This window comes from Arachis hypogaea, chromosome 4, assembly GCF_003086295.3.
Source record: "Arachis hypogaea cultivar Tifrunner chromosome 4, arahy.Tifrunner.gnm2.J5K5, whole genome shotgun sequence".
Lineage (NCBI taxonomy): Eukaryota > Viridiplantae > Streptophyta > Magnoliopsida > Fabales > Fabaceae > Arachis > Arachis hypogaea.
In genome coordinates, this window is record NC_092039.1 from 115,189,940 (window position 1) to 115,262,028 (window position 72,089).

The following is a 72,089-nucleotide window of genomic DNA, read 5'->3' on the forward strand; positions in this document are numbered from 1 at the left end:
ACGATCATACAATAGTATGTTTGCATTCACATCATTTGGAGGTAAAGTTGTTAGTTCTATTAACAATGGTCAGGGTCCACCCCAATTTATTGTTAGTGGACAAAACTATCATAGAATTGGTAGTTTATTACCCTCAGATGGTGAAAGACCTAAGTTTGCACAACTCTACATTTACGACACAGTGCATGAAGTTAATAATCGACAAAGTATTTTTAGGTATGTTTTTGTTTAAATATTAGCGCAATGAATATTATAAGATTATTATTATTATTCATTTATTCTATAAATTTCTATAATTTTGTTTATTTTTTCAGCCATGGATCAGATGTGGATACAGAATTGATTGTTAGTCTAATACATATGATTGATGAACATAATGTGGTAGCAAAGTCATTTCGAAGAGTTAGAGGATTCTATGAGGATCACCGATCAGAAATTTTTAGTCTTAGATTGTTCTCTCATAGATCTTTTGATCGAAGAACATATAATTCTCCCTCTTGTGATGAGATTGCTGCTTTGATTGTTGGTGATTTTGATAGTTCAGATCAAGGGCGAGATATTATTCTTCGATCTATAGATGGCCAATTGAAGCGAATTTATGAAACTCATCCTTTATACTGGCCATTACAATATCCTTTGCTTTTTCCCTATGGTGAAGATGGTTTTGAGAATAATATACCTTATAGAGGTGTTCGAACTATAAATGTGCGTGGAAGAAGAACTAAAGTTTCTCTGCGGGAGTTCATATGTTTTCGGTTACAAATTAGAGAGACAGAAGAAAGCATTATTCATAAAGCTAGAAGATTGTTTCAACAGTTTGTTGTTGATAGTTTTCCGATGGTCGAGTCACAACGACTTTATGAGATATGGAAGAAACAAAGTACTATACGTGGAGAATTTTTGAGTGGAATTGAAGAAGCTATGCAGCATGGAGATACAGAAGCTTCCTCAATTGGTACACGTGTTATTTTACCTTCTTCTTTCACTGGTGGTAGAAGATATATGTTTAACAATTGTCAAGATGCTATGGCAATTTGTAAGCATTTTGGTTATCCGGATTTATTTATGACAATGACGTGCAATCCAAATTGGCCTGAATTTCAAAGATATACGAGTGTTGATGGTATTCCAATTGCTGAGCGTCCAGATATTTCATGTCGAGTTTTTCATGCGAAAATGAAGTGTTTATTAGAAGATTTGAAAAGTGGTGTTTTCTTTGGGCCACTTAATGCAGGTATGTGCACCTGTCTCATTTTTTCATTGATTCTTGTTTTTTTTCTAAAACTAATGTTTTTTCTTGTCTAATCTCTTTTTTCAGGAATGTATGCAATTGAATTTCAAAAGAGAGGATTGCCGCATGCACATATTTTGCTTTGGCTTGATGGGAGGAGTAGATTGCAATCAAGTGAAATAATAGATGAATTGATATGTGCGGAGCTGCCTAATCCTGCAAAATATCCTCTGCTTTATGATGTGGTAACAAAATTTATGATTCATGGTCCGTGTGGTCAACTTCGGTTTAATTCTCCTTGCATGCAAGATGGTAGATGTTCTAAGTTTTATCCTAAGCAGTTTGTTAATGAAACTTACTTTGATCAAGAAGGATATCCCATATATAAACGGCGTGATCTTGGTGTGACCTATAAAACATATGGTGTTGAAGTTGATAATAGATTTGTTGTGCCATATAATCCGCTACTTTTGATGAAGTATCGTGCTCATATTAATTTGGAGTTTTGTAACAAATCGAATGTTATTAAATATTTATTCAAATATGTTAATAAAGGTCCTGATCGCGTAACAGCAACATTGGGTAATAGTAATATTGGGAATCAACACTCTCACGCAATTGATGAGATTAGAGAATACTTTGATTGTCGGTACTTATCTCCATGTGAGTCTATTTGGAGGCTTTTTGCTTATGATATTCATCATCGGTGGCCATCTGTTCAAAGGTTAAGTTTTCATTTACCGAAAGAGCAACATGTTATTTTTGATGATCGTGACTCAATAAGCTCAGTTTTAGTCAGGAATAGAGATTTGGTTACTATGTTTATTGCTTGGATGTTAGCTAACAGGACCTATTCGGAGGGAAGACATTTAACATATGTTGAGTTCCCATAACATTTTGTTTACATTGTTGACAATAGAGAATGGAGACCACGACAAAGGGGATTTTCAGTAGGCAGGTTAAGTTTTGTTCCACCATCAACTGGTGAATTGTTTTATATGCGCCTATTACTAAATGTGCAAAGAGGTTGTACAAGCTTTAAGAGCCTTAGAACAGTTTGTGGCGTGACATATAATACATTTCAAGAAGCTTGTTCATCGTTGGGTTTGTTGACTGATGATAATGAATTCATTCAAGCTATTAAAGAAGCTGCTGAGTTAGGTACAGGTGCTCAACTTAGGCGATTATTTGGAACTTTATTATTATCAGGTTCAATGAGTAGGCCTTTCTCTGTTTGGAATCAAACTTGGATGTATTTATCTGAAGATATCCTTTATCATAGAAGACTCCAGTTACAATATCCAGGTATGAAAAGAAAATTTTATTCGTTGGAATAAAATTTTAAATAATTTTTTATATTTATTGTGTGATGTTATATTATAATTTAGATTTTTGTTTATAATAAGTAATAAAATATAAATTCCACTGTATGAATTTTTTTATAGGATTAAGAATGACATCTGAAGAGTTACAGAATTTTTGTTTGGTTGAGATTGAGAACCTTCTTCAAAATAATGGTAAATCTTTGAAGGATTATGCTGGAATGCCAGTTCCTAATGTTAACTCAATATCTCACTTTTCCAATTCTATGGTGGTGCGTGAATTGCAATATGATATCTCAGAAATGCAGAAGCAACATGATGCATATTTTCATCAATTGACAGTAGAACAGATGAGCATATATCATAGGGTTATTAATTGTGTTTCAAATAAAGAGCATGGTTTCTTTTTTGTGCATGGTTTTGGTGGTACGGGAAAAACATTTTTGTATAAAACATTGTCAACTAGATTGCGATCTGAGAGAAAGATTGTTATTAATGTTGCTTCAAGTGGTATTGCTTCTTTATTGTTACCAGGAGGTAAGACGGCGCATTCTATGTTTAGTATTCCTATTGAATTGAATGAGGAATCAGTTTGTAGAATTAGAATCAATTCACAAAAGGCAGATTTAATTCGTCAAGCAGCTTTAATCATTTGGGATGAAGCTCCAATGACAAATAAGTTAGCATTTGAAGCTGTTGATAGAACTTTTCGAGATTTAATGAAGATTGTTTGTGCTTCCAATGAAAATTTAGTTTTTGGAGGGAAAGTCATTGTTCTAGGCGGAGATTTTAGACAAGTTTTACCAGTTATACCTAAAGGTTCACGTGCTGAAATTGTCATGGCTTCAATAAATTCTTCTTATCTATGGAAGCATTGTGAAGTGTTTAATTTGAGTAGGAATATGCGACTCGAGAGTGGTATTGAAAATTCAGATGTCGATGAGTTAAAATTATTCTCAGAGTGGATTCTTCAAGTTGGAGAAGCTCAATGTGGTATAGTAATTAATGATAGACATTTTGTTCGTATTCCTTCAGATCTATCGATTCCTATTACTGATGATCCAATTCATGATATTGTTTCTGCAATATATCCAAATATCTCAGAGAATTCAGCTGATTCTAGATATTTTCAAGATAGAGCTATTCTTGCTGCGACTATTGAGATTGTTGAGGAAGTCAATGATCATATTGTTAATTTACTACCGGGGGAGATGACAGAATATTTGAGCTCAGATAGCATATGTGGCAGTGATGCAAATGTTGACATTGACATTGATTGGATCAATGTTGAATTTTTAAATCAGATCAGATGCTCTGGATTACCAAATCATTCTTTGAAGTTGAAAAAAGGTGTTCCTGTTATTTTATTGAGAAATATTGACCCTGCTGGTGGATTATGCAATGGTACTAGACTTATTGTTCACAGTCTTGGAAGAAATGTGATTACTGCAGATATTGTTTCTGGTAGTAATGTTGGGGATAGAGTGTTCATTTCCCGAGTAAATTTGATTCCAAGTGATTCTGGTTTACCTTTCAAATTTCAACGTAGGCAGTTTCCACTGGCATTGTGCTTCGCAATGACAATTAACAAAAGTCAAGGTCAAACCTTATCAACTGTGGGATTATTTTTACGTCGTCCAGTTTTTTCACATGGGCAACTTTATGTGGCTATATCACGTGTGAGGTACAAAAAGGGATTGAAAATTTTATTGTGCGATGAGAATAGACCAGAGGACGACTTGACAGAAAATATAGTATTCACAGAAGTTTTCAATAAAATTTTCGGTAAGTTCTTTTATTTTCTCATTTGAATTTAATCATTAGTTTTCTATATTTTATATCTTATTTCATTGAATTTGTTGTTAAATCCTACTAAATTGTCAAATGATATAATTGAATTTATATTTTTATATTGTAATTATAATGTTATTATAAAATAAATAATTGTAAAAAAATCTTTAAATAAAGGTTACTATATATTTTATTTTACTTTTATAACATTACGACTGTATTTGGTTTAGTGTTTTGAGTTTTAAATTCAACTTTAATTTTGTTGAAAGCTTCTTTTTTTTATTTTTAAATACAAACATGCCTTTAGTCTAGCTTATGTTTACCTGAAAATAAAAATTCTAAGTTTTGTATTCACTTTTTATTATTAAACTATTAATTAAAGAAATTTATTTTATATTTATCACTTTTCTCATCATGGTTTATACAATGAATTTTGTTGTTTTTTTTCTTTTTATAACTATGTCTCTAATACTCCCTGATGCAGAATTATTATTTTTTGGTTATGTGAGTTTCCTTTCTTTATTGTTCTTTTTATTTATTTTTGTATGGAGGTCTTTTTTTAAACTTTGTAATGTAATTCTATTAATTTCATTAGACAAACCAAATTAAATAAAATAAATTTTTCTAGAAGTAATATTAGAATCATAAGTACTAAAAAATTATAGCCAAAAGAGTACTAAAAAGTACTGAGAATATTAGAAAAAGAATATTAAAATTTATTTAAATATGTAAAATAAAATGAAAATATTGTATAAAATAATTATTTAAATTTATGTCTTTTTCAATAATTTTTTTATCTAAAATAACATTTATTTGACCAAGGACACATTCAGAAATTTTTTGAACAGGGAATCGAAAATTAAATATTTAATAATATTTATATAATTAATATTGTATTATATAATTGATGATATTATTTTTTTATTTTTTAAAAAAATTATTAATAAATGCTATATTGAAATAGAAATTTCTACTAAAAACTAATTTTTATATTTGATATCATTCATAATAACAAAAATTTTAATTTTTATCCTTTATTATTATAAATAATGTAACATGAATGATATAGATCAGTTATTCGAATATTTTTAGTATATGCATTTAAAATAATTAATTAACAAAATATGTAAAATATTCATACTAATATATAATTTAATATGTAATTATTTCAATATTATGAGAAAATAAATAAATATTGAAATATTTTAAATTATATATATATATATACTTTTTTTACTATTTAATTAGAATTTGTTATAAAAATCAAAGTCTTTTTTATATGATAATAGATTTAAAAGTTAAGAAAAAAAATTAATAAGATACAAGGCACAATAAAAAAAGAATTCATCAAAACAAATGGTTAATGAAAAAAATAAAGAATAGGAGGAACAATTAAAAAAGATTTATTAATCAAAATGATTCGTCTAAAAAAATGTAAAAAATATTTTAATTAGTCACTAGACTAACAACTTAATTTAAATTTAAATGTATCATCATATAATATATAAAAGTTTTAAAATTTTTTGACGGCCATGACCCATGACCCCACTAGCCCCTTCTAAATCGGCATCTGTATTTGATTGCTATCTAACTAAAATTGCTAAACATAAACCAAATTATGAAATTAACACTAACTCACTCTTAATAAAAAATAATTTTGTAAAGTCTATTTTATGCAACCTCTTATTTACAAATTTCAATCCAAATACACACTATATTTTTGTCTACAATTATCATAAAAGCTTATTATTTATAAAAGAAAATATTAATTATTTAAAAAAATTAAACATTCTTTTATGTATGAGTTCACGAGAAGATGTATGTAATTAATTTATTTCTTTTTTTTTAATAGATCAATAGAAATGGTACTATCCAACCAATTTGTTCTTTCCCAATATTTGATGGAGTGCCTCTGATGGCAGAGAAGCTGAGAAGGTACGTGTAGTCATATTAACTGTTACAGTGGCTAAACCAATGTGAGTTGGTGTAAACGTGTAGAGAAGGTTTTTCAGAAGAGCTGTTGATATATCAAATCAAAAAAATTGAACTCAAGTGTTTGACTAAATTAAATTTATTTATTTATTTATATGGGACTCAGACTTCGAAGATTGGAGACAAAAACTATCAGAAAAACTTCGTTCTTTGTTTCTCTTGCAAAGTCTTTCATAGTTCATACCTTTACAATCAAAATGCAACTTCAGAACAATATGAAAGACAAGGTTGATTCGATCAAGTGTATTACAGCATGGAAGGAATCGTGGAGGTTAAGAGTGAAAATTGTTAGGCTGTGGTTTTATACAGATCCATTAGCAGAAGATAACGAAAAATTGCTTCATATGATACTAATGGATCAAAATGTGAGTAGTTTTATTTTTATTTATATTCATATTGATATCAAAATCTTTTGTTTTCATGTTTTTTGTAATATGAAATAATAATTTTTTTTCTTTCTTTTTTCTTGAGTTTAGCTGGATAAAATACAGGCTACCGTCAAAGAACCTTACATATCAATGTTTGTTGATGATTTATATGTTGGTGGTGCTTTTTGTATGACAAGTTTTTCTGTTGTGCCCAATATTGGGATCATGAAGATGACTCATCATCGTTTTAAGCTACTTTTTCAAAAAGGAACCACTGTTATACCAGAACCAAGTCTCCAAATTCGTGATTCTGGGTTCAGTTTTTGTTCAATGTTCGAAATACTTGAAAAAAAATCAGATTACCATTATCTAATAGGTATGTTATTATAATACTACTAATTTTATTTGTAAATTTTTTATTTTAATCATGTCGATATAAATGAGAATCGTATATGTTCCATCTTTTATTTATCTAATTTAAAGTTATACTATTATTTTTTTACTATTCAGACTTTATAGGAGTTATCACTTCGGTTCGTCACCAAACGGAAGTTGACTACTATGGAAAGAAGCTTAAGCTAATGATTTTGGAAATCTATGCTGATGGGTATTATATTTTGGAAAAATTATATTCAAATTTAATTATTTTTTCTATTATATACCTTTTAGTTTGATGTTTCTGAATCCAAATTTTATAGGAAAAAGGTCCAATGCAACGTGTTCGGAAAATGCTGTGATTCTTTGGATAATTCCATTCTGATGAAATTCGAAAGACTGCCTGTTATTGTGCTCCAATCTTTTAAAATCAAAGTATATGGAGGTTTGTGTTATAATTAACAAATGATTTCTCGAATAATTTTGTTTTAGGATGTCTAATCTTTGAATTATTCTGTAAAAGAAGTTATTGTACTTATATCTTTGTTTTATCTTTGGGTTTCTTATTCAGATGAAGTATGTCTACAAAATGTATTGAATGTCTCCGATATTCTTATTAATCCAGATTTACAAGAAACTGTTAGATTTCTTGAGAGGTTAGTTATTTGATTTAAATTTTTTCTCTGTTTTAATTCTATCTTTGAAGTTTTTTCTATTAGTATTATAAATTAATGATTTATTGTTGTTATCTGTAGGCTTGATGTTGCTTCTTATCATTTCTTTAGCTTTAAGAAGAATATTCATGGTTCATTAGTTTCCTATATTAATCATGATTCATTCGATTGGAGGTGCATCCGTACAATTCAACTAATTCAACAAAAGATGGAGGTAATTTTTCATTTGTGTGGTTCATACCGTCGTATTTTTAACTTGAATTTATTTTTTAAACCAGTCTTGTTTGCCAAACTTTTATAATTTCATTTTATGTGCTCAATTCTTTCCAGAATGGATTCTTCTTTGTTGCGGGTAAAATTAAACAAGTTGTTGGTGATGGTCATTGGTGGTCTTTCTCGTGTGTTTGTGGACACAGCGTTCAGAAGCATTCACATGACAATTTCTATTGTCAAGTTTGTGACAAAAATATTGATAATGTCATTGCTAGGTATTTATTTTAAATATGTATAATATAACTCTGCATTGGCAAAATCTGTTCTTGCTTTTAGCTTTTTTTTATACGTTTAAAATATAATACATAACTGTTTTTTATGCATTTCCTTAGCTATAGAGTAAAAATAATTGTGGAAGATAGTACTTCAAGTGGAATCTTTGTTCTCCTTAATGCTGCTGCAACTAAATTATTTGGAAAATCTTGCTCTGTCGCTTTGGATCAGTTTCAGAAAGAGTTGAATGTGAGTTACGTTTATTTTTTAAAACAATCATCTATTTGTCAGTTTCAAGTCTTTATATTTAGTTCATTATGTGGTTTATATCTTCTTATTTGTGTATGTCAGGATTTTAATCATCCATTGCATCCTGCTTTTTTTGAGCTTGTTGTTGGAAAAGAATTAATTCTCAAAATTGAGTTCACAGAGTTAATTAAGGAAGAATTTGGTGGAATGTTCAAAGTTATTACAATATTGGATGACAGACAGACAGGTTTAGGGTTGAGTGTTGATTCACATATAAATGTATGTTTACATTCTATTTGTAACTTTTATATAATGCTTCCTTAGCTTCATAGATATAAATTTGTCAATTTTTGTTTGCAATGTATTTTTTATTTATTTTTTATGTAAATGTACTCATTTGGTATTTTTTCTTTATACTGTAGGATACTTTTCAAGCACCTGCGTACACTCCAATATGTGAAGCTGATTTTCATTATTCTGAAATAGAAAAATATACAAGTCGAATTCCATTTGATGCTTCTATTGATGCTAACAATATTGATGAGATGTTGCTGGATTCTATTTCAACTGGTTTCAATTGTGCAACTCCCGATCCAGTATATTCTAATATTTATTACGTGAATTTTTTTATTTATTAAAGAATTAAGAATGTTAATTGTTTTTTATTACTGCCATAAAAAATGAAATATTCTTTGCAAAAATTATCTATTGAGCAATTTTGTCATATTTATTGTTATTAATCATATGTTTATCTTTTCTAAAAATGGCCTCTGCATAGGATGTATATGGTTTGTTGCTTGGATCTATAGTCTCTGTCATAAAGGAACAAAAATGGTGGTACTCATCTTGTCTTTGTGGTGGAGTTACTCGTGCAATTAAAGGATCATTTTTTTGTGACATGTGTGAACTTGAATGTGTTGATGTTATACCCAGGTTTGCACAAAGAGTTGATTTTATCCGTTTTTTTTTTAATTCCAATGATTTTTCAAAATCAAGTAATTCCTTATTTTGTTCACTTACATACTTTTTAGATAAATGTTAAGCCATCAAAATGATCTTTATATATTTCTTTTGTGTTATTATTATACAGTTACCGAATTAAGGTGATTATTTCTCATGCAAACGGTAGCAATGTGTTTCTGCTTCATGATCGTGAGATTACTCAAATAATTAAGAAAAGATGCTCTGCTTTGCTAAATGAAAATCCCCATTTGAAACAGGTTCATTTATGTTTCTTATAGTTTTTTTCTGATTTTTTAAATTTTTAACGTAGGCTGATATTGATTATAGAATATTTTTTCTCATTAGACTCATTGTAATTACATTCCTTCTTATGATTTATTTCATTTCTTATTTAATTTTTTTGAATTTAGACTAATACTAAACGTAAAGTTCCTCCCGAACTGGGTAACTATTTGATTCAAAGGAAGATGGTTTTCATGATTGATCCTCGACCTCTGGGGTATCAGTATAACACAAGTGTGTATATGGTTCACCGGATTTGTGATGATATGTCATTGGTTAATCTTTTTGAAGCTGCTGCTTCCATGCATGATAAAAAGGTGATCGATGTAATATTTTCGAATATAAATCTTTGTATTATATATGCTTTAGTTATGTTGCTATTTTTATTTATATTTAATTTGGTTAAATATTTGGTTTATTTTAAAATTTTAAAATTTTCAAATGTGTCCATTTTCAGAGAGGTTTGATTCAGAATAAGTTCCCTGATAGTATTACTAAAAATGAAAAAGCTGAGAGCTCATCCTCACGTTTGCTGACAATGGATGATTTTCAAAAATTATATCAAGTGGTGGATACCAAAGTATGATAAGTTTAAATTATTGATTCTTTTTAGAAGTTAATTTTTTTTATTACTTTCATCTTTTAATTAGTAATTATAAGTTTCAAAATTCTTTATTTTATGGTTGTAGGAATACTTCATGGATATTGGCTGTCTATCAGAAGCAACTGTTAACATGAAAAAAAAGGTGTCTTAATTGTAATTCTTTTCTTACGATGTACAACTATTTTTCATAATTTTATTTTAAGAATTGGGATTGGATTTTAAAAAATGATTACTATTAGTTTAACTTTATTATATATTTGTACTTATTAGCATTTGATATTTATTTTTGTATAGATGGATGATTCTTTGTTGGATGAGGAAGTAGATTGTGCTAGCAGCATGGCTTTACCAGATTCATCTTCTTATGGTGTAGCTGAACATGAACTTCAAAATGCATTTAAAATATGCATGCAATATCAATCTGATCCGACCTCAATGCATTAAAATAGAAATATGTTTTCAGTTGTATTTTGTTCTTGAAACTATTATATTTATATTAAGATATTGGTGAACTTTGTATGAAATATTTTGTTTTGATTAATATGTATTTTAGTTGATTATATTTTAAATGAGTTATTATATAAATATATTTAGAAATTGATTGTGTTAATACCAAAATTTTAAACTAAATTGTTGAATGTATTTAAAATTTTAATGTTATTATCTCTATAATTTAAATATTTTCATTACACTAAATTAAATGTTTTTATATATTTTATATACATAACCATTTAGAGTTATACATATATAATTAAATTTAATAAAAAAATCATATTTAAGACCGTGCGAATGCACGGGGTATACTACTAGTAATATATAAAAAAAGGAAACAGGGAAACTAAAACGAAGAAACGAAAAAAAATAAATAGCGAAATAAAAAAAATTAATATTAATAAAATAAAAATTATCTAATCTAATAAATCAAACAACGAATAGTTGTCAATTACAATCAATTTCCGACAACGGCGCCAAAAATTTGGTGCGGTATTTTATAACCCACAAACTAACCGACAAGTGCACCGGGTCGTACCAAGTAATACCTTACGCGAGTAAGGGTTGATCCCACGAGTATTGATGGATCAAACAACAATGATTGATTGATTGATTTAGTTAGGCAAGTAGAAAAGGGTTTTCAGATATTCAAAAGGTTTAAGTTCGAACTCAGAATATCAAAAGGATAGACAAATAAATAAGTTGGGAATAAAATATGGAGAAAACAGTTAAGGTTTCAAAATTATCTATTTTTCCGGATTAATTTTTCTTACTAACTATTTTAATCATGCAAGATTTAATTCATGGCAAACTATATGTGATTAGACCATAATTCCTTCGACCTTCCTAGTCTCCTCTAAAATTTATCAACTGCCAATTCTTTGGTCAATTAATTCAAATTAGAGGGTGAAGTTCAAATTCCAGTTTATATGCCACAAAAATCCTAATTATCCAAAAATAAGGAGATTATATGTCACGTATCCCGTTAAATACAAACAATTAGAAATTTAGGATAATATGTTTTCAAGCTCTTGTTCAAGTAAAGAGCTTTTCCAAGTTTTACAAGAACTAAATTAGAACATGGGTCATACTTCCGTTCTACCCAAATTCATAAAATAAAGAACGAAAACAATTATTGAAATATAAATCACAACATGAATTAAATTAGAAAGATCAAACAAATCAATCCATACAAATAGACAGAGATCCTAACCTTAACAATGGAGGATTAGTTGCTCATGGTTCAGAGAGAAAATAAGGATTGTCAAATGTACAGAGTTACCATCTGTAGTATTTAAATTCCTATTTATAACTAATCCTAATAAATTTAAAATCTAATTATTTAAAATTAAAATAATATCTTTTTCCTATTTTAAAATCAAATTTGAATTTAAATCAGAATTAACTAACTACTCCATGTCTTGAGACGTGGGGACCACTTGGCTTCACTGGATCAGCGCCTAACTCGAGTGCTAAAATGGGGCCCAGAAATCACTCCCTAGTGTTTTCTGCGTTTTCTACACGTGGCGCATGTCACGCGTACGCGTCGATGGTCTTTTCCGCAAGTCACGCGGACGCGTCGGTCACGCGCACGCATCGCTGAGCAAATCTTCAATTCATGCGTATGCGTCAGTCAGGCGTACGCATCGCCATGGATACCTCCAAATCACGCGTACGCGTCAGTCACGCGTACACATCACTTCTCGCTGCTATCTCCTTTAAATCTTGAGCTGCAGAAACTCCATCAAATCCAGTCGAATGCTACCTAAAATAAACAATATTACACAAAACTCAAAATAGCATCCATAGTGGCTAAAAGATAATTAATTCTTGATTAAACTCAATAAATTAGATGCAAATTCACTAGGAAAAGATAGGAAAGATGCTCATGCATCACAACACCAAACTTGAACTGTTGCTTGTCCTCAAGCAAGCAAAAATAACATAGGCTTAGGATGTGAATTTGCATGAGAATGAGAGTTCGATTAAGCTCATGTCTCTTTTTATAGTGGGTTTACAACTGTAATCCTGGATAGGTTTGGCATCTCACTCTCCTTTGAATCAGGAGGATGTCATTGTCATTTGGAATTAAAATCCGGATAATATTATGAATTCTCTGATCTTTACATTTTAGTTTAATCCTTGAAGACAGCAAAATTGACTTTAATTTATTTTTTTCATTGATGCTTTGCACCTTGAGCCTAGCCATGACTTTAAATATTTTGTCTCAAGAATTACTTGACACAGAAAACACCACAAGCACTTAACTGGGGGACTCTCTTTGAGTCCTAATTTTTCTTTCAGTTACTCCCAGACAGTGGTGCTCAAAGCCTTTGGCATACTCTTTTAAATGCAATTGGTCTTGACTCTAAGTGTTCTGTCTCAAGGATTACTTGACACAATCACACCATAAGCATATGACTAGGGAAACAACTCTTTGAACTTTTAATCATGTCTGACCTCCCTAGTCATTGATGCTCAGAGCCTTGGGCCTTGCTTTTATTATTATTTATTATTTTATTTTATTTTATTATTTTTTTTTTTGCTATTTCTTTTGCTTCAAGGATTAAATTTTTTGTTTATTTCAGAGAAATCATAATAATTCTCTAAATTCCTGTTCCTTATACATCAACATCCCTTGATTCAAATTCAAATATGCACTGTTCATATCATGCATTCAGAATTACAATTAATACCACCACATCTAAGTAAATAAGACTATTCTTCAATATAAACTCACTTTCTCATGCAATACATCACTTCTGTATTTTTTTTTTTTGAATTCAGGTTCAGTGGGTAATACATGAGACATCTTTTCAGAAATAAAGCAATTAAGAGAAAGCTAAACTAGTCCTAGGATTCTAACTAATAAAGGATTATGCAACAGACAAAGCAAAATAGTAGAAAACCGGAATATAACATAGAAAAAGAGGGGAGAAAAAAATGAAAGGAAATCAACCACCTTAGTTATCTTAGCGGTCACTTTATTCTTCAGGTTGTGCTCCTCTGTGAAGATGATTCGCCTCCCTTTTGTGCCATAAAACCCATAAGCGCAGCATTAACACCAAACTTAAAGGTTGGCTTGTCCTCAAGCAAAGAAGAACTGAAAATAAAAACGAATAGTGAGAAGAAAGAAGAATATAAAGATAAAAGAATAAGAGAGAATAAGGAGTGGGAGAGAAAGAAACAAAAGTGAAAACTGTGCGGTGAAGGTGACGCGTACGCGTGCAGCACGTGTACGCGTGCGTCGCGAATTTTCTTAATGACGCGTTAGCGTCAGGCACGCGTCCGCGTGCCCTGGGTTTTGCGCGATTCGCGCGAAAGTAGCCACGCTCACGCACAACTCTATGTTCGCGTGGCTTGGGAACCCAGATTTTCAATCGACGCGTGCGCGTCATGCACGCGCACACGTCAGGGACGCGTACGAGTGGTCACTTTTGTGCGTTTAGCACACTTCCAACCCCAAGCCAGCCCAACGTCTCTGCCCAAATACTCTTTTACGTTGATTTTTCAGGTTACGCGTACGTGTCGCTAATGCGCACGCGTGGATGGTGGTAAGTGCAAACGACGCGCACGCATAGGGTACGCGTATGCGTGGTCATGTTTGTGCGCCAAGCATGGGCCCAGTGCCACTCCTGCGCAACCCTCTGTCAAATTATGTTTTTCACGCCACAGGATTGATGCGTTCGTATCAGTGACGCTTGCGCGTCGGGTGCCCCTTATTTTTTTTACTTGAGGTGTTCGGTTCCTGGAATAACATAGCTGCATGATCAGAAAATTAGTAATAACATAATAAAAATAAAATAAATAAGAAAACTACTACTACAAAAAATTAAAATAGCTAAGGATACGAAATTATCGGGTTGCCTCCCGACAAGCGCTTCTTTATCGTCACTAGCTGGACAGTCAACTCCTCTAAGGAGGAGGATCATAGGGGCTCAGCTCTTCACCCCTTACTTTGAACTTCTTTCCTGTGTCTCCATAACGTAGCTCAATATGCTCTAGAGAGAGGATTCTAATTACTGTATAAACCCATGCTAGATTGCTAGTCAACACTACCTTCATTCCTGGGGAGAAACCTTCAGTGGGGATCTTTTTGTTTCTCCATCCTCTGGGTACTTTCTTCTTTTTGGGAACCTCCTCCTTGGTAGATGATGGATTCCCAACACCAAACTTAGGTTTGATGTCAGGAGGAATTTTATTGATTGTTGCCAAGGGAGGTTTGAGCTGCAGATTCTGCTATGTATCATCAGGGGGTTTTTGAAGGGTTAGATCAATAAGCTCAGTCTGCATGCACCTATCTTCTTCACCTGTTGAATATATATCTTTGAAGACATGAAAAACCAGTTGCTCATTATGCACTCTAAGCACTAATTCACCCACTTATATATCAATCAGAGCTCTTCCCGTGGCTAGGAATGGTCTCCCTAGAATTATAGAGGCATTCTCATCCTCCCCTGTGTCAAGAATCACAAAGTCTGCTGGGAGGAAGAACTTACCCATTTTGACCAAGATATTCTCCACTAATCCGTATGTAGGCTTCATAGATTTGTCTTCCATCTGTAATACTATCTTTGTGGGTTGTGCCTCTTGAATTTGCAGCTTCTTCATCACAGATAAGGGCATTAGATTTCTAAATCGCATAGGGCTTTCTCAAAGGTTGTGCTTCCAATGGTGCATGGAATTTGAAAGCTCCCTGGATCTGACATTTTCTTTGGCAAGGTATTCTGAATTACAGCACTACATTCCTTAGTCAGGACTACTATCTCATCTCCCTTTAAACACTTTTTCTTTGACAACAGCTCCTTCATGAACTTGACATAGATAGGCATTTGCTCCAAAACCTCAGCAAAAGGAATATTGATTTGTAACTTTCTGAAGATTTCCAAGAACTTTGAGAACTGCTTGTCCTTGGTCTCCTTTTGAAGTCTCTGAGGATATGGCATCTTAGGCTTGTACTCAGGAGCCTTTGGCAATGTAGGATAAGTGTCAAGAGAATTTGGGAATGGGATGTCCGCACGCTTTGGAGGGGCGTGCTTCAGTTCTCCCTTCTTCTCCTCTGGAGCTTCCTTTTCAACTAGCTCTTCATTGGCCTTGGTCTTAAAGCCAGCTACTTTACCACTTTTCAATTGAATAACCTTGCAATCTTCTCTTGGGTTTACCACTGTATCACCTTGAAATGTACTTGCAGACCTCTCAAGTATTTGCTTGCTCAGTTGGCCCACTATCACCTCTAAATTTCTAATGGAGGCTCTGGTTGCCTGCATAACTTGTGCTTCCGTACTTGCCACCTGTCCACTTATCAAGGTGATAGCCTTGCATTCCTTTCTTGGATTTGGAATTGTGTTACTAGGAATGCTATTAGTGGTCCTCTAATCAATTTCAGTGACTTTTGTGGCTAATTGACCCATTTGAATCTCCAAGTTCTTGATGGATGCTCTGGTTTCCTGTCTAAAATCTGTCAATATTGCTTCCAAATTATTGTTCTGTTGGAAACCGTCCTGAGAACTATTGTTGAAGTTCTGAGGTCTTTGAGGTTGATCCCTCCATCCAAAATTTGGGTGATTCCTCCATCCCTGGTTGTATGTCTTAGAATATGGATCATTGTTGGGATTCCTAGCACCACTCCCCATGTAATTCACCTGTTCAAAAGAAGGTTGAGCATAATCATAATTATCATTTTGCATAAAATTACCTGCCATGTCATAAGAGATTTCTTGTGGTGAATTTTGTGTGTTAATAGCTGAGACTTGCATGCCACTCATTTGTTGAGTAAGTAGATTTATTTGCTGAGACATCAGCTTCTACTTCCAACATGCCTCTTTTCTGAGGGGTTTCAGAGTTCATCGGATTCCTGTTAGATGAGTATAAATATTGGTTGCTTGCAACCAATTCAATAAGCTCAATAGTCTCCTCTGATGTCTTCTTTTTGTGCAATGAATCTCCTGCAGAATTGTCTAAGCACATCTTGGATATTTCACCCAAGCCTTCATAAAGATGTCTAGTTGTGTCCATTTGGAGAACATGTCCGGAGGGCATTGTCTAGTCAGTAGCTTGTATCTCTCCCAAGCTTCATACAGAGTTTCACCATCCTTCTGTCTGAAGGTCTGAACCTCCACCCTAAGCTTAGTCAGCTTCTTTGGTGGGGAAAATTTAGTGAAAAACTCAGTAACCACCTTGTTCCAAGTATCCAAACTCTCCTTGGGTTGAGAATCTAGCCATAGCTTTGCTCCATCCCTCAGAGCAAACAGAAAGAGCATGAGTTGGTACACCTCTGGATTTACTTCATTCGTCTTCACAGTATCACAGATTTGCAGAAAATTGGAAATAAATTGATTTGGGTCTTCGTGGAGAAGACCGTGATACTGGCAGTTTTGTTGCACCAAGGTGACTAGTTGTGACTTCAACTCAAAGTTGTTCGCAGCTATAGGAGGCACCACAATGCATTTTCCATACAGATCTGCTGTAGGAGCGGAGAAAGAGCCAAGTACTCTCCTTTGTTATTCATTCCCATTCGGGTTTGCCACATTGGCATTATCAGTATTATTCGGATCCATAGTGAATTCTGCAGTCTTGTAAAGTCTTGCTTGTTGTAAACGCCGCCTGAAAGTCCTTTCAGATTCAGAATCAAAATCTAAGAGATGTTCTTTGTCTCTATTCCTGCGCATAAACAAATCGAAAACAAGAAAGAATGGGAATCTCTACGTCAGAGTGCAGAGAATTACCAGTGAGGTAACCTGTGTAAAGAAATAAAAAATACGAAATAAAATAAATAAATAAATAGAAAAAAATTAAAATAAAATAATTAGATAACACCAAATTTAATTTTAGAAATTAAAAAAATATTAGTACTATTTATTTATTAAATTTTTTTTAGATAAAAATTAAAGACAAAAATAAAACAAAACTAATGGAATATATAAAAAAATAAAAAAAAGTAATGGAAGGAAGCGAAAAAAACGAAAATAAAATGAAAATAAAATAAAAATGGAATAAAATAAAAAAATAAAAACGGACAAAAAAATAAAACGAAACAGGAGGGGGGAAACGAAAAAAAGAAAACAAGGGAAATTTTTTTTAAAGAAAAGAAAAAAATTAAAAAGAAGTAAAATAATAAATAAAAAAAGGAAACAGGAAAACTAAAACGAAGAAACGAAAAAAAATAAATAAATAAATAGCAAAATAAAGAAAATTAATATTAATAAAATAAAAATTATCTAATCTAAGAAATCAAATAACGAATAGTTGTCAATCACAATCAATCCCCGGTAACGGCGTTAAAAACTTGGTGCGGTATTTTATAACCCACAAACTAACCGGCAAGTGTACCGGGTCGTACCAAGTAATACCTTATGTGAGTAAGGGTCGATCCCACGAGTATTGATGGATCAAGCAACAATGATTGATTGATTGACTTAGTTAGGCAAGCAGAAAAGGGTTTTAAGATATTCAAAAGGTTTAAGTTCGAACTCAGAATATCAAAAGGATAGACAAATAAATAAGTTGGGAATAAAATATGGAGAAAACAGTTAAGGTTTCAGAGTTATCTATTTTTCTGTATTAATTTTTTTTACTAACTATTTTAATCATGCAAGATTTAATTCATGGCAAACTATATATGACTGGACCCTAATTCCTTAGACCTTCCTAATCTCCTCTAAAATTTATCAACTGCTAATTCCTTCGTCAATTAATTTCAATTAGAGGGTGAAGTTCAAATTCCAGTTTATATGCCACAAAAATCCTAATTATCCAAAAATAAGGGGATTATATGTCACGTATCCCGTTAAATACAAACAATTAGAAATTTAGGATAATATGTTTTCAAGTTGTTGTTCAAGTAAAGAGATTTTCCAAGTTTTACAAGAACTAAATTAGAACATAGGTCATACTTCCGTTCCACCCAAATTTATAAAATAAAGAACGAAAACATTTATTGAAATATAAATCAAAACATGGATTAAATTAGAAAGATCAAACAAATCAATCCATACAAATAGACAGAGCTCCTAACCTTAACAATGGAGGATTAGTTGCTCATGGTTCAGAGAGAAAATAAAGATTGTCAAAATGTATAGAGTTACCATCTGATGGCATCTAAATTCCTATTTATAACTTATCCTAATAAATTTAAAATCTAATTATTTAAAATTAAAAATAATATCTTTTCCTATTTTAAAATCAAATTTGAATTTAAATCAGAATTAACAAACTACTCCGTGTCTTGTAACGTGGGGACCACTTGGCTTCACTAGATCAACGCCTAACTTGAGTGCTAAAATAGGGCCCAGAAATCACTCCACAGCGTTTTCTGCGTTTTCTACACGTGGCGCATGTCACGTGTACGCGTCAGTCACGCGTACGCGTTGGTAACGCACACACGTCGTTGAGCAAATCTTCAATTCACGCGTATGCGTCAGTCACACATATGCGTCGCCATGGATACCTCCAAATCACGCGTACGCGTCAGTCATGCGTACGCGTCGCTCCTCGCTGCTATCTCCTTTAAATCTTGAGCTGCAGAAACTCCATCAAATCCAGTCGTGTGCTACCAAAAATAAACAATATTGCACAAAACTCAAAATAGCATCCATAGTGGCTAAAAGATAATTAATTCTTGATTAAACTCAATAAATTAGATGCAAATTCACTAGGAAAAGATAGGAAAGATGGTAACGCATCATCTAGTCACACTTAAATCAAGATAGTGAAGTCCACGCATAATAAAAATTATAAATTCAATAGTAATTAATCCATTACTTTCGTAAAACCTGGTTAATTAATGACTAATTAATCCATAAATAAGAATTTATTTTAGATAGCAAAAAATATGATTTTTATGGCTTAATATGATAGAGAAGATTGAGACGAGAATTTTGATGCCAATTTTATAAAAATCGGACCAAAATTAGACCGAACGGGCCAAACCAGGCCAACCGGACCCATAGTGGGCCCTTGCCCCAACCAAGCTAAATCTAAAATCCTAAAAACAGCACTCTCTCTCCTCTAAACCCTAAAAAACACGCTGAAATGAGAATGAAAGGAGGAAGAACACTCTCTCAAGTTCTAACCCTTGGTTGATCTTTAAACTACAATAACTTTTGATCTAGAGCTCCGATTGCCGCAACGTTTATGGCCACACGTTCACTGTGAAGAGCTCTAAAAAACTCACTACTTTATTCCTAAGGTAAGCCACAAATCCATTTCATTTCTTCATCCCTAAATTTTGAATTTCATGGAAAAAGTGTTGAGATTTTGGACTCTTTATTGTTATAGGACCCAACTCTCTTGAAGAAGAAGATTAATCTTGTCTCTTTGAACCTTGGGTGTGGTAAGATTCTCAACCCTAGTGTAATTTGTTATTCTATGATATTTGGGTATTGAGATGTTGTGTTTGGGTAATGAGAATTGTGGCTTAGGAAGTGTGTATGTGAATATTGAAGTTTGATTGAGATTTTGGAAAGCTTGGAAGAGGGCTTTGGTGTGCAAAAATCTGTTCTTGGAGGTATTGAGACCTTGAGAGCTTGTGAAAAAGTGGTTTGGAAGTACTCCGGTTGAGCGTCAGAAATCGGCTAAGGTATGGTCTCGGTTTTCTGTATCTAAAATGTAATGTGGTATGAAAACTTAGGCTAGAGGCCCTAAGATAGGCATTGAATTGTTGATGTTGTTGAATGGTTGAGATATATGATGTAGTCATATATGTGATTATGAATGTTGATCCCTTGATGGTGTGATATATGAGAAAAATGCATGTTCTGATATATGCTTGATGAATGATTGAGGTTGAAGTGTGGATGAAACCATGTTGATGGTGAGTATGATATTGATTATGTATAATGATGGTTGATTGGAAATGGTATTATTGGATGATGCTTAAGTCAGAAGTTGTTGTATGCTGCTTGGATGATGCTTCGAGAAGAGGAGTTACTAAAGGAATTCGAGAGTCTGAAGATTGGTGTTCAAGAAGTGTTTGGAACTCTGTGCTTGAGTCAATTACGTATCTCAAGTGATTTTAAATCTGAACTCCTAAAGGCTCATGAAGATGATGATGCGTAATGAAAAGTGCTACCAGCCATTGAGCAAGGGAAACAGTGGAGACTGTCGGAGGATAAAGATGGGCTATGGAGGTTTAAGGGTAGGATCATTGTGCTGGATGTTGGCACTTTGCGGCAGGATATCTTAAAGGAAGCACACAAAAGCGGGTTCTCCATTCACTCGGGAAGTACTAAGATGTACCATAATTTAAAGGCGATGTTTTGGTGGCTGGATATGAAGAATGATGTGGCAGAGTTTGTCTTGAAGTGCTTAACTTGTCAAAAGGTGAAGATTGAACACCAGAGGCCTTCTGGGACATTGCAACCTTTAGAGGTTGCACAATGGAAGTGGGAAAGCATTGCGATGGACTTTGTGTCGAGATTCCCAAGGACTAGGGTCGGTTTTGATGCTGTCTGGGTGATTGTGGACCGACTGATGAAGTCAGCTCACTTTTTACCCATTCAGATGACTTAAACCCTTGAGGAGTTAGCACGGTTATACAGAAAGGAGATTATGAGACTTCATGGTGTACCTGCTACTATAATCTCTGATTGAGATCATCGTTTCACTTTGAGGTTTTGGGGTGCATTTCAGAAGGCTTTCAGAACCCGATTAAGCTTGAGCATAGCTTACCATCCTCAAATAGATGGTCAATCCGAGAGGACGATCCAAACCTTGGAAGATATATTGAGGGCTTGTGTTCTGGATCAGCCAGCGAGCTGGAATCGATATATGCCGCTAGTGGAGTTTGAGTACAATAATAATTACCATGCGAGTATCGGAATGGCACCGTATGAGGCTCTATATGGGAGAAAATGTCAATCTCTGCTATGCTGGTATGAAACTGGGGAGAAAGGCTTGTTGGGGCCGGAGATGATAGCCGAGACCACTGAATAAGTCAAGAAAATCCGAGATAGGATGCTTACTGCTCAGAGTCATCAGAAGAGTTACGACTACCAGAGGCGGAAGCCCTTAGAATTTGAGGAAAGATATTATGTTTTCCTTAAGGTTACTCCAACCACAGGAGTAGGTAGGGCGATTAAAGCGAAGAAGTTGAATACTCGGTACATTGGTCCATTTCAAATCCTGGAGAGGGTTGGACTGGTGGCGTACTGGATGGCTCTACCACCTCACCTTTTGAACCTGCACGACGTATTTCATGTGTCGTAGCTTCAGAAGTATACTCCTGATGCTAGCCACGTGTTAGAACCTGAATCTATTCAGTTAAAAGAAGATTTGATGCTTCTGGTGGCTCCAGTCAGAATTGATGATATTAGTGTCAAACAGTTGCAAGGAAAAGAGGTTCCGTTAGTCAAAGTGACATGGAGTCGAGCCGGTGTTGAGGAACACACTTGGGAACTCGAGTCGGAGATGCGAGCTGACTACCCGCACTTATTCTCAGGTAATTGAATTTGAATTTTGTGGGCAAAATTCCTAATTAGGTGGGTAAAATGTAAAACCCAATTAATTAATGACTAATTTATTCTAGATAGCCAAAAATGTGATTTTTATGGCTTAATATGATAGAGGAGATTGAGACAAGAATTTCGATACCAATTTTATAAAAATCGTACCAAAATTGGATCAAACGGGCCAAACCAGGCCAACTAGACCCATAGTGGGCCCTTGGCCCAACCAAGTTAAACCTAAAATCCTAGAAACAGCAATCTCTCTCCTCTAAACCCTAAAAAACATGCTGAAATGAGAATGAAAGGGGGAAGAACACTCTCTCAAGTTCTAACCCTAGGTTGATCTTCAAACCACCATAACTTTTGATCTAGAGCTCCGATTGCAGCACCGTTTGTGGCCACGCATTCACTGAGAAAAGCTCTACAAAACCCATTATTTTATTTCTTAGATAAGTCACGAATCCATTTCAGTTCTTCATCCCTAAATTTCGAATTTCATGAAGAAAGTGTTGAGATTTTGAGCTCTTTGATGTTATAGGACTCAACTCTCTTGAAGGAGAAGATTAATCTAGTCTCTTTGAACCTTGGATGTGGTAAGATTCTCAACCCTAGTGTAATTTATTGTTCTATGATGTTTGGAAATTGAGATGTTGTGTTTGTGTATGATAATTGTGGCTTATGCAGTGTGTATGTGAATATTGAAGCTTGATTGAGATTTTGGAAAGCTTGGAAGAGGTCTTTGGTGTGCAAAAATCTGTTCTTAGAGGTGTTGAGACCTTGAGAGCTTGTGAAAAACTGGTTTGGAAGTGCTCCGGTTGAGCGTGGGAAATTGGCTAAGGTGTGATCTCGGTTTTCTGTATCTAAAATGTAATGTGGTGTGAAAACATAGGCTTGAGGCCCTAAGATAGGCATTGAATTGTTAATGTTGTTGAATAGTTGAGATATATGATGTGGTCATATATGTGATTATGAATGTTGATACCTTGATGGTGTGATACATGAGAAAAATGCATGTTGTGATATATGCTTGATGAATGATTGAGGTTGAAGTGTGGATGAAACCATGTTGATGGTGAGTATGATATTGATTATGTATAATGATGGTTGATTGGAAATGGTATTATTGAAAATTGGGATGAAGAAGGATGTATGACATGTTAATGTGTTGAATTTTTAGCCATTTGATTAAGATGGGTTGAAATGCTGGCATGGTGGTTATGAAATTGATAAAAATGTTAATGTATGAGTTGATGAGGCTTGAGGTTGATTTTTGGTATGTTTTGGGTTGATTTCAAAAAGAGATGAAATTGGTATGTTTTGGTTGATTTTGAAAAGGGTTGAAATTGGTTTGTTTTGAAAATGGCACTTTGTGGTTTTGTATGAAAATATGGTTTTTGGGCATACTTTGACGGAGCATAACTTGGGCTCTGGATTCCCGTTTTGTACCAAACTTGTTTAGAAATGAAATTGGATCTGGGATGTTCATGATGTTTGAAGAACGGGCGAAAAATGACATGAAATGAAGACGTTATGCCTGTCGGAAGATTTGGGGTTGAATATGTGAATTCTGCAGCTTTTAACTTAGAAAAATTTTTAGCAGAAAGCACCCCACGCATAGGCGTGACTAACGCGTACGCGTCGTTTTTTGAAAATACACAATCCATGCGTGTGCGTCGATGCGCAGCACCAAATGCCCAGCCAATTTCCCGAGAGTTGTGCGAGAATTGTGCCAGTGTTATGCGTGGGGTACAATCGCACCCACGCGTATGCGTGGCTGACGCGTAGGCGACGCTTGGTTGTTTTTCCATCCATGCGTGCGCGTGGTTGATGCATACGCGTCGATGAACTTTTGGCCATCCACGCGTGCGCGTAGACGACACGTATGCGTGACCATGTTTTCATCCCAAAGTTGATCTTTGAGTTTTAAGAGGCAAATTTCATACTTCTAAGCCTCCGATCTCACCCCTTATGTCTTAAATCATTATGATATGCCTAGCAATGAGAAAGGAGATAGGGGATGTGGTAACTTGTGAATGAAGAAAGGGAAAAATTAATGATCAATGATGATCAAGGATGATTGTATGAGATACGGAAGATGGCGGTGGAAGTGCTTTATGTGCCATGAGCCGAAGGGCTGTAATTGTTGATAGATTGGCTGGTTCTGGATTGAACTAAGAGCCGGATGGCTGAGTTATTGCCGAGTTACGGCGGAGCCATTATTGACTATGGCTGAGTATAATTGCATATATGCTTATTGAATGAAATGTGAATGTTGCACTTCCACTATCTGAGATTCGAGTTTTTCTAGGTGAAAGCAGTGACTAGCCACCACGTGCTCCAGGTGGAGACTCGATACTCTACTGACCCTATGTTGTAAATGTGGCCAGATACTGTGAATGTTCCGGATGAGCTCGCCCCCGTGAATATACACCAGTAAGGGTGTTGGATATGGATTATGATTATGATCATGATTATGTTGAGTATAACTCGAGTTGGGGATGCACGACAGAGGGATAATTCAATGATTAGCTACCAGGACTTGTCGGGTTGGCTATATAACCGACAGATGATATCATCAGCCATTAGGATAGACATTCATCATATGCATACTATGTGAATTGTTTGAGATTGCCTAATTGACTGCATAATACTTGCTAATTGTCTAAATACCGTATCTATTTCCTATTTGTATATCTCATGTCTGATATAACTGTGCTTGCCATATTATACTCCTGTTGGTGGTTGAGAGGTCTGAAGAATTTGGAAAAGGAAGTATTAGTTAGACTGAAGATCTTTAGTCAGTTGCCATTTATGATTTAGCCTGTTTATAAGCTTTGAATTATCTGTTGGAAGTTCCAGGATTGCCTTTGGCTTTCCCAGGACATTACATGTTAGATATGTGGGCACTGTTACCATACTGAGAACCTCCTGTTCTCACCCATGGGGATTTTGTGGTTTTCATATGTAGGACGTGAGGCTTCTCACTGAAGCATGCTGGAGGCTTCTGGATTAGCGAAGATCCTTAGTTTCTCGGGACTCTATTTTGGTTTATATGTTTTGCTGAGATACTTTTGTCTCCATTAAATAATATAAACTGTGATGTCTCCTCTTAGAGGTGGTTTTGGAGAATAGGTTTTTCTGTACTTTTGTCTCTTTGGGTTCTTGCTTTATATATTTACATGTATATATTTCTATGCTCGAACCGGTTCTCTTCGCAACCGGATTTTGAGTTTTGATATTCCTATTTTTGGCACTCTTTTGTATATATATAATCTCGCGTTAGCTTATTCCTTTATTCGTTATGTTTTCGATCGGAGTGTTGCGTTTTCGAATTGCGATTTTGTTTTACCCTTTTCTTTAAAGGCTCCTAGTTATAATAATTATTCACACTACTATACGTACTAAATTTTTATTTTAGAGGTTGTAATACCTTACCGTCTCTGAATTATGACTTAAGCATAAGACTCTGTATGGTAGGGTGTTACAACTTTATTCTTTTACAATTTTATTTACTTTAGAGGATTTTTATCTCACCATAATCAATTCATTAGGATATTTAATAAGACTTTAATTTTGATGTACTGACAGTGTAAATTATTTTATACCGACGTTTAATTATATGTCTGTTCTTTTAAATGATCATTCACGTGTTGATTCACTACAAGAAAAGTGCTGAATACCATCGAATTCAATGTTGGATATTAGTGACGAATTTACCGTCGAAAGCACCAGCGGATTAGGCAATAAATTCATCTGGAAAAAATGTTACTGTCGAATTCGATTTTCCACCGGTAATTGCACCGGTAATATTTGGAGAGAAGAATGAGAAATTCGGCGCATTTTGTATTGGCAGATTTATATGCCGGCAAATCTCACTTAAAGGAATGCTGCTTTTTGTGACGCATGATGGGGTTACCGTCAGATTGATCCGCCGAAAAATTCGACGATAAAATTGGCCCTAAATTTGGAATCGCACATCCTCTCCTCTTTATTTTGGAAGACATATCTCTCTCTCTCTCTCTCTCTCTCTCTCTCTCTCTCTCTCTCTCTCTCTCTCTCTCTCTCTCGCTAAACCACATAACACAGGCCCTCTGTCAGCATCGGCCACCACCACCAACCTCCAAAGACTGCGCATGGACTGATCACTGCCACCACCAACTTGCACCGCGTGGAACGCCGTGGTGCCACTGCCAATTTTGTCGCTGCCGTTACTGCTTGTCAGAGCTGCCACCTTCTTCTGTCTGGTAGGTTGTTTTCCTCCCTTTTCATATTGTATCCTAATTTATATTTGTAATTTTTAAACTGAAACCTTAAATGCATAAATGTAGCCATCCAAGTTGGTCACTACAGCTGCCACTGTGCTATACATGTTGTCACACCATGCCGGAGAAGTTTTTTGCGCTATCATTATCTCTAGGTAACGCACTCACTAAAAATTTAAAGTAGTTAAATCTTAAATTCTAATTTATATAATTTTAATTTGTTATGTGTTAGAAAATATGTAATTAGAATGATGATTACTAAATTATAAGTTGTTAATTTTTTTGTTAATAACATAAATAGAAAAAAGAATAACATTGTTTGTTATATTCTATTATAAAGTAATATAATATTTCTAATTAGTTTTTAGTTTAAAACATAAGATCAATTACAGATTTTTCATGTTTAATTTTGATGAAAGTAAATAAATATTTAGGGTTATTAATTTTTATATTTCACTTCCTTTATTAATTTTTTAGATTAGATTTTTAAGTTTTGATTATTAGTTTTTAGATATTACTAACTTTACTTCTATTTTAGGATTTTTTTTAAACTTGTATAACTTCGATCGTACGTTGTTTGTGCAGTATTCAGGTTGGTTTTATATCTGTTAACATGCTATGCTGTTTATGTTTTATGTTAAACTTACTTTTTCTATGATAGAGTTTTAGGAGAAAAGTAGGAGATGTTTGCATAGTGGCGCCTTCTCGAAATCTTTATTTGCCGAAAAATTATGGAGTAATAAGGGTTGCGTACTAGAACAACTAATATTTTATATTTTATTGAATGCTATTTCTTCTAATATATTATCCCTACAACTATTTTCTATGTAAAAAGTGATAAATTTATTTGGTGGATTTTTCTAAATTAATGAGAAGTTCTACCGAATTTTCGTTTAAATTGTTTAAAACATGTTTAGTTTGTGAAAAAATAAAAGTTGGATTTGATGAAAAATTCTAATTATAGAAGAAATTCTAGCAAATTTTATAAAAATTTTAATAAGTTGTATTGTTGGTTGAATTCAAGTGTGTTTGTTACAAAACAATTCCAAGTCATCATCTATAAATGAATGATAGCGATAACGGTGGATGGGAGAAGGGGTTAAAATCTGAATTTTTTGCGGGGGTTGACGATTGTGTTGCGTATGTCTTCAATATGGAACCGTTTAGGTCTCAAGGTGTATCTATAGGTGTCTGTGCTATAAGTGTCGGCTGATTAAATGGTTAGAACTTTCGGATATAACACTTCAACTCTATCGTGATGGGTTCAAGGATGGGTATTGGATGTGGATGGAACATGGAAAAGTGGATGAGTAGGGAATCAATTAGTCAAAATTATCCAAGGGTAAAGATCAACCAATTTAATTAAAATTAAAAATGTACAATATATAAGATTTACCGTCGAATTTTTTCGACGCTAACGTAGAGCAAATACATAGTGCATGTGGCTCCAAATTTACTGTCGGATAAGTTTAGCAACATCTGATTTTCATGTCTTCAAATCATAATCTGACGTTAATTACCGGTAAAAAAATAAATCCGACGTAATTAGTTACCGGTAAGATTTATATTGTATGGTTTATTCTGCCACTAAATCTGATGGGAAAGTATGTTACTGTCAGATTTATTTTGTAATTTGCTAGTAAATCTAATAGTATTCAATAATTTTCTTATAGTGATTGTTGAAAGTAGTTATTTTGCTGATATAGTGATGATGATATGTAATTAGATATATATGTAAAAAAATTTTATATTATCCGTATATTAAAATTAAATTCTACTTATTAATTTCTTAAATAAATATTTTTTATTAGAAATTGTAATTATGTGGTTTGACTTTGATAATAGAATAATTATAAAATTAATTAGGTACCATAACAAGAATGTACCCTCCTCTTATTCTGTTAAAATGTAATTAATTTTAGTATACTATAGTAAATAAAATATGCCATCAAAGGCATATATATATGGATAGACATGTATAAGTTGTTTCATGTACCTAACAAGGCAAACCTGAAGAGTGAAGGCTACTCAAGTTAATAAGAATTAAGATGAAAGCCTTTACTTGTGTTCTCATTGTTCTCTTTATTTTTTCCGTTGGCATCGGTATGTTTTGATTATCTAATAAATAAGGTTTAATTTTTCTTATCCTGTTACACGAAAATGAGACTATTTACTTTATAATTTTATTGTTAAAAAGAAGAATGACTTTTTATATTGTTAAAAATAATTGGAAACTGATTTATGTTTATTTACTTATAAAATTGGAAATTTATTTCTCTAAAAATCTAATTATCTTTTGCAAATACATGAAAAAGATCTTTTTTAAGCCCAAAAAAAGTGCCAGAAAATGTCATAAGGAACACATTTTAAGGTTGTGCACTTGTGCTTGTTTATGATCATTAAAAAGGTAATTTTACAATTTGATTTATTCACGTTTGAAATAACTTAAAAAATTATTTATTTAGAATATATTCTTTTTATTTTTGTATAAAAAACAGAAAAACTTTCTTTGAAGAATTTTTTATTATTTTATAAAAATTTATGTAAAAAAAAGGTAAAATTTGATTTATTTTTCTATAAAAAACTAATTGTATAAGACATAATACGGGACACGATATGATACAAGCTATTATCTGTTAAATAATGTTGTTTAGTTTCATATTTATGCTATTCTTACGTGACAATAAATAAATCCATCAAACTTTTTCAGGATTTTATGAAAGAAAATAAATCTAATAATTATTGTTTTATTAGCTGATTAGCATTATTCTAATCTCAATATTATTTCTAATATGATAATAAATAAATGACTCAATTGAATAATATAAATTATGTTATAAATTAATTTATTTATTTCAAGTCAAATTAAATAATTAATGTAATTAATAATTATAATTAATGTAGTAAAAAATATTAAATAATTTAATATTTCTTTTTATTAAATTAATTAATTAATATATTAAAATGAATAAATAAAATAAATAAAAAATATCTTCAAAATATGACACATCAACGAAGAAATTTGATTTTAATAATATATATAGTAGAATAATAGATAGATAATATGGCATTAAAGGTATATGATTTACTATATATATATATATATATATATATATATATAATATATATATATATATATATATATATATATATATATATATATATATATATATATATATATATATATATATATATATATATATATATATATATATATATAGATAAACATCTACAAGTTGTTTCATGCTTTCAAGTAGCTAATTAATAAGATGAAGGCCTTTCATTGTGTTCTGATTATTCTCCTTGTTTTCTCTATTGGCATTGGTATGTTTAAGTTATCTAATAATAGACCACGTTTAATTTTTCTTATCTTCTATGTGCGTGTTTCACGAAATAAGATTGTTTGTCTTTTATTTTTTTTAAGAGAATAATTTTACATGTTATATTTTATATTGTTAAAAATTGTTAAAAAATCTCTGTTATTATTTTTTCAAAAAGATGGAAATTCATTCTTTGAAAATATAATATTTTATATATATTTTTTCAAAATATATAGAAAGTTATTTTTTTTAGATGAAAAAGAATTTCCAAAACAAAGTTAAAAGAATTAACGATGTGTTTGTAGTTTGATTATGTTTTGCAAAAAAATATGAGTAATTACTCAAATCAATCCTTAACGTTTTAAAATTAGATATTTTACTCTCTTAAATTTTAAAATACATAAAATAATTTTAAATATTTATTTTTATTAGATAATATAGTTTTTTTTTTTTTTTGTTAGTCACTAACGATAACTGCTAACATGGAATGTTAACTTACACATGTAGTCGTTAGTAACAAACAAAAAAGAACTATATTTCTATTAGATAATACAGTCACTTTTTGTTGTTCACTAATAATAACTACTAACATAAAATGTTAACTTGTACATGTAGTCGTTAATAACTAATAAAAAAGGACCATATTATTTAATAAAAATAAATATTAAGAATTATTTTATGTATTTTAAAATCTGAAAAACTAAAGTCTTTGATTTAAAAACCTTAAGAAATTGATTTGGGTAATTGATCAAAAAGTAATCTTACAATCTGATTCTTTTCATGCAGTTGAAATTATTTAAAATTTGATTTTATATTAATAAGAATTTACTCTTTGATTTATTTTCCCCAAACAAAAACTAACTGATTGTATTTCACTTCTGATTAATTCATAAAAAATAGGGTGAAAAGTGATTTTTCAGCACAAATCTTTTTTTAATTAAAACTGAAAAAAAAAACACATTATAAGTTTCTATTTGTTTATGTTAGTTTAGATTGTACATCCAACTATGCAGTACTAATGATTTTTTGTGTTCCATGTGTATACGTAGGGAATGAAAGGCTAATGAAAGTAACAGAGGCAGCCTCAAACCATTGTTCACAGATACACCCAAATGCGCAATGTGTAGGACGTCAGTGCGAAGATTCATGCAAAAAACAATATGGAAATACAGCAAGTGGATTTTGCGTTGGCGACAAATGTCTGTGTGTACACTCACTTCCATGTTAGGATTTGTAGTCCTATGTTTGCAACATGTTCCCTTACAATACATGTTTGAATAAGAGAAAATGAAAAGCTTAATATATATAAATAAATGATGTTTCTATGAATATCAATTTTATTTACTTTTCTATCTTTTTTATAAGGTTAAAGAATATTATGAGTAAACCTATTTAAGCTTTGTTATGAGTAAAGAATGTTATAAGGTAATTTTCTTTGTTAAGACTTCGATATTGTTTGGTATTACATGGCCGATTGGATAAGAATAAACCTATTTAAGGATAAAGGGCATATTAATTATCTAAAATTTCTTGTGGTGCCTAGTGTCATTCAGAGTCGGTCAGCAATTCAGCATCTTTTAAGGTAGTCCGACACAGACGTTGTCCTACGGTTGGTAGTCATCACAAGATGTTTAGATTCGGCTATTGTTGTAAAATCCGATCAAACTATAATTAATTAAATAATAAATTAAATAAGAGTGAATATAGTTAAAAAATTTAGTAATAGAAATTTGATAATTTAAATATGATATTTAGACTTAGTAAATTAGTAATCGGTTGATAGTCATCAGAAAATATAATTTTTTGTGTAAAAATACGTATTAAAAATTTGATTAGTAGTACCAGTTGAGATTTGTCCGGTATTGTAAATGAGGAAATTAATTATAAGTGAATAAGGTTAAGAAATGAGAATTTATAATTTGGAACGATAGAAATAATTAAAATACGGTTTAAAATTCTAACCTTAGAGGTTTTGACCTAAAATTGGGCCAACGAACTAAACCAAGTGAACCGGGTTCAAGTGGATCGAAGACCCAATATATATAAACATTAGTTGTGAGCATTTCAACTCATAAACCCTAAAAATGAGAGGGAGGAGCAGATAGGGGCATAAACAATGTGGTATATGTTAAATCAAACTCAAATCAAAATAAATAAGTGTGGGTTATCAAACGAAACTCAACCGGGATAAAAGTGAAAAAATTTTTCTTTCCAGAATTTTTGAAGAATACCCAAATACATAATCAAATGAAGATGTCCATTGGAACTATAGTAAAATTATTAGAAAATCAAATCGTATTTTAAGCAAGTGCAGTTCCATAACACAGTAAAAGCACAGGCGAGGTATTAGAAATAAATAGTGGTTGAACCGTATAAGTAATCCTCAAAGTTTCCATATATAGATAAGTATATATCTAATCAACAGCACTTTTTATAAAAATCTCAAATTCGGCTGTGATCACTGTCAAATAAGAAAAAAACTGAATCAACAACTTTTCTAAGAATGAACTCGGAATCCGGAGTTAAAAGGCACAGCGCATAGGACAAGTTCAAAGCCATATCAAAGAATACATGAATCAAGAAGAACTCAAGCAGAGGAAGACAGATGCAACAAGGATTTCAAACAAGCATATGCACTTAAGATCAAACAAGAATGCATATGAATGGAGGAACAGAGTTGAAAAATCAAACTACTTTTCAAAAGGACAAGCAAACAAGAACTTCAAGTTAGGATACGAAAGAAAAAGTCGACTCGAACAAAATTCAAGACACACAACTGAATAGCCTCGAGAAATAGTTTCCAACGTTTCCAAAAACCGCGATTCGCTTTGCTCAAAACTCGTATATCGCCTATGATAACCCATTAGTGCTTTCATATACATAATTTACTAGTATTAAGCCGGCCAAACTTAATACCAAGAATTATGCAACACAAGACTAACAGCGTTAATCAATAGATCGTCATGTGCATAAAGCTCTAATTCTCGTTATTCGACAAGACCTAATACATGACAAACGCTCAGAGTATGCAACTGAAGCATAGTCGGTCTACTCCTCAGGCTCTACAGGAAAGACCGCTCTGATACCATAATGTAACACCCTAACTACCAAAGCTCACGCTTTCGGCTGCATGACTCTGATAGCTCAGACATTACGACAACACTTATACTATTTAATACTAAAATATGAGCCTGTTTAAAACTTTAAACCACGAATCCGCTCCTAAAAATACTTTCATCCGATAACATACATCCATAGATACCATACGACTTACAAAATTCATAAAGAGTACATATATATATATATATATATATATATATATATATATATATATATATATATATATATATATTACAAGTATTATCCAGTACAATTCCTATCCCTCTTACAGAATATATCAAGATAAAGGCGAGTGTACAAAAATAATAATCTAAAGCAATACAGAGCATCTCAACAACAAATAAATAAACTCTTCGAGATTTCAGCGCCCAAATCCTGAAAGGGGAAAAATGTGGGGGTGAGAACATCATCCTCGAAAGGGTTTTCAGTAGAGGGTTTTTGGGAATTACTGTAATAGGATACGTGAAGATAAACCGTACCAGTGATTAATAACCATCTTATGCCTCTTTTCAAAAACAACGATTTACAGTAAAATTAAAGTTGGAAGTCTTTTCTAAAAGAGGAACTGTTCAGTTCTTAAAACTCAAAAGCCTTTCAAAAAGGTTTATCTATATTGAACCAAAATAGCCTTTCATATTTCTCCAAACCAGAAACACAACCGAAACCAACCATCGGTCCATCTCATTTCAACCATGGCCCTAGGTCCATACAATCCAACAGCAACCAATCCACCACAATCCAACAGAGTTTCAGTCGCAAACACAAGTAGGAAGGTTCAAACACAAACAAACAGTTACAGCAAGTAGAACAATTAGTAGTTAATCACATAGGCAAACCAAGTACAATATGAACACCCAAACAATGTCACATAGATGCATATGATGCATGCCTGTTCCTAGTGGCTGATGATATCATCTGTTGGTTACCAAGCCAACCCGACGTATCCGGTAGCTAACCCAGGCACAGTCTCTCTGTTGCGCATTAATATCATTAGAGGGAATATGTGCCATGTCACCATTAGAGGGTATCTACGTCCTGTCGCCATTAGAGGGTATCGGTGCCCTGTCACCCTTACAACCAGAGAGAAGCACAAGCATACTCACATACAACATTCATCTCAGCCATCCGGCTCACGGTTCAATCCAGAACCAACCAATTTATCAATAAACACAGCCCTTCGGCTTAAATTCATAATTCATAGTCAGTCATACGGCTCATGACTCATTTGGCAATCAGCCATAAATCAATAGCATACACAGCTATTCTGGCTCGTAACAAAATAGCACTTCCACCATTCAACATCATCAAATTCATAAAACCGGCATTTAAGCCATAAATCACTTTTCTCAAGTCATTTCACTTTGAAATCAAATTTCAACTCTTTTCAGCCTTGGCTTTAAAGATCTCATTTCTCAAATCATCTCAGGCTCATAAGCCACTTTTACTCAAGGCAAATTCCCCTTAAAAAAATAATGCCACTCTCGGCATCCTCTTTCCAAGACTTCTATAATCATGGCAAGTTAAAGATTTATTTCAAAGTATTCAAATTCACCCATCCAACAATGAGATTTTATAACAAAAGTTTTTTGGTAGAGTCCCAAGTCTTTAGGGAAGGTCAATCCATATAAATTCCTTAAAATTCATTGAAACTCTTAAAATCATAGATTCTCGGCTCAAGTAAATAAAACTGAATTTTATTATGAAACCGAACCATATAAAATCACAAGTTCCAATCCGGTCCAAAAAATCAACTCATTTGAAATGGAACCGGTTCATTTGAATCAAACCATTTTCAGGTTTCTTTTTGGAACCCATTTTTCTAACTCTTCCAAAATGCCTCAAACTTAATTACTCAATCAAAAGTCTAGATTCCTTTAAAATCACTAAAAGTCCTTTTTATATTAAAATCAATATTAAAGCATCATTCTTTCCTTTAGTGATTCAAACGGTAAAAATAGTTTATTTCTAAATAAGCCGAACTCAACGCATAAAGTTCATTAAATAAATTAAGCTTGAAAACATAAATATTCTCTTAATAAATCAAATAACACAATTTCTCAAATCCAACCCTTTTTAAATAACTTTTCAAACAAGACTAGGATTTTGTAGAAATTTCGGCAGCACCTCCCCTAAAACTTGGACTTTTGCCACCCGATTTGGGTCCCAACTAAACCGTTTCTCATTCCTTTTCAACAGTTCAAAACCAAAAATCAATTCAAAAGCAAGCTAAATCCAACAGTCACCTCAGTGGCATATCTCAAGGAAACCATTTCAAAATCAACTCAATATCAACCGATTTAACTCATTTTCCAAAGCTTTAAAGAATCGGTTCAGCAATAAATCATTTATCAAAACCAAGTCAATTAAAGTAAACCATGCTGAATTCAAAATGGCATTCTACTTTCCACATTATCAAGAAAATCAACTCAACTCAAATCAATTCACAATGGATTAAACTCGATTTCAAAGCATTTCGTTTCACAAAACACAACAATCCAACCAACAAAGTTCATAATCAATCGAGACAAATCAAACCATACATAAGGCCGATACAATCACCAAATACACATTCTCTCACATCAGTATCCATATATAATAATTCCAATAATAAACTATAGTTTTCGGAAAGCGCCCCTACCTCAAAACGCAAATTCATAACCCAAATGCCTCATCAAGTCCTTTTCGCCTCAAACCAAACTGATGGCAACCAAAACCTCAGCTCCCAGCCACTTTTGCAATAACCATAGCAAAACTAATCGCAACATATAATAATCAGGACTCGACCCCACTTTATCAAAACTCATATTCATTAACCAACACAACCAAATACTAACACGAGGTTTTTCGAAACATAATTACTTACCGAAACTAAGAAAGGATGGCTAAACCGAAACAGCGACGATTTCCGGGCTGGTTCAGCGGCAGCCCGGCAGCCACCTCAAGCAGCAGCGGTGACAAATTCCGATCACGACAACTGAAACCAACACGCAGTGACTATAGTATTCTCGGAATTCAAAAAGGACAGAAACCACAATTAAAACCCTTACCGGCAAATTTTTATGGCAACGGCAGTAGGGTCTCAGGTGGCAGAAGCTCAACCCGAAGCTCCGACGGTGATCCCGAAAGCCACATAACCACTCCCCACGGCCAGAAACACAGAGACGCAGCTCCCTTTTTTGGCAGCGACACTTGCGGCGGTCGAAATCCCTTTCTGACGGTGGCAGCTCTGGTGGAGGCGGCGCCGGCGACGCGAGCACGGCTGGGAATGGTGGCTGAACCCCAGCTCAGCCTCAAGTTCCTCTGTCTCTCCTCTGTATGACCCGATGGCTTCCCTCTCGCCGGCACACATCGGCGGCATTGCAGCAAGGAGCACAGCGGTGGCACGTAGACCGTCGACGACCCCCAGCTGTGGCGCTGGTAGACTAGTCGTGACGGAGGCAGCAACAGCTCAGACCATGCCTCTCCAATCTTCGACGTGAGCCCTTTCTCTCTCTTCCGTCAATGGTGACGATGACGGCAAGGATAGAAGCGGCGGCGCGAACACCACAGCGGTGGCAGCGAGCTAGTCAGCAGCGCGAGCGACGACGAGGTGTGGGTCAACGGCGGGGCGCGATGGCGTCGAAGGCACGGCAGCCCCCAAGCCCACATCAACCAGCACTCGCGGACCACTCCCCTCCTCGGCTCTGCTCTCCCAGGCGGCGGCATAGACGGCGCGGTGGCGGCGGGCTGAACGGAGGCAACAGCGTGGTTCACCTCCTCTTCGGATCGCAGCTCTGCGTCCTTTCTTCTGGTTCCGTTTTCTTCTGCATCCCTTTCCCCCTTTACTGCTGTGACTAATTTGAGAAAGGGGAAAGGTTGGTATCACTGCTGCTGGGTCTGAGAAGAGGGCAACTGGAGTAGGGTTTTTCGGCGGCTAGGTTTGGAAAGGATTAGGGTTTCATTTCAAAAGTTAGTGTTAGGGGCATTTCAATAATTTCACCCAAAAATAGGTATAATGTAGTAATTAGAAATAAATTCTAATCCAATAATAATAGTGTATAAAAATACTATTTGCTCATCAGTTTCACACTTTATTTTCAATAAAATGTCTAAATCCGAAATTTAGAAATAATATAATTAATTTCTCTATTTTCCAAAATAGTAGTATTAATATTTAAAATATTAATTATTTAATCCAAATCATTTAGAAATCCTTATTATTTCACAATTACTAACTTTATAATTTGAATATAGAAAATAATCCAATAATTGTAAAATTGGATAATAACTATAACTCTTCTCAAATTCCATAAATCAAGACTTGCCTTAATTGTCTTTAATAAAATAATTTTATGAAATTAAGGCTATAAATAACTATATGATTTGAGACTTGATCATAATAAGACTTTTCAAAAGTTCTGGGTCTTACACAATCACAAACAAGTATGCACAAACAAGTATGATGCATGTCTATCTTTAGTGCTGTTAATGAGCTCATCTGTCGGTTTCGACCTGCTCCCGACGTAACTCAGCAACCTTTGTCTGAGTTTAGTTTTCAGTGTCATAATCTCTATAAGCAATTTCTGTCTTACAAGTGCGATTCTCTTGATCCGATGTATGCAAACATAACCTCTGTAAGCAACCTCTGTCTTACAGGTGACGCTCTCTCTAGCCAATGTATGTAGCGATAACCTTTTTAAGCAACATCTGTCTTACAGGTGCGACCATCCCCTGGATTGACTGATGTATCTCTGGAAAGTAAATCTCGGTAGACTCACCACCATATCTCTGCTCGTTTTCAGCAGGTAATAATCATCTCTGCTTCTCTCCTTTTCTTTTCGTTCTTTATTTCTTTTCTCTTCTATTCTCTGCTCTCTTGAGTCAGAGATTCTTTAGATTCTTTTAATCTTTTGCTCTCTGCTCTCCTATGGCAGAGATCCCTTTAACTAATATATTCTTTTCTTTTCTCATCATTCTTTTAATTCCTTACTTTTAACATAAAAAATTATCTTCACACTCTTCCCTCATCTTTCCCTAAATGTCTTATGAAGAGGGGATCATGAGATCCTTAGTTTAGATTTGTCTTTCTAAAACTTTTAGAAAAATTTGTCTGTTTACCACTTTCTGATTTATTTTTCATAATACATACAAAAATATTCTTATAAAATAATATCTTGATAAATAATAATTTGTAATAATAATTTACTCTAATGTAAATGAGTGCTTTTAAACAAATATTTAAAATAATATTTATAATACTCTTAAAACTTATTTTATAAAACCTTATTTTCAAACTTTTATTAATTACTTTCTAACCACGACTTCTTTAATATTTTATATTTGACTTCAATATTTTATAAAATTATATTTAAACCTTCACTTTGTTTCATATTTATATAAATAACCCTGAGTTTTTATAAAATACCCGTTTTACCTCTGAACTTTATTTATTATCCAAATTATCCGAAAAACTTATATAATTATAATATTAAACCCAATCTTTTCATAAAAATACAAGTATATTTTCTCAAAAATAATTCTTAGCTGATTCTTCTCTTCACCAAGAACCGAAACCCTCTTTATTTTCTTTTTAAAATATATATTTAAATTTTAATCTGTTTTTGAGTTTTACGGTTACCAATTTTTCACAACTTTTAATTTAATTCCTCGACTATTAAAGCTCACCCATTTTATTCAAAAACTAACACAATAACAACCCCAAATCAGTCTTATTATCACAGTTTCGGCAGCACAAACATGACCAAATCACAAGCTTAATCACATATAACAATATATCAACAAAATTCAATATAAAGTCAATCAAACTCCATCAATAATCAATCACAACAACTATTTACTTATCTAACACAAATTTATTCGGTAAGAATTTACCAAAACTCTACCTTCATACGAAATCAAAATACTCGAAGTTCCGAAGAAGCCTTTCGACTGAGCTGCCGAAGAAGAAAACATTCAGAATCGTCTGTGCCTCTTAAAAGTCCAGTTGACCGAAATCAAAGGGTAGGAGAGCTACGTCGCTGCTGACTTTTACCGATCAAAAGTGACGCCATCACGTAAAGAAGAAGGATACGAATACTTTTATCGAATTAGATTTTTTTATTGGAATTACGCATCGCAAAAAATCGAAACCAAAAGTTTGGTGGGGTTACAGGTCTGTCTCTCTCCCGATCACTCTTCTCTCTTCCTCGGCACTTTGCTTTCTTTTTTCTTTAAAGAATGAAAGCTATGCGTGTATGATGATGAGTAATCAATAATCATTGGTGATTAAATGAGAAATGGCATGTGTCATAGTTATATATATTCATGGATGAAAAGTCACGTTTCAAATTTTCTTTCTTTATCCCTTCAATGGCTTTGGCCAATTTTCTTTTCCATTTGTTCCTTAATGGCTTTGGCCCAACGAATAAAAAAGCTTAAATAATAATAATAATAATAATAATAATAATAATAATAAATAATAAATTATTTATTATTATTATTATTATTATTATATAACATAAAATATATATGATTTACTAATATAAATGATATTAGTAATTTAAGGATAAAAGATATTTGATAAAAATATTAGCAAAGCTAAGCTCATTGAAAAGTACTGATATTTATTCATATTGATGGATTTAGACCTTGATAATAATAATATTAACTAAATTTTATTTTTTTTTAAATTAAAAATATCAATTACTTAAATTAAAATACATATATAATTTTTATTACTTATAAATTACTAGAATTAAAATTTTAATTAGGTAAAATATTTTATCATAAAATATATATAAGAATATGAATATGATTAAATTCAAATAGTTATAAAATTAATTTAATGACTTATAATAAAGTAATTTCTAAAAATAAAGAACTCCAATTTATAAAAATAAATTTTAACATATTTATATTTATATTTTTAAAAATGTGGGTCGTTATAACACCTACTCTGCCGCCTCAGTAGGGGGACCATGATGACGATGAAAATTACCAGGATCTGTAGGGATTAGAATTTTATGCATTTTTTATTTGTCTACTTCATTCATTGTATTCTACATCTGTGATATTTTATTATATTCAAACCATTTAATTTTTAATAAAATAATTTGTTAATTTCTGTTAACTTTAAATTTATGCCAACAATTTTGTTAATAAGAGTCTATTAATTGTGGTTTAACTGTGTCAAAAAAATAAAAAATATTACCGTCGAATAAATTCGATAGTAACTTAGCACCTAAAATCCGACAATAACCATCAACATAATTTCGCTAAATTTATTAAAAAAATTGACAAAAAATTCGCCTATAATTAGTGTCGGACGAAAAAAAATCCGCCAATATATTCTTTTATAAAGTTCAAAACTTTTATTACACACATAAAATTGCACAATTTTTAAATTCGCCAACAAATTTTTTTAAACTTCATAAGAATGCAATGTATTTTTATAGGCTCATATTTTCTATTAAATGGGGAGATACATTAAGAACATATATTAAAAATTGTATCATTTTATTTGTATAATAGATCGTGTTATTTTATTTGTATAATAAATATTTTAAACTTTATAAAAGTGCTTATAATAGAGGTGAAAATTCCTAGTAAATCAGTTTAAGTAAAATCGAATTACGTAAGTATGAAGTTCCTAATAAATCGATTTTTTACATAAATTTATTTATAATTTTTTATTAAACCAATTTAAGTTAAAACGATTTACATTATAAGAATAAATCAATTTAACTTAAAACGATTTATTATAAATGCATACTAAATTGATTTAAATTAAAATGATTTTTATATAGATCAATTTATAAAAAAAAATCAAAACAGGATAATTGAAGAATATTGGTAGACAAATAATTTAAATCGATAATTTATCTTTAAAAAGATATGATATCAATTTTTTCAATTATTAATAAATTTTATCATGATTAATCATTAGGTGTTAATAGATATCATTATTAATATATAGTGTTTTTTATAAGTAATACTAAAAAAATATATGAAGACTGATATTAGAATAGATCCCCTCGGTATGCTTAATATCAAAATGTTATATATTTTAGAATAATATGCTGATGATAATGTTTGATGATACAATATTCTGGCTAAAAATAATTGTCCTATTTGGATTATTTTTTTTTTCAATTATCGATTGATAAAAATTTAAATATTATTAAGCATTTTTTCTATCATATTCCTACTATTAAAGAGAGAAGAAAAGAGTAAGAAGAAAATAAAAATTGGTTAACAAATGCTATAACTGTTGTAAAATAAATAGATAAATAAATAAGAAAGAGGTATCAAACATAAAGTAAATAAATATAATTAGATAATAATATTAACCATAATTATTATCTCAATATAAAATATGATACTTATATATTTATATATGTATGAGCGTATGAAAGAAAGAAAGAGAGGAAGAGTTTTGTATATGGAGAATATAGAGAGAGAAAATTCTTATTGATTGTAGTAGTGTCATCAACAGAGGCTTAACCTTCTATTTTATACATGAATAGGGTCCACATTTTCAACCTTCATTAAATGGAAGCTCTCTTGGTAATATGAGTATTCTACCATAGAAATATTGAGTCATCCACGTTATTAATGGTCATCCACATTATTCATACTTATCACAACACTCCCCCTTTGATAACCATTTAGGATTATTGCCTCGTTAAAACCTTACTAAAGAAAACCCAATAGGAAAAAACTTTAGTGAAGGAAAAAAAAGTACATCCTTTGTGATGGGGACTGCCTCATTAAAAACCTTATCAAAAAAAATCCAATGGAAACAAAAATCTGACCAAGAAAAAAAGAGTACAGTCTCCCCCTCTTGTCGACATCATTTAATGTCTCGAAATCGGCGCTTCCCAATCTCATGTACCAATCTTTCAAAGGAGGATTTTGGGAGTGACTTCGTAAATAAATCTGCCAGATTATCACTTGAGCGGATCTGTTGGACATCAATTGTCCCTTGATTTTAAAGATCATGACTGAAGAAGAATTTGGGAGAAATATGCTTTGTTCTATCACCTTTGATGTATCCGCCTTTAAGTTGAGCAATACATGCTGTATTATCTTCAAATAGGACAGTTGGAGCTATCTTCTGATCAATCAGTCCACATGATGACAGAATATATTGGATCACACTCCTCAACCAAAAACACTCGCGACTAGCTTCATGTATTGCTAGTATTTCAGCATGATTAGAGGATGTTGCTGCAATCGTCTATTTCGTGGACCTCCATGATCTAATTGTACCACCATATGTGAATAGGTATCCTGTTTGAGATCTCTCTTTATGTGAATCAGACAAATATCCAGCATCTGCATAGCCAACTAAATGTGACTTGGATCCATAGGGATAAAACAATCCCATATCAACCGTTTCATGAAGATATCAAAAGATCTGTTTGATTCCACTCCAATGTCTTCTGGTTGGAGAGGAACTATGTCTTGCTAGTAAATTCACCGTGAATGAAATGTCAGGTCGCGTATTATTAACAAGATACATTAGCGCTCCAATGGCACTAAGATATGGTACTTCAGGACCAAGGATATCTTCATTCTCTTCTTTAGGACGGAATTGATCCTTCTCCACATCCAAAGATCTTACTATCATTGGGGTACTTAATGGATGTGACTTATCCATATAAAATATTTTCAAGATTTTATCTGTGTATGTTGTTTGATGAATAAAGATCCCATTTTTTATATGATTGATCTGCAGGCCGAGACAAAATTTAGTTCTTCCAAGATCTTTCATCTCAAACTCTTCTTTTAGAGTTTTTATAATTATTGGAATCTCTTGAGGAGTTCCAATGATATTTAAATCATCAATGTACACAGCAATTATAATGAACCCAGATGCAGATTTCTTTATGAAAACGCATGGACAGATATCATCATTCTTGAATTTATTTTGGCCAGATACTCAGTAAGACGATTATACCATATTCGTCCAGATAGTTTCAGACCATATAAAGATCTTTGCAATTTGACTGAGTATAACCCTTGCGAATATTCATTGGATGGTTTAGATATCTTTAGTCCTTTAGGGACTTTCATATAGATATCCCGATCTAATGATCTGTATAAGTAGGCTATTACCACATCCATTAAATGCATATGCAGTTTATGATATGCAGATAAACTAACCAAATAACGCAATGTCATCGCATCCACTAAAAGAGAATACGTTTCTTCATAATCTATAGCGGGCCTTTGTGAAAAATCTTGTGCCACAAGTTAAGCTTTATAGCGCACAACTTCATTTTTCTCATTTCGTTTTCTCACAAATACCCATCGGTATCCAACAGGTTTTACATCTTCAGGTGTACGGACTACAGGTCCAAAGACTTCATGTTTTGCAAGTGAGTCTAATTCAGCCTTTATGGCTTCTTTCCATTTTGGCCAATCATTTCTTTGTCGACATTCTTCGACTGATCTTGGCTCAAGATCCTTACTTTCATGGATGATATTCAATGCCACATTATATGCAAATATTTCATTGACAATTGTCTTATTTCAGTCCCATTTCTTTCCTGTAAAGACATAATTTATCAAGATCTCGTCATTTTCACAATTTCAGGTACCTGAACGTCTTCTGGCATTATATCAGAATTTTGGACAACTACAGGAGTCTTTACTATGTCTTTTTCAACAGGAATAGTATTTAACTCTTTTCTCTTTCGATGATTTTTGTCTTTGGAACCGACAGGCCTGCCACACTTCTGGCGTGTATTTGCTTCAGTGGCTATTTGTCCTACTGGGACATCAATTCGAATTGGGACATTTTCTGCCATGTCACGCTTTTGGCGTGAATTTGCTTCAGTGGCTACTTGTCCTACTGGGACATCAATTCGAATTGGGATATTTTTCGCTGGTATATAAGATTTGGTTATCCTCTTTGTATCGGAAAATGCATCAGGCAATTCATTTGCTATTCTTTACAAATGTATAATCTTTTGAACTTCTAGTTCACATTGCCCTGATCGAGGATCTAAATGCATCAACGATGATGTATTCTAATTAAGTTCCTTTTAAGGAAGCTTAAATGTTGAAAATTTTGATTCATCAAAATGACAATCTGTAAACCGGGCTTTAAATACATCTCCAGTTTGTATCTCAAGATACCTCACTATAGAGGGAGAATCATATCCAACATATATCCCCAATTTTCTTTGGGGTCCTATTTTGGTGCAATTAGGTGGTGCAATGGGAACATATATCGCACACCCAAATATTCTTAAATGGGAAACATTTGGCTGCTGGCCAAAAGCTAATTGCATAGGGGAGAACTGATGGTAACTCGTTGACCTCAAACGAATAAGTGCTGCGGCATGTAAAATAGCATGCCCCCAAACCAAAGTTGGGAGATTTGTTCTCAGAAGCAAGGGTCTAGCAATTAATTGGAGGCGCTTAATAAGTGATTCTACTAACCCATTTTGTGTGTGAACATAAGTTACTGGATGTTCAACACTTATTCCATTAGCCATACAATAAGCGTAAAATACTTGGGAAGTAAATTCACCAGCATTATCAAGACGAATTGCTTTGATTTGATTTTTTGGAAATTGTACTTTTAATCGAATAATTTGAGCCAGTAATCTGCAAACGCCAGGTTGCGAGAAGATAATAAGCACACATGTGACCATCTCGAAGATGCGTCTATCAACACCATAAAATATCTAAAAGATCCACATGGTGGATGAATAGGTCCACATATATCACTTTGAATCATTTCTAGGAATTCAGGGGACTCAAATCTAATCTTTACTGGTGATGGTTTTAAAGTTAACTTCTCTTGAGAACATGCAGCACAATAAAATTCACTAGATTTAAGAATCTTCTGGTTCTTTAATGAATGTCCATGAGAATTTTCAATAATTCTCCTCATCATGGTTGTTCTCGGATGACCCAATCTATCATGCCAAGTTATGAATTCATTTGGGCTGGTAAACTTCTGGTTTACAATGGCATGTGATTCAATTGCACTAATCTTGGTATAATATAACCCAAATGAAAGTGAGGGCAACTTTTCTAATATAACCTTTTTATTTAAATCATGAGTTGTGATACATAAGTACTCATAACTTCCCTCATTCATAGTCTTAATATGATATCCATCTCGGCGAATATCTTTGAAACTCAACAAGTTTCTTAGAGACTTGGTAGACAATAGTGCGTTATTTATTATAAGTTTTGTTCCTCTAGAAAACAAAATTATAGCTCTTACGGAGCCTTTCATCACATTGTCTGAGTCAATAATAGTATTAACATATTCTTCTTTTGGCACAAGATGGGTAAAATATATAGTACTTTTAAGAATAGTGTGTGAACTTGCACTATCCGCAAGGCAAATATTTTCAGAATATGTCCTTGCCATTTTTCTTCAAAAAACAAATAATAATAATAATAAAATGAGTTGAAGTGCATGCACAGTAAAATTATTCACATAAATACTTAACACACACATACATATATCAAACTATTCCATCATTGATCAAATAGCCAATATTTCCTTCAGAGTTCTTAAAGAAATTAGATACATATTAATGAGTGGTGGAATTTTCATCATTTGAAACCAAATTTGTTTCCTTTCCTTTGTCATCTTTTTGTAAGGATGCTTGATAAAGATCAATTAGGTGCCTTGGAGTACGACAGGTACGTGACCAATGGCCCTTTCCACCACAACGGAAGTATTTATCCTCAATTGATATACTTTACCCATTGTTTCTTTCTTTATCCCACTTCTGGTGAGATCCTTTGTGAACATAATTCTTTTTCCTTTCATAATTTTTCTTATTATCAAAATCTTGCCATTTACCTCTTCTGGAGTTATAATTTGCTACATTTGCTTCAGGAAATAAGGCGGCGCTAGCTGGGCGCACTTCGTGATTTCTTAAGAGCAATTCATTGTTGCGTTCAGCAACAAGAAGTCAAAAAATTAGCTCATAATATTTTTTAAATCCTTTTTCTCGATACTGCTGTTGCAGGAGCACATTCGAGGCATAGAAGGTCGAAAAAATTTTCTCTAACATATTGGGCTTGAGAAAATATCACCGTCTTTTCATGATTATACCTTTTTCAAGGTCTTTCCACATATCTGCAGTATTTTTTAATGTGGGATATTCATTTTTCAATCATATGTCAAGATGACGACGAAGGAAAAATATGGCTTTGGCTTTATCCTTCTGGGATGTATTACTTTCAGCCTTAATGGTATCTTCAAGATCCGTTGAATCAAGATGAATTTCAACATCCAATATCCATGGTAAATAATTATTTTCAGATATATCAAAAGCATTATACTCAAGATGAAAGAGTTTTAACATAATAAAAATTTGTTACCTGAAGTCTTCCTAAAAACTTTGTTAGAGCTTCGTGCTGATAATGTGTTGTAAAATAAAAAAATAAATAAATAAATAAGAAAGAGGTAACAAACATAAAGTAAAGAAATATAATTAGATAACAATATTAACCACAATTACTATCTCAATATAAAATATGATACTTATATATTTATATATGTATGTGGTGCGGTATTTTTACAACCATAGACTAACCGGCAAGTGCACCGGGTCGTACCAAGTAATACCTCAGGTGAGTGAGGGTCGATCCCATGAGAATTGATGGATCAAGCAACAATTGTTAAAAGATTTACTTAGTTAGGCAAGCAGAAAAGGGTTTTGAGATATTCAAAAGGTTTAAACTTGAAAATATCATAAGGCAGGCACGCAAGTAAATAAGTTGAAAATAAAATATGGAGAAAATAGTTAAGGTTTCAGAATTATCTATTTTCTGGATTGACTTTTCTTATTAACTATTTTAATCATGCAAGATTTAATTCATGGCAAACTATTTATGACTAAACCCTAATTCCTTAGACCTTCCTAGTCTCCTCTAAAATTCATCAACTGCCAATTCCTTGGTCAATTGATTCCAATTAGAGGGTGATGATCAAATTTCAGTTTATATGCCACAAGAATCCTAAATATTCAAAAATAAGGGGATTATATGTCACGTATCCCGTTAAATACAAATAATTAAAATTTAGGAGAATATGTTTTCAAGCTGTTGTTTAAGTAAAGAGTTTTTCCAAGTTTTACAAGAACTCAAATAGAAAGAGGGTCATACTTCCGTTCCACCCAAATTTATAAGATAAAGAGCGAAAACAATTCTTAAATTATAAATCCATATATGAATTAAAATAGAAAAAGTAATAAAATCAATCCATACAAATAGATAGAACTCCTAACCTTAATAATGGAGGATTAGTTGCTCATGGTTCAGAGGGGAAAACTGTGGAATATGGAATGTAAAATTGTATAGAATTCCCTAATGGAATCCCCCTGAATGGAACCTCCCCCAACAGAAGAGAAGTATCTCCTTTTTATAACTAATCCTAATTAATTTAAAACCTAATATCTAAAATTAAGATAATATCTTTTTCTATTTTAAAATCAAATTTGAATTTAAATCAGAATTAACTAACTACTTCGTGTTTTGTAACGTAGGGACCACTTGGCTTCATTGGATTCGCGCCTAACTTGGGTGCTAAAATGGGGCCCAGAAATCACCCCCAGTATTTTCTACGTTTTCTGCACGTGGCGCATGTCACGCGTACGCGTCAGTCATGCGTTCGTGTCGCTGGTCTTCTACGCAAGTCACGCGGGCGCGTCGGTCACGTGCACGCGTCGCTGTGAAATTCTTCAAATCACGTGTCCGCGTCAGTCACGCGCACGCGTCGCCGTGGAAAGCTCCAAATCACGTGTACGCGTCAGTCACGCGTACGCGTCGCTTCTCGTTGCCATTTCCTTTTATTCTTGTGCTGCAGAAACTCTACCAAATCCAACTAAATGCTACCTAAAATAAACAAAATTGCAAAAGACTCAAAGTAGCATCCATATTGACTAAAAGGTAATTAATTCTTTATTAACCTCAACAAATTAGATGCAAATTCACTAGGAAAAGATAAGAAAGATGCTCACGCATCAGTACGAGCGTATGAAAGAAAGAGAGGAAGAGTTTTGTATATAGAGGATATAGAGAGAAAAAATTCTTATTAATTGTAGTAGTGTCATCACCGGAAGCTTAACCTCATACATGAATAGAGTCCACATTTTCAACCTTCATTAAATGGAAGCTGTCTTGGTAATATGAGTATTCTATCATAAAAATATTGAGCCATCCACGTTATTAATGATCATCCACATTATTCATACTTATCACAACAATAACTACGCTCTTTTTAAAAGTTTGAATAGAAAATGTAAATTAATTGTAGTTTCTTTTTATCAATGGTATACTATTTTTTTTTATTGGAAAGGATAATTATTTAGTTTGACGTTAATAATGGGGTTCTTGACAAAATTAATTAAGCAAAGACTACGAGTCAAAAATATAAATTAATGCTTGCGTGCTCTGACTCCTTTTAGAGCAATATCCAACTCTGATTTCGTTCAAATGTAATTAGTTTTAATCCATTATAATAGAGATTTAGTTAATGTATTTTAATATTTAATTTGATAAAATTTTTATTTTTAAAAGTAATTTATAAATATTAGTTTTTAAAAGTTAATTTTAAAAAAAGTCTTTTAAAAATTATAACATATATTTAATAAATTAAATTAAAAATAATTTTCAATAAATACGTACAAACAACAATAAATATATTTGATAAAATAATTTTTAAAATTTTAAAATACATTAATGTCTAGTAAAAATTAAATTTACATATTAATTAACGTATAAAATTATATTAATTTTTAAATATCTATAAATACAGGATATTTTTGAAAAACTCCCTTTTTAGTACTTTTAAAGTACTTTTATCTTTTAACAAGCTGCAAATATAAATACAATCTTTTTAATTTATTAAAATGTAAGACGAAAAGTTTGTGATTTTGAAAATTAAAGCACAAACACTTTTTTAAAAAATTTTACCAAATTAATAAGTCTAAGACCACAAATTAAAATTAATAGTAAAAAAATTTAAATAATTTATTTTAATAAATACATAACAAATATATTACAAATTTAAATTTAATATTTTTTATTTAAAAGACATTTTCAATTAATAACTTTATTATGTCTCCTTAAATTCTTATAGCAAATAAGTACGTATGCCATCAAAGGAGTATATCTAAAATGAGCATAACAATTATGTATTTATTGGATGTGCCATGTTTATATAGATCATTAGATTTTATTAGATAAAAATCAAAAGTTAATATAAAAGAAGAACATTGATGAACTCTAATAAATACAGAATATTCTAATACATAAATAAATACCTTAAATGACAATACTTTAATACACATAACTTTAAATGGTAATAAAATATTTTATTTTTAAATAATTAAATATAAAATATATAAATACAAAATATATGAATATTTTTTATTTATTAAAATTAATTATTATGCAAGAAATTTTTATAATATTAAAAATTATATTAAAATAATATTTTAAACTGTAACATAAAAATATAAAATAATTAAAATTTTATTTTATATTACTTCACAAATAATTAGATTATTATATTCAAAATTTATTAACTAACTAATTTTGTTAAAGATATTATTATATAATATAATTTTTCATCAAAATATTTTAAAAATATAATTTATTTAAAATATTATATATAATACATAAAAATATTAATTTTTTTATTTTTTAACTTATTTTAAAATGAAATAAATAATATAATTCTAAATACATGCCTATCACATTATATATTTACTTATATTAGTAAGATCTAAACTAATTAAACTTAAATAATTAAAAATATAAAATATATAAATACAAAAATATAAACAAAATTTATTCATTAAAATTAATTATTATGCAAAATTTTTTAATAATATTAAAAAATTATATTAAAATAATATTTTAAACTGTAATATAAAAATATAAAATTATTTTATTTTATTTTATATTATTTGATAAATAATTAGGTTATTATATACAATACTTATTAACTAACTATTTTTGTAAAAAGTATTATTATATAATATAATTTTTTATCGAATATTTGTCAAAATATAATTTATTTAAAATATTATATATAATACATCAAAATATTATTTATTTTATTTTTTTTAAAACTGAATAAATAATATATATCAATTATGTATATGTATATATGTGTGTATATAATAGTGACTCATATAGGATTGATATATATTCTTTTATTCTTTAGACTCTTTAATATATATGCTACCTCATGGCTCTCTCTTCTAGTCTTTTAATATAATTTTTTAATATTATAAAAATTTATTGTATAAATAATTAATCTTAATGAATAAAAAATATTTATATATTTTGTATTTATATATTTTATATTTAATTATTTAAGAATAAAAGATTTTATTGCCATTTAAAGTCTTGTAAATTAAAGTATTATCATTTAAAATATTTATTTATATATTAGCATATTTTGTATTTATTAAAATCCATAAATATTCTTCTTTTATATTAGTCTTTGATTTTCATCTAATAAAAATTAATAATTTATATAAATATAGCACATTCAATAAATATAATTATTGTGCTCATTTTAGACATACCCATCAAAACATATGATTCACTATAAATATAGATAGACATGTACGAGTGGTTTCATACTTTCAATTACCTTGTAAGATGAAGGCCTTTGCTAATGTTCTGATCGTTTTCTTAGTTTTCTCCATTGGCATTGGTATGTTCAAGTTATCCAATAGACAATATTTAATTTTTCTGGTCTTCTATATATGTGAGTGTTTTACGAAAAAAAATTGTTTGTCTTTTATTCTATATTTTTATATTTTAAAAATATAATTTTACATATTATCTATACTTTTATACTATATAAAATGGTTCAATTTTTTTTTCTAAAATACTCTTTATTATTTACAATTGCTTTTTAATTTAATTTCAAAATATTTCAGTTAAATTATAAAACATTCATTGTTTCAACTAATTCAATTTTTATTATTTTTATACACTTTTAATAAATAAAAGAGTAAATTAATAAGCAAGATAGTGTTTATCGATACACTAATATTTTATAATGTTAAAAATAATTAAAAAAGTAACTTATGTTTATTTACTTTTTAAAAAATGGAAATTTATTTCTTTTAAAATCAAATATTTTATAAAATTTTTATAAATATGAAAAGTGATTTTTCTAGACGAAAAGAATTTCCACAGAAGTTTATTTATGATTTTCAAAAAAGTAATTTTTCAATCTGATTCTTTTCATGCAGTTGAAATTATTTAAAAAATTATTTTAATAAGAGTATACTCTCTTTGATTTTCCCAATACTAAAAATAACTGATTTTCATTTAAATTCTGATTAATTTATAAAATCTATATAAAATCTTGGCCTGAAGGGTGTTAAAGCACGTGGGATCATGTTGAATAATTTTTATAATATTGTAATACACTTTAAATATCAATATTCAAACAAAATACCATTTTTATTTTTATAATAAAAATAATTTCTGACATTTTTTTGTAATAAAAACTAAAAAAACAAACACACGTTATGAGTTTCTATTTGTTTATTTCAGTTTAGATTGTACATCCAACTATGAACAATCCAGGTAGTAATTGTTTGATGTGTTTGATGTGTAAACGTAGGAAATGAAAGGCTAATGAAAGTAACAGAGGCAGCCTCAAATCAGTGTACACAGACACTCCCCAGTTTACGTATATGTGTATTTGGTAACGAGTGCGACGATATTTGCAAAAAACGCTATGGAAGCCTAGCAAGTGGATCTTGCAATAATCACTTATGTGTTTGTCAGTACCCACCTCCATGTCACAATTTGTAGTCCTATCTTTACAACATTTTCCCTTTGAATAAATAATGTTCCAATCATGGAAAATGAAAAGGTTAATATATATAAATTGATGATGATGTTTCTATGAATATCAATTTTATTTACTATCTTTCTTTTTTCCCCCTCGTTCTTCGTTACTTTTAGTTTTATAAGGTTAAAGAATGTTATGAGTATTTTTCTTTCGAAGGCTTAGTTATTATTCGGTATTACATGATCCACTGGATAAAAATTAGTAAGACCGTGCGTGTGTTTGGTAAAATTTTTTTTTTAAAAAAATAATTTGTTATAAAAGTTAATTTTTAAAAAATAATTTTTTTTTAAAAAAATTGTAGAATTTATATTAGTTAATTTAATTAAAAATTATTTTTAATAAACATATATAAATAATAACAAGTGTGTTTGGTAAAATAATTTTTAAAATTTATAAATATTATAATAGATATTAATATAAAAATTAAATTTGGATATTAATTAATTTATATAAAGTTATGTTAGATTTTTTAATTTGAATAAGTACAAATTAATTTTGAAAACTTTTCTTTAAGTGATTTTGATTAAAATATTCTTAACTTTTAAAAACAGCAAGTATAAGCACGTAAAATTTTTTAATTTACCCAATATAAAATAAGGTGAAGTATCACTACATAAAAAAAGATTTAAAATAGCATTGATATTAAGGCGGTTTTAAAGAACCGTCGTAATATCCAGACATTATGGCATTTTTTGTTGCTGCGGTAATTGGTTTTGTATACCGTGACGGTTCTAATGATTATAGCGGTTTTGAACCACCGTTTTCAAACATATATAAAGTAAAAAAAAAAAAAAACTACAATTCCTAGCTCATTGAACGAAACACATATACGACGCTCTCGATCTTCCTTCTATCTCTCCTTCATTTTCTCCGTGTAAAGAAGCTCTCCGACAATGCCGTTCTTCCCTCTAGGGATTCTCCTCTCTCTGCCGGTTACGATATGATCTCTCCAGGTACCTTTCCCTCTCAAGTTAAACTGAAACAGTTATTCTGTTAGAGAAGCCAAAACCGAAACTGAAATTCTGTTTTATTTTGTTTTTTCTGTTAGTGCTGTAAAGATGAAGATTTCGGCTAGAGGCATGGCTCTGGTGGCTACTGACCTCAGCATTTCGATTCCATAAGGCACCTATGCCCGCACTGGTGATTAAATTACCGATTTCCTCATTTTTGTTCGGGTTACGATTTCAAAATTGTTTTTTATGCTGATTTTTGCGGGTTTTTGTTTCTCTGCAGCTCTGCAATCGGGTCTTGTGTTGAAGCATTTGATTGACGTTGGTGTGAGGGTGATTGACGCCGATTATAGAGGACCGGTTGGAGTGATACTGTTCAACCAGTTGAGGATCTCAGATCTTCTTTCGGATCTTGGATCTTCCTTCCTCGCATCTGTTGTTGACACTGCTTGCAAAGCCGACGAAGTTATTTTTGTAACTCTCTCTCAAAATATCATTCACAATAACAAAAAATGCAGCACAATTATGCGAAAAGAATTTAAACATTTGGCGTTATTAGATCTAGAGGAGGTGCCTGAGGTGTTCTCCTGGGTTTAAGTGTGTCTCTGCTCATCCTGGCTCTCCTGAACGATGCAATACCTCCAAAATGCAGCATAATTTGAAGTCAATTTCAAGTTAATAGAATCACCTTAAGTTGAGGTTAGTTCTACTGCTATAGTCAGAGTATAGTTTTTGTGAGTGCTTTGTTTGCATGTCTCTGATTGTTTGAAGATCATTGCATTCTTTTTCTATTGTCACTATATTTGAATTAAAATTCATCAAATTGTTGGGGGTTCATCTACAGTCTTAAGTCAGAAACTTTCTGAAGGACTAGGAATTAAAATGCTTTTAGTTAAATTTTTTATTTGATGGACCATTTCTATGATATTTGTGGTAAATCCTATTAAATATGGTTTGCTTTGCTTGCCATTGATGTATCAATTATTTTCTAAAGATTACATTGACAGGCTATTTTTAATCCTTCAGGTCACTAGGGGATGAAGTTACAGAAAACAATTTTGAGGCAGATATATATCATCCACTACTTGTGAGAAAATTTTGGTTGTAAATTGCAATTTGTAAGGGTTCATTTCATGACTAGTTTCTAGTCAAAGTAGGTATTCACCAACTCATATTTTTATATATATACTCAAGTTAAGTGGTGGCATAAAATAGCATATTAGTTGATCAAATCGGGCCAAAGAAGTTTGTAATTGAGTCAAATCATTTGATGTGAATGTATATCCACTATCCTTCTTAAATAATAATAATAATTATAAACTTCTCTGTTCTTCTGCTAACATTTCCTTTTTATTACATATAATTCAAGTGGTGCATCTATACTCTCTATTCTGTTAAGTTGATTTTAATCTGTGTTCTAATTGGTTAGTTCATAAGGGAAGAAATCACAACTGCATGTATCAACACAAACTGAATAAGCTAATAAGCTTTTTCCATATTTTGGAATATCAACACAAACTGATCTAATAAGCTCTCTTCTTGCAACTGAGGTATGTCAAGTCTGTTTGCATTGATTATATGAAATCTATTCCCAATTGTTTTATACTGCCAAAGCAGTTCCCACTAGCTGGATTTGAATTTCAGTGTAATCATATGTACATCTTTTACAAAAATTGTTGTGTCTCAAAATTTTAAAAGGGCACGCCGCTGGTATAACAATTCTATATAAGGTTTATCTTTTTGCAATTATCTCCTAAGAGTTGGAAACAAGTTCATTTGAGCTAAACAAGTACTGCACAGGGATATTTATTTTGTTGCTTGTAAAAATCTATACTATAAACGGATTCTGTACATCACCCCAGAAATTAAATTGGATCTTCAATTTAAGGTATAGTCATCTCACAATTGGAGCTATATACCTGTATTTGTTTTATTTGTTTTAGCTTACTAACATTTTAGCAGAGGTATGAAGAGTGATGGACCACAATTATAATTGGAACTTGGAAGCGAGTTCATGTCCACAGTAAAATATTTATTTCTAACACCAATCAAATAAGATATTTCTTACCATTTAAATGAAATATTTTTTATAGAACTAAAAAAATGATAAATAAATATATTGATACATCTACAGTTGATTTTATGTCTTTAGAGCTTGTACTTGTTCTCCAGATTATCGATCTTATTCTTGTATTACTGTTATAAAGGATATTTCGTTAATTATTTAAATTTAAGCTCACAGTGAGACTACATTAAAATTAAATAAAACTTTTTTGAATTTAAATAGGACACTTTAAACCTTAAGGACCAAAATAGAATTACGTCTAAACGTAGAGGACCAATTTAGTCCATAAAAGTATAATAAAATTGCAATAATAGTAAAATCTAAAGCTACCAAATGCAATATAACAATAATAACAACTCAATTAAATATCAATAAACATGAACACATCAAATTGCATTAAATAGAAATCAAAATCAACAATAGTTCATAAGCCAAAAGTGACATAAAAGGGAAATTAACAATGTAAACTAAGAGAATCAAAACAAGTAAACAAGGAGAAGCAAATGAAACTAGATCAAGACAAGAAATAAAATCTAAATCTAAGAGAGATTAACCTAAATCTACCATAATTCTAGAGAGAAGAGAGAGATTCTCTCTTTAGAGAATGACGTAAAACATGTTTCTAAACTAAACCTAATTGCTCTCTCATCGTTCCTTCTTAAATTTGGCCTCAAATACTTCAGAAATGATTTAGATCTGGACTTGAAGAGGTCCAGAAATTGCCAGCCATGTTTTCTTTAAGTGAGTCACGTGTCTCGTGTCACGTGTATGTACAAGGCATGCGTACGTGCAACCAAGCAGAATTCAAAAACTTCATTTTTTCATGAATTCTCCATTTTTACATGCTTTTTCTTCAATCTTCAATCCAGTCTTTGCCTTCTAAGCCTGAAATCACTTAACAAACACATCAAGACATCGAATGGAATTAAAGTAAATTAAATTTAGCAATTTAAGAGCCTAAAAAACATGTTTTTACTCTTAAACATAAATTAGGAAGAATTCATAAAACTATGCTATTTCAATGAATAAATGTGAAAAAAGTTGATAAAATCCACCACATTTGATACAAGATAAACCATAAATTTATGGTTTGTCAAGGGTTAGGGTACAGCATTCTACTATCCCCAAATATAGGTAGGGCAGATAGTTGAGAAGTCTAAGGATGGCGGGACGAGCCAGGTAGGGGAAAAACCCGCCCCACTGCCAACTCTATACGTGGTGGATTAGTTTTTGAACTGTTCAGTTAGGAAATAGCATAGAAAAAAATAGTAGTTGTCTATAAAATAGTAGAATAATTTCTCATTAATAGCAATATTTATGGAGATTTATTTTTGTTAAAATTTACATACGACAATTTTATTTGTTAGTATCATATTCATTATTGCAGTCAAAACAATATGATCAATATTGTTACCTTTTAAAATTTCACATTTTATGACATTATTTTTAAGTTTGCAAATTTATAGACTTATGTCATTACAAAAGCTATTAAGTTGCTTAATATTCCTTGATAACATTACTGAAATACCATCGTTGAGTATTAGTTTGTGAAAAAAAACAATAACAATTTTTGTTATTCAATATATAATTTATTCTATTATAAAATGAATTATCATTTGCTGAATTGGTAAATACATTTTTTTTAATTTCTTACACCATTTTATTTGGCAATGTTCTCGTGCAGTACACGGGATAATTAATAAAAATATATGAATTTTTTATTAAAAAATTAAATAAAAATATATATAATAATTATTACTATAAATATTTTATAAATTTATAATTAAAATCATAGGTTACCAATTTTTAATGTTGAAAATATTAAAAATAATTAGTATTTGTTTTAACTAATTTGACTTGGTTGAGTGGTCATCTCACTTGTCCACTTAATGAAGTATTAAGGTTTAGAATCTCGTTTTGTGTTTGTAACAACTTATTGGCTAGCGACAGACCCATAATAAATGGAACTTCAATCCGTGGTGGATTAGTTCTCGACTTGTCGAGTTGGAAAATATAGTAAAAAAAATAGTATTTATCTTGAAAATAGAACAATTCTCATTGATAGCAATACTTGTGGAGATTTGTCTTTATTAAAATTTAAATGTGACAACTTTATTTATTGGTATCATATTCACTCATGAAGTCAAAATAATATGATCAATATTATTACCGGTTAATATTTCATATTTTATGACATGATTTTCAAGTTTTCAAATTTATAAATTTATGTCACTACAAAAGCTATTAGATTGATTATTATTCTTTGGTAATATTACAAAACACTATTGATGAGTATTAGTTTATGTGGAAAGAAACCGTAATAACTTTTGTTATTTAATATATAATTTATTATATTAAAAAATAAATTATTATCCCTAGATTGATAAATTCATTTTCTCCCTTTTTTTACATCAATTTATTTGGCAATAATTATCATTAAAAAATGAATGATTACACTATTTTATAATATGATGTATAAAATAATTTTTTATTTTAAAATTAATTCTAGTCAATAAGATAAAATTAAAAATAATTTTTTTTCACAAATTTAAACTTGACTTTAGAATTGATTAACAACTCACTCTTTTTAATTTTAATAACAAAAATAAAATTAGTTAGCTGCAAAAATTCGATATTTAATAATTTCAATCATTTAAATTTCAATTCAAAAAAGTTGAGTTAGAAATATATATATATATATATATATATATATATATATATATATATATATATATATTAGTAAGAAAATAATAATGTTTAACATATAATTTATTTATTTTTTGATAGGATTAATGTATTTATTGAGTATTGATTTATTATTTAAATTTTTTTTATAAACATTATAGTATGTAAAAATAGAAATTTTTTATTTACTGAAATAAGTATTTTTAAAAACTAAAAATTATTACAAAAATACGTAACCCAACCTTATCTCCTTTACAGAGTAAACGAGATAAACTTACACGTATCTCGTTTATACTGTAAACGAGATAAGGCTGGGTTATCCCTATATATAGAAGTCGTTTACAGCGTGGTTCTGGGCCTCATTTCCAATCTTTCGACCACTTTCTCCTCTCTTCTATTCCTGTCTAACCATATTATATATCGACTGAGACGAAAATGGCACATGTAAAAGCACGTGATGTGAATATCAATAGGCTGAATGTGATATGGCACTACGCCAAGATAGCCGATTTGCGATCAGTTTTCTTATGTTGACGTGTATGTTATGTCATACATGAATAGCATGGTAAGCATATTTGTCAAGAATTAGGATACAAGTTGTATCCTTAGCAACAGATCACTGATAGGGTATAATTTTAGTAATGTGGTTCTAATTGTTTTATAGTTAAGTTTTTAACTAATGATTATTAACTTAGATGTTACATACTTGGATAGACGTTTTTCAACCATTGAAGTTAGTTTATTAATTACGTGTTTCTTAATTTATTAATTTAGTTATCAATTATTAAAGTAATTTTTTTTTAAGTTTAGTAAAGTATTATGTGAATTTGTATTTACCTAAATTAAGTTGATAAGTTAAAGTTTGATGATTACATTATTAATATCTTTAGTTAATTTTTTCAATTTAAGTAATGTATTGAGGAAATGTTTATTAATTAACTAAGTAAATATTAACGTAAACGAGATTTATCAGTTAGTATATAGGTATAAATTTCTATAAATGGCGACTGTTTACAATAAGCTATTTCAGTTTGTTATGCCAGTGCAAGAATACAATTTTTTAAACAAGTGGTCGTATTTTTTGTTAGAAGCCTCGCTTATTTTTGTCTCGGCGAGTGAGTCACATGTTTCCACTACCATACGCCATCGTCCCATATTTGAGGGAGGCTAGTTTCGGCAACACAATGCCGCTCAGGGACCTTATCTTTGACAACTCCCTGATAAGCGCATTTGTGGAGCGTTGGCATCTGGAGACCCAGATGTTCCACCTGCCATGGGGTGAGACTACTATTACCCTACAGGACGTAACGTACCACCTTGAGCTATGCGCGCATGAGGAGCTAGTGGGGTGCTTCTATGATTTCTTCAGATGTTGTGGCACAGAGACATGAGAGTTGGTGGAGCAATTACTCAGTGTCAGGCCTCCAGTGGTTATGTAGCAGGGGGCGCAGAAGAAAGAGTCGTTCTCACTCAAGTTTAGATGGCTGCGGGATGATGCATGAGCGCCACTACAACAAATATGGCCTTTAGCAACGCCAAATTTTGCAACGCCTTAAAACCGCTCTCTTAGATAGTTTTAGACAACAATTTTTTGTAGTATTACTGTTGAATTCAATTTGTCATTATTTTATAGCAACAAATTAAAACCGTTCTCTTTGACTATTTTAAAGAACGATTTTATAACTGTTACCATGAATTATTTTTAAGCAATGATTTTTTTTGTTGTTTAAAGAATTATACAAAAGAAACGCATTAAAACCGTTGCCGAAATGCTACACTTTAAATCCGTTCTATTAGATGGTCTTAGACAACGATTTTTACAGTGTTGCTCTTGAAGTACATTTTTTCATTACACTATAGTAACAAAATAAAATCGTTCTCTTTGACTATTTTAAAAAACGATTTTACAACCATTACAACAATTGTTTATGAAACAACCATTTTCTAATATTATTTAAATAATTATACAAATTAAATAATACCAATAAAAATAATTTCAAATAATTATATAAATTTAAACTATTTTTTCTATAAATACTAAATTTATAAAATACTCAAAAACTATTGTTATAAATAGATAACAAATATTATTTTAAAAATTAAAATTAAAATGAATTTATAATAAATATTATATATTATTATTATAGATATATAAAAAATATTATATTTTGAAAACATAACGTTAAAAAAAATTTATAATAAATATTATTTATTTTTATTATAAATATATAACAAATATTAATATAAAAAAATAAAATTAAAATAATTTTAGAATAAATATATTATATATCTATTGTTTATTTTCTCACTAAGCATATAAGAAAGCAGAACAGACGCGCGCTCTTCCTCTTCTCTTCGAAACCAAGGGCAAAGAATGCTACTCTTCCTCCCTCCACCGCCCTAACCCACGCCTTCAGAATCCGAGACATCATCGAACCGCAGTTCACCAGGAAGCCCGAAATCGCACCATCATCGCAAGTCACCAGGAAGCCCTAAATCAAAACTCACCATCGTCGCGCCATCCTCGTCGCTGCATCCTTCCCAAAATTGTCGCTGCCTCCTCCTTCCCGGAGTCACTGAGTCTCTCCTCTCCGCGGCGTCGCTGCTTCTCCCCTCTCCGCGGCTTCAATGCTTCTCCGTTCTCCGTGGCGTCCTTGTGTCTTCTGCTTCGCTGCTTCTCCCCTATTCTGCTTCCCTGCTTCTGCTTTACTGGGTTGTGCTTTGCTGCTGCTACTTCATTGCATTGGCCGTTTGTGGGTTGTCATCTGTGGTAAGTGTTCTTTTTTTCTGATTTTCTGTTGCTTAGTTAGGGCTTGATTGGCAGTTGGATATTTTCTGTTGCTTAGTTAGGGCTTGATTGGTTGTTGGGTATTCTCTGAAAGTGGTGATGTTTGTGAACATGAGCAAGAAAGGTGTTGAATGTTGACTGAGTTTCTGTTCTGGTTTGAATGTTGTTCTGAGTTTCTGTGTACAGGAGAATGTGACTTTAAATTTGTTTTTAATTAATTAAAATATTCAATAGTTTAATCGTGTTCATGAGATTGGTTCAGTTGGTTCTAACAGGTTTTTCTACTCTTACATAAAAGAAGCAGAATTTTTAACGAACTCAATAGTTTGAAACCGTTGTTTATTTTTTTTCAAAACCGTTGCCTATACCAGTAACTTTGGCAATGGTTTTTTTGTTACCGTTGCCTTAGGTAAACAACCGTTGCCTTTGAGCATTGGCAACGACCGCATATACCACAGGTCAAAAACCGTTACCAAAGCGTTGCCTAAAGTTTAGGGAACGGTTTTTCAATCTACGGCAACGGTTTTTGACCGTTGCGAAAAGCCTTGTTTGTTGTAGTGATAGCATCATTAGTATCTTTTCTATATGATTTATATGTGGATTTGTAGAATTCTTATGAGATTTAGGTGTTTTAATCCATCATGGATGCTACTTTGAGTTGTATTGCAATTTGATTGATTTTAGGTAACATTCGATCAAGTTTGGCAGAATTCAGAATGAAGAAAAGCAAAAGAATTTAAGGCTGCCAACCTGGCGCTAAACGCCAACCACCGACGTTTAGCACCGAAACCCTAAAAGGCTCAAAGTTCATTCTACCATGGTGGTGCTAAACGCCACGACTCGGTGTTTATCGCCGAAAGCTTCATAGTGCGTGCCTCAATTCAGGAGAACTGGTGCTAAATGCTCAACCACCAGGGTTTAGCGCCCAAGCCTATATTTTGTGTACAACGCACACTGCCTGGGTGGTGCCAAACACCCATGATGAGCAAATATTTTATACGCTTTTTGGCATCATTTTCGTATAATTTTTGTTATGTTTTGTTTAAGTTTTATCATATTTTCATAGGTTTTAGTGCAAAATTCATATTTTTCGATTCTACTTTGAGTTTTTGTATTTTATGATGATTTCAGGTATTTTATGGCTGAAATTGAAGAGTTTTGGCAAAGTCTAGATCAGAGACAGAGAAAGGATTGCAAATGCTGTCAGATTCTGACCTCTATTCATTCGAAAGAGCATTTCTGAAGCTACAGAAGTCTAAATGGCGTGTTCTCAACGGCTATGAAAAGCTATCCAAGGCTTTCCAGAAATATATAACAGTTCATACTTTATTTTGGAAATGAAGGCCCAAAACTAACGTTCAACGCCAGCCACCAACCCCATTCCTGGTGTCCAACGCCCAAAATGGAGCAGCTGGCGTCCAATGCCCATTCAGGAGTCCCAAGCTGGCGTCAAACGCCCGTGGCTTTACTCAAGCTCAGCCCAAACACTCACCAAGTGGGCCCGAAAAGTGGATTTTTGCACTACAAGATTAGTTTATCTTTTTTCTGTAATTCTTAGTTATCAGATTAGTATATATAGGAGAGGATCCGCCAATCTTCTTCTTCTACACACTTTTACTTTCAAACATTATTTTACAGTATGAGTCACTAACCTCCTAAGTTAAGGTTAGGAGCTCTGCTGATTCTTATGCATTAATAATATCATTGTTCTATTTCACTCTATGCTTGATTCCATTCTAAGATGTATCTTCTTTCTTCATCCTAATGAATTGGGAGTGTAACTTAACCGTCATCCCTATTTCACATGGGTTCTTGCAAGTCCTTGACAGGATAGTATTGAACCACAAGCTTGATTATACATCTCTTAGACTACTAATCCATAATTTTGTTGGGTACTTGAAGACATCAGTGCAGCCGAGGTACGGGGCGATTAAGGGCTTTGTGGTATAGGCTTGAATCAAAGGAGCAGCATTCTCTAATCCGAAAGATACGACCTTGTCTGTGGTGTTTTGAGTAAGATCACCAAGGGAATGGACTGCTAGAGCTTCACCTCCGTTCAGATTGGATGACCGCTGACCCAGCGTTTGATCTGAAGTAGAGGAGATTAATGACCACTGACCCGGCATTAATCATTTACAGCCTGCCATGGAATGAATCGTCAGAAGTTGAAGTAGATGGTGAGAAAAGTTGATCCAGAAGGAAGAAGCATCTCTGAAGCCTCAACCATTCTATCATCATTGATTTCACACCTATCTAGTAACGTTTTATTTATTTATCTGTTTTATGCATTTTTCACAACAACTATCATATTTTCATTCCGCCTGACTAAGATCTACAAGGTAACTGATGAGCGAATATTTTATACGTTTTTTGGCATCATTTTCATATAATTTTTAGCATGTTTTATTTAATTTTTATTAAGTTTTCATAGGAACTTTAGTGATAAATGTTATACGTTGGGATAATTATAGGAATTTTTATTAAGTTTTCACAACAACTATCATGTTTATTTTTGTTTAATCATTAAGTAACCATTCTATCATTTTCATATAATCTAATAAGTTTTTATCTGATAAATGTTATACATTGGGATAATTATAGGAAAATTAATTTTAATGATTAATGATACGGTGTTTAGTAACAAAAAAATTTATTACAATAGGTATATTTATTCTAATAAATATTCTTTTTTCTAATATTATAAAAAATACATTGGTCATCCTAATTACTACAAATTTAACTTCCATCGGCAGTGGCAGAATGCTTAAATTGAGTCATTTCTAGGACATGGTATTCGTCAAATAAACAATCAATGAAATATTCATTCCTCATTTTGAGTACATAAAAAAAATTAAACATAAAAAAAAAAGAAAAGAAGAAAAAAAGAGTTGAAACAGTAAGAGCATAAAAATGATTATTCTTAGAGCAATTCCGATGAGATCAATTTTAAGTATCAATTTTGATCTATACAGTAAATAAACTTATTTAAAATTAAAACTTGCATCGGATACTATTTTTAAAATGATATTGATATCACTTTAAAAAAATAAGAGTGAAATATTGCCACTTGTTTAAATCCATTCATTAAAAAAAACATTAAAATGGTGTTACTGTAACGTTGTAACGTTATTTTATTGTAATGTTGTAACAAAAACTCAATTAAAATTTACTCAAATAAATTAGATGTATTTATTTGTACTCCCTAAATTTTATTACTTTATTTTTTACTATCTTATCAATTTAGTAGAAAAATGAATTCAAATCAATTTAATGTTATTTTTTATAATTATTTATAAAATTTTAATTTTTCTCTCGATCTAAATATGATATATAATTATTATTTTTATAATTTTATATTTTTATTGTAGTTAATTTTTTACAATTTAATTAAATTTATTTAAATTAATAAAAAATCAGTTAAAATTTAAGTTGGAATGAAATCCGCCTTGGAGTGACAAATTTTACCTTAAGTTTCAAATCAAGTCTTAAGATATATAGTCTATAAATATTTATGTGATATCTGGTGGGATCTAAAATAAAATAAAATTAATACCGAGTATTGGAGATGCTCTTATAAATTTATTTGGCCATCTATATATAAAATACCAAACTATTATGATTATTTAATAAAATTAATTTGTATTTATTATATTTAATTTAAATAAATAAAAAATTATCTTATTTTAGTTTGGTCCTTAATTCATGTGATTTGAAGTTGACGCAATAGAAATAATTTGATTTAATTTGATATGATTATTAATTAAAAATATCTCAATTTCTTATTTTATTCATAAGTTTATTATTTTATAACTAATAAATTAATCAAATTAATTAATTAATACATATAATTAGTATAATTAATTTGCTTTAATGAATTAAAAGAAATAAATTAAAAAATGCTACCAAAATATTAAAAAAATAAATTAGAAAATACTATCAAAATAAATTGATATAAATTATAATAAATTATGTGATATTTAAATATCTAATCAAATCAATTAGTTGATATAATTAATTTATAGTAGTAAATTATATTTAATAAATTAAAAAAATAAATAAATAAATACTCTCAAAAGTATGCCATATCAGCTCTATTATTAAATATAAAACCTGATTTTTATATAATAAAATAGATAGAATAGTTATTAAACAATTAAAAGAAGAAGACAAAAGTATCTTAATACTCTGTATAATTTATTATTGATATTGTTATATTTTTTTTTGTTAGCTGTCATATTAAAAATAAAATTATAAAATAGAATTTATAATTATATATATATAAATCTTTTGAAATATTAATTCAAATAAATAACTATATGTTAATTATTTTTATGGAATAAAAAATATAATAATAAATTTATCTAAAATTTGACTTTTTATATATATTAAAATGTCTGAGTCTATCCCTATTTATAGGGGTGGTAAACGGGTCTAAATTCGCCGATTCGGTTCGTGTAACCCGTCAAAAAGACAGATTGGGCTGGAAAAATAGAAATGCCAAAGAGCAAAAGTCTGCCTAACCCGCACCACTTAAACCGCGAGTTTTGGCTAGGTAGCGCGGATTTTTCTGCCGGGCTTAGTTTTTTTGGCATGGAGTATTTTTGTAATTTTTTGCCAAAACTTAACTTTTTCCAACCCAACTTACAAGAGTATGAAGATGAAAATTGAGTGTTTTGGTCTTTTGGATTATATTTATGTTGCTTTGAAGACAATATTTATAATTATGTTTTGAATTATATTTATTTTGCTTTGGAGATAATATTTATAATTATGTTTATTAGATATTTATAATTATAAAGACTTTAATGCTTGTGAATATAAAAAATATAATTTTTTAATACTTTTAAAAATTATAAATGTATTAATATAGTTGTGAAATTATATATTATTTAATAATTAATAAAAAAATAGGAGTTTTGGCGGGCTTAACCCGCCAGCTTGTCAGCCCGCAATTAGACGGAATAGGATAGGATTTTAGGATTGTCTCACTAGGTGGGGCGGGACAGACTTCTCCGCTTGCCACCCCTACCTGTTCATAGTATATACACAAGTGTAATAATCCGTGATATGCACATGATAAAATTAAAATTAAAATTTTAAATTATTCTATTAAAATTAATTTGAATTGTAATAATTTAATTAATAAATAAATAATATGATGTACATTGTTCGTGTTTTTTTAAATATAATATTAAATGTATTAACTCGAATATAGCTATTAAATGTATAAAAATTATGAATTCTCTAAATGAAATTATCCCGTTTAAAATATTTAAATTATGATTTCAATCATAAATTACAATTATAATTTAAAAAAATTTCTTTGATATAATATTACATTTTTTACTCCAGTTTACTATTAATATATTGATATTACAAGTCTAAATTACAGTATTTTATTGAATCTTGACTGAAAAAGAAAATAGCTACGTATTTTTATCATTTAATTTATTTAATACACCATGTGCTAACACTAATGGTATTTTTTTTAAAAAATATACTGATAAAAATAGATATAATATAATTACAAATATAACATAAATAAATAAAATATATAAATAAATTCGAAACCAATATGTTTACCAATGTCTTTGTTAAATTTTATAAATTAGAGAATAAATTATGTACTTGGTTGCTTGTGATCACATAGATGATCAAGTAATTGGATTGTAAATAGATCTCATAGTATACATCTTATTTTTTTTCTCATTTTTGAATGAAAGCGAGAACTAAAAGAGTAAATAGTAATACATAAAGAAAAAAAATTGCACCACAATACATAATTATTACCAAAAGAAATGTTCATATTAAAATTTTACATACTACAAATCATGAAAATCAATCATAATGTACTAGTCACTTCTCTCTATTTTTTAGTATAATATAAGTTTTTCTTTTTTAGTCAAGAGTCCAATAATATCTAATTGAACAAAAAAATTAAATTAAAAGAACTAAATTAAGGACAAATGAGTGAATAATATAAGAAATTATAACTTCGTATGTGTATAAAATAAAGAAAATTTACTAATTTATTTTATGTTAAACAATAAAACTAACAATAGTATATTAATAAAAGAATATACCTTTAAAAAAACTCACAATACCACTTTAAATATTTTCATAAATAAACTGTTAAAATTTTTGTTATCGATAAAATGATGCTATTATACAATTTTTTGGCAAAACTTAAAATCAAAAGAAAAATAATTTTGTGTGGGTTATAAATTAATTACGTACTAAATAAGTAGAATCGTTCATTTGTTTATTTCAATATATCAGTATGGGCAAGCAAATTAAAATGATCATCTGGAATTTTATGATTATCAACCGTATGTATTATACGTGACTCCTTTTCAAAAGATATTTTGCATGTGTGTACAGTCAGAAGATATATTCCGCTTGATTTTTCAATCTCAAAATTTGAGAAGACATAGACCTTCTTTTCTACCAATTCATTCTCAAATATTTTTATCAAATAATTCTTGATTGAATAATAAATTTTATCATATTGCAAAATAAATTAAATATAAAAGCTATTAGCATTTACAAAGCTATTAAAAAGAGTTGTCTTTAAGTTGTGAAATGGTGTACTTATAAAATTAACTTAAAATATGAACTACAAATATTTATAAGAATTTAATTTTGATGCACTGACAGTGTAAAGTAGTTTTACACATGCATCCAATTATGTAATGACACATCAATAAAAATAAATACCTTTCACATTGATCGCGTGAATGGTCATCCAAAAGATCGGATGTGATTGCACGACTGTGTAAAATGTTTTACACTGTCAGTGCATCAAAATTAAACTCTATTTATAAATTTGAATTTAGCATTACTTGAAAAAATTTAGTAAATAAATCAACTAATCTTATTATTTATTAGAACTATTTCTATGTAACCCGTCTTGCTTTTGTCAAACTTCGACGAGACTTTCTATAACCTTAAAATTCTTGTCTTTATTTTTCATACTTTCTCTTTGTATAATCTACTATAGGTGATACTATTGATAGGATCGTAGTCAATAGTCATTAGGTATGGAAAAAAAATAAAATAAAGATTATGTCAAAATTATAAATTTTTTGAATGACAAATATGAAAGAAAATTTACTATTGCTTATTATATATACTAATAATATGTCAATAATTTTAAAAATATACTAATAATACTAATAGTTTAAAGATAATTGTACTACATGTATAATAAATTTAGTTATTATTCTAAATAAATAAAATAAATAATATATTTGAAAATTAAAGAAAAAAAAGTAGTAATTATGTTTGGAATGTTCTCATTTTTTTATCAATTTTTTGTTTGCTATTCTTTCACCGCAATGTTAAATCAAGAAAACTCTAAATTTAAAATATAATAATAAATAAGTCATGTGATAGAAAAATAATAAACTATATATATATATATATATATATATATATATATATATATATATTATTGCTATATAAGGAACCGATACACAAAGATATGTTATCATAATAAAATATCACACTATGAATAATTATATTTGTCAAATAAATTTATTTATACTCTATATTTATTATATTATTTTATGTAAAATTAAAAACTACTTTTCTAATTTAATATTATATATATTTGTTTCTGGCATTGTCCAAAATTAAATTGGGATTATGTCTAAAGTCTTAACACAGTAAACAGGATATAATTAATATCTAATATTTTAATATATAAATACCTAAAATAAGTTAATAAATAACCATAATTAATACCTAAAATATCATATATATATATATATATATTTGTTTTTGATATTGTCCAAAATTAAATTGAAATTATATTCAAAGTCTTAATACCGTATTTGAGGTATAATTAATACCTAAAATTTTAATAATTTAATAATTAAAATAAGTTAATTAAATAACCTCAATTAATACCTAAAATATTGAAAAAAAATTTAATGAATGTGTGAAATAAAAATAAAAAAATAATAAATAATATTAGTATTTAAATGAAAGAATTGATAAAGAATAAGAATCATAAGTAAAAATAGTATTTTTATTTTGAAAAAAAACACTGAGAAATTGTTTAATAATCCATATCATGTATATGATGATAAATTATTCAATAATTCGTACTATAAACGTGATAAGGTTGAAATTATAATTTTAAATTATTTTATTAAAATTAATTTGAATTGTAGTAATTTGATTAATAAAAAAGTAACATGTTATTCGTTCATCTTTTCTTAATCTAGTATTATGTGTATCAACTCTAATATAGTTATTAATCGTTTTTGTTAATCTATTTTTTTCTAAATTTATGATTTAAAATAACAATTATAAATATTAATAATTAAACAAATTATTATAATATAATTATTTACGTTTTATTCCCAAAATTAAAAACATACTATTTCTTTTTTATTTAATAATTTTTTTATTTATACTACTAGTATATATTGATCTATTAGTCAATGATTTTTTTATTCGTAGGATATATTTATTTATTATATTTAAATAATTTTAAATCTTTTCTTATTTAAGTATACATATATATTAAGTCACATATATTAATTATTTTTTGATCTTTTTATTATAAATATTTATTTTAGCCTACAATCATTCATTAATTTTGTTATTTTATTAATACCATCATATGTGTAATATATTTATAAATCATACTAATTTTTGTATTTACTTATATGTATATAAATCAATTATTTAATTAATAATAAAAAATTTTAGAATATATTTATTTTTTTAAATAATTCTAAATACTTCTTTATGCAGTTTATATATATATATATATATATATATATATATATATATATATTAATTGTATGTAAATATATTTAAATTACATATAATAATTATTTTTTTATCATGATTAATTTTTTTAGCCTACAATTATTCGATAATTTTTTTATTCTTTATTATTAACGTCATCGTATGTGTAATTTTCACAAATTTTAATGATTTCTTTATTTATCTATACATATATATTAATTTTGTTAAATAATTTTAAATATTATATATATATATATATATATATATTAATTGTACATATAAAAATTGAAGTCACATATATTAATTATTTTTTGCTATGATTATTTTATATATATATATATATAATTATTTTTTATTCTACAATCGAGTAATAATTTTTTATTTTTTATATCCATGTATATTTTTCAATCTCTTTTCACATGCATGATTAACAAATTTTTTTAAATGGTGATATTTTAATTTTTTTTCTTTCACGTATTTTATATATTAGCAAGTAAGCAAAATCATATATTGCGACTCTTTTTCCTTTTTCATGCCTTAATCTTAATTAATCAATCTTGTGTCTACACAATATAATTAAATTTTTAATCATTCTAATCTATTGATGAATTATATTTTCTCTTAATAATTGCATTACTAATCTGAAATACAAAAAAGGTGAAACACATATTCAAAAAAGAAAACAAACTTAAAAATAAAAAAATAAAAAAAAATTGCATATTAAAAAATTTAAAAATAACATATCTAAAACGAATAGTCATAATATATAAATTGAGACAACAATTTAAATTTTTCTAAAACCAACTTAATCAAATACCAATATTAGAACTAAATTATTTAAATAATATTTAATCTATTCTAATCTTTAGATACATATAGATTAGAGTCATTCTCGTAACAACCAACCGAAATAAAATCATAAGATCGAACATTTAGAATCCATACAAATTCAGACTATCTTCTTGTTAAAATTGTCAAACTAAATTGACTTTTATTCTCCTCAATGACATTGCATTAATGCACCAGAAGGCCAGTAATTTTTGAAAAAAATTACAATATGTTATAAAATTATTTTTGATACAAAAAGTTTAAGAGAAGAAAATTTAAATATAGTACCAATCTTTGAACTGCATCTTCAAGGTTGATACAAATTTTTTAAAATTGAACCTAAATTGAGAAAATTCAATCTCATTATATGCTTCACTTCGAATATTTTCGGACAAATGTAGAAAACGTGGAGGGGATGTGACTTGAACTTGACCTACAAAGCTCCTTAGAAACAATTGCCCAATCAAAGAAAAATATCAGATTAGAAAAAAAAAAAGAATACTTTGACTCTTAGATTTACACTCACTAACCACAAAGAAACATTATATATAGCCATTAGTAGTACAAAAATAATTATAAAAATTAATTATTGCAATATCAATTTACCACTATGAATGTTAGTATCATATTTTTGGCAATTAGAATTATAAATTTATGTTTAATTTTTTATATAATTATAATTAAAATATTTTTTTTAAATTAGTATAATTATGCATTATTCATTAAATGCTAATTGTAATATAATTCTAATAAAGATATTTTTTAAAATAAATTTAGAAGAGAGAATAGTATTTTTATTTTGAAAAAAAATAAATTCACGAGGAATTGACACCTTACTTTCATTAATTAGAGAAAAATCTAATTTTAGTATATTAAATAGATTATTTTATATAATTATAATAAAAATATTTTCCTAAATTAGTATAATCATGCATTATTCATTAAATGCTAATTGTAATATAATAATAATAAAGATATTTTTAAAAATAATTTTAGAAGAGAAAATAGTGCTTTCATTACATGAAAATAGTACTTTCTAAAAATAAAAATATTTTCTTAAATTAGTATAATTATGCATTGTTACTTAAATGCTAATTATAGTATAATTATAATAAAGATATTTTTATAAAATAAATTTAGAAGAAAAAATAATACATTTATTTTGGCGAAAAAATAGATTTATGAAAAATCGACACCTTACTTTCATTAATCAAAGAAAAATTCAGTTTCAGTATATTAAGTATATTAAGTAGATTAACAAAAACTTTTGTTTTTAATTGGAGATGATAATAATTTGGTTTGACATTAACGGGGTGCTTGACCAAATTAATTAATTTTAATGAATGATTGTGTGCTGTACAGTCTGACCCCTTCTAGAGCAATATCCTCCTCTTATTCGGTTCTGTAATTAATTTTACTCGATTATAGTAAATATGGCACCAAAAGTATATGACTTATTCTTATTATAAATAGATAGACATCCACAGGTTATTTCATACTTTCATGTACCTAAGAAGATGAAGGCCTTTACCTGTGTTTTGGTCATTCTACTTGTTTTTTCCATTGGTATTGGTATATTTTAGTTATCTAATAGACCATGTTTAATTTTTCTTATCTTTTATATGCGCGTGCTTTAAAAAATAAAATTGGTTGTCTTTTCTTTTTTTTTAAAAAAAATTACATTTTAATACTTTGTATTGCTAAAAATAGTTAAAAAAATAAATTGTTTCTTTCTTTTTAAAAAATGAAAACTCTTTCTTTCAAAATATAATATTTTATAAAATCTTGACAAATATATGAAAATTGATTTTTTTTAGACAAAAAAGAATTGCCAGAAAAATTTAAAAGAATTGAGACTGTGTTTAGAAAAGTAATTTTACAATTTGATTCTTTTCATGCAGTTGAAATTATTTAAAATTTGATTTTAATATTCTACTCGCTTTGATTTTTCCCGGACAAAAAAAACGACTTTTATTTAAATTCTGATTAATTTATAAAATCTATATAAAAATAGGGTGAAAAGTGATGTTCTTTTTAATTAAAACTGAAAAAAAAAAAACAAACACATTATAAGTTTCTATTTGTTTATGTTAGTTTAGATTGTACATCCAACAATCCGGTACTAATTATTTTGTGTTTGATGGGTATACGTAGGAAATGAAAGGCTAACGAAAGTAACAGAGGC

The 72,089-nt window shown here is 30.2% G+C and overlaps 4 long non-coding RNA genes across 4 annotated transcripts in view; 3 read left to right on the forward strand and 1 right to left on the reverse strand.

The window, feature by feature from the left end:
• Positions 1 to 28,538: 28,538 nt before the first annotated feature.
• LOC112797420 (uncharacterized) lies at positions 28,539 to 31,184 on the forward strand. The gene is made up of 2 exons (XR_003199769.3): positions 28,539 to 28,638; positions 30,905 to 31,184. It is a non-coding gene; the product is annotated as an uncharacterized lncRNA (long non-coding RNA).
• A 948-nt stretch (positions 31,185 to 32,132) lies between these two features.
• Positions 32,133 to 36,953, reverse strand: LOC112797419 (uncharacterized). Its single transcript, XR_003199767.3, has 4 exons — positions 36,023 to 36,953; positions 35,839 to 35,949; positions 35,614 to 35,727; positions 32,133 to 33,350 (listed from the first exon to the last, which is right to left on the reverse strand). It is a non-coding gene; the product is annotated as an uncharacterized lncRNA (long non-coding RNA).
• A 13,593-nt stretch (positions 36,954 to 50,546) lies between these two features.
• Positions 50,547 to 51,883, forward strand: LOC112797421 (uncharacterized). The gene is made up of 2 exons (XR_003199770.3): positions 50,547 to 50,667; positions 51,592 to 51,883. It is a non-coding gene; the product is annotated as an uncharacterized lncRNA (long non-coding RNA).
• A 19,508-nt stretch (positions 51,884 to 71,391) lies between these two features.
• Positions 71,392 to 72,089, forward strand: part of LOC112797422 (uncharacterized) — a 943-nt gene continuing 245 nt past the window's right edge. Inside the window, exons 1-2 of the long non-coding RNA XR_003199771.3 lie at positions 71,392 to 71,470; positions 72,059 to 72,089. The exon at positions 72,059 to 72,089 is cut by the window's right edge and continues 245 nt beyond it. This is a non-coding gene — a long non-coding RNA (uncharacterized lncRNA). The remainder of the gene's footprint in view (positions 71,471 to 72,058) is intronic.